Source organism: Cajanus cajan, chromosome 3, assembly GCF_000230855.2.
Source record: "Cajanus cajan strain Asha chromosome 3, NIPB_CcT2T_4, whole genome shotgun sequence".
Classification (NCBI taxonomy): Eukaryota; Viridiplantae; Streptophyta; class Magnoliopsida; order Fabales; family Fabaceae; genus Cajanus; species Cajanus cajan.
Window position 1 is genome coordinate 79,394,929 of NC_138519.1, and position 71,856 is coordinate 79,466,784.

Genomic DNA, 71,856 nt, shown 5'->3' on the forward strand with positions numbered 1-71,856 from the left:
AATTTTAAGTTTTACATTATGCCATTACTATAAATTTATAGATAAAAAAAAATACTTTGAAGTCATTATGTACATCCGAGACTCATCCATCCTTGAACAATCACTTGGGTATGCTTATGCTTGTAATTAAAAAGAAATTCACATTGGTTAAATTCATGCCCATGTGAGATCTTGACAACCCTCACTCGTTGGCTTATCAAGCTGCGACAGTTGTTCCATATAGGCTCTTCATAAATGTTGAACTTAAGGGCATGACTCCTTAAAACATCTTGACCTACACCCATTAAAGGCTTTTGACCTCTAAAAGTCATCTTGATTTGTACATCTCATACAGTCATATTGCACCTCATAGTAATTACTGCACATCAAATCACGCCTTACATCAATCAACATACCTCAACTAATTTATTATTTTGTTGGTTTGATTTCCTATTATCACCTTAGGAACAAATTGTGAAAACCAAAAATTATAATGGTTTCTATAATAATAATAACTATACTCTCAAATGTATTACTAATTACTAATATGGTATGTACATTTGTGGTAATTAGATACCAAAGCTAGTATTTAGTCTATATCTCGCCAAAGCGAACAACAATTTTGAAGAGAAACCTCTTTATGTAAGTTTTTTTTTATTTTTATTTTTTTACAAATTATATAAGTGAATCATAATATACTTTAATTCATATAAAACTATATTTTTACTTGATTCAAATTATTTGTTTCTTTTAATTATTTTGTTTTTTTATTTCTACAATTGAAAAATTAGGTAAAAGAAAATCTAAGAAGGACTTAGACAAAGATAAATATTTGGGTTTCTATAGCATACTAACAAGGATTGGATTTTAAGACTGTGTATGGAAAAGTCTTTTATTATTAGAAAGGATAAAACTCATTTTGATAATCTTTATATATAATTTGAAATGAATTAATCTTCGATCGGTTAAAAGATATTCTTAGTACAAATTATATATATTTGTAAAGAAATATTCTTTAGCTTTCAACATGTAATATTTATTTTCCTCTATGATGGCTATTTCCGTAGAAAACGAGTCCTCGTTAATTATTGTACGTGTTCTTTGTTGAGACTCATTTGTTATGAGCCTGTGATTTATGAACCATAAGTTATTGGAAGAATCAAGAGAATACATCGATCACGAGGGGATCATGACTAGGGGTGGGCAAAACGAACTGAACTGAACTGAACTTATAAAAACTATACTGAACTTAAAAGTAGTTCATATGAACTGAACTAAACTAAATATTAGTTCAGACGAACTGAACTGAACTATTCTTTTGTGTCATTGAACTGAACTGAACTATACTATAAAAACTTGAACTGAACTGCAATTTAAACTGCACTAAACTGTTATGATATTTTGAATTGAACAATTTTGACTCATTGATCTATCAAAATAGGACACATTTGTCAACTTTACTTTATTTTCCATTTTATTTAAATTTTTCAAAGGAAAAAAATATAAAATTAAGTCAAACAAACTCAGTGAATTTTAAGCCTAAAAATAAGTAGTTCAACATAGCTCAATTGATCCGTTAAGTTCAACAAAATTGATACAATTTTTTTTCAAATCACTTTTTTTCTAAAATTTTGGTTATTAGACTATCGAGCTAATCTATTAAGACATAACATGTTAAACACATTTAATTTTTATTCTTTTATAAAAATAGTTCAATTTTTATAATTCAGTTCAGTTTTTATAGTTCAGTACAGTTCAACTTTACAACAGTTCAGTTCAGTTCAGTTTTTTTTAAACAGTTCAGTTCAGTTTTTTTTACAAACAGTTCAGTTTTTTATAGTACAGTTCACCACCAGTTCAGTTCAGTTCAGCTCAGTTTAGTTTTTTTTGCCCACCCCTAATCATGACCCACACTTGCCATTTAATAGCTATATGCCCTTAGTGTTAGAGTCGATAGTGTGAAATTAATGACATAAAACGAATTGTAAATTGAGGGCGAATATATTATTTAAAACACTATCTTGAACACAATTTTTTATTATTGACAAAAATTTATTAGAATTCAAAATTTTATGTGGATCTCACTTCTTGACTTCTTGTTTATTTAGCATTATTAATGATTTTATAAATTTTAATAAATTTCAATTAATAAATAAAGATGTGTTAAAAATAGTATATTGCTAACATTTCTCTACACATAAATAATATATATAATATATAGTAATTTCATTTTCTTACTTAATAACTTTTAAACCAAATAAGGATGATATAGAGTCTATTTTGGTACAAGTTAGAAACATTTTTTTTAAAATAAAAAAAATATTTTAAAGTAAAAATATCTAAAAAAACGTTTCTACAAATAAGTTGATCCTCACAAAGATACACCACACCGAAAATGTTCCACTTTGGCTTATTCGAGCCGGTTTTAATAGCATAGGTATTGATATCCAAGGGATAAAATTCATATGAAATCTTAAGCTTAATGCTTGTTTTAATAGGTAAATCTAATAACTCAGGGTTATTAATTTATAAGAAAAAAATTCAAGCTGTCAATGAATCGACGTTAACCTAATTCGTGCATTTAACCTTTAATTAGAGGTTAGAACTTGAGTTTAGAAAGGAAAAAAATATTGATTACATGGAGTAACAATTGGATGTTTCTCTATGGTGAACAATAATGTTCAATTCAAATATTTAATATAACAATATATATAGCGTTCCAACTTGAAATCATTAGTTAAATTATAATAATTTCATGTTAATCAATTTATGGTCGATGATTTTTGATTTCTATATTTGTTTCTTCTTTTAATAATCACTTCAAAGTTAAGTTCAAATAATAAAAATTTTGTGAATTAGTAATCCAATCAAATTCTTATAGGAAAAATATTTATATTTATTTACGCAATTTCTTAAACACTCTTTAAAGCATATATTTTAATTAGTTAAAATTTATTGAAAAATATAATATTTAAGAAGTCTCATATTCTTTAATGACTCGTTCTCTTAATTTTGTAATTTTTAATAAATTCTAGGATACTACTCTTGATTTTGTAGTTTTCAATAAATTCTAACATACTTCTCTTAATTTTGTAAATAAATTTTAACTAATAAGAATGAGTTTGTTAAAAGGAGTATTATAGCAACACATTCATCTTTCTAACACACTCTTCTTAATTTTGTAACTTTTTTTATATAAATTTTAACCAATAAAAATGAATGTATGGAGAAGGATATATTAGAAAGAATAATGTGTTGTTAACATTCATCTTACTTTCATTAATTAACACGTGTACTTGTTGAATTTTTCCTATCAATTAAATTAATAAACATAACCTCATAAATTCTGATATAATCTGTATGCTTTTACCCTTAATCATGCTTGAAAATGGAGTTTTGCAAAATTCGGAAGTTCTTTTCGTTTTCCACTGATTGCCTAAGAACGTGTGTTTGCTTTAATTTAAACCTCAATGTAACACACTTCTTACATCTGTTACCTGTATGCCATGACTTTAACATTTGATTAATTGATTCTAACATGTTTTACCAAAGTTTTTTCGCACAAACGATTAATCCCATCACATCACACGTATGTACAAGGACATGCACAAGTATTATTCCTACGATAATTTAAAGAAATACAGTGATATTATATATACTAACATACATACACAAAATGTTGGACGCACACACACACACTACAATTTCGAGAGTCAATATTGTAGCTTGTTCAATCTTATTGAATGCACACACACAGAGACACGTAATAAAGAGGAAAGATGGTGTGGTCTGTGGACTATGGTGGGGACCTCAGGGATATCGGGGTTGGCAAAGTCGTGGGGCCCAGTTCGTGGGTCCCACCAGAGTGTTTTGGAGCTTCTCTTTTCCAACTATAAATTCAATGCAGGGGACTCTGTCTCTTCCCTCACACATTCACACTCACTCTCTTCACTACTCTAAGACTTGCCCTTCTCTTGTCTCTCTTCCATTCCTTTTTACTATTAATCCCTTTCCTCTTTCATCCACAGCCACACTTGGTTCAACTTAGTTATACTTCTCAAACGTAAGAAAATGTCTTACACTTGGTTTTAATAATCACTAACCTATAGTAATACCATACAATACATTCATACGTGAGTTGGTTTTGTTTTTGTAGTGTCAAAATGACGCAGCAGAATGTGGTAGTGTCTGACACCAAATCTGGAGTTTCCTTAACCGTTTTCCCAAAGCCACCAGCAGCGCCAGGAGGGTACATTTCCATTTCAAGGAGAAGGGTTTTGAAGAACCTTGAAATCAATGGTGGCCAAAGAATCAATGCATGGGTTGAGTCCATGAGAGCCTCTTCTCCAACCCATCTTAAGTCCACACCTTCTTTGACTCAGGAGCATAGTTCTTGGATTGTGAGAATCAAAACCACTAGGCCCTTTTTATTTCACATGTCTAAATTCCAAATAGTGGATCTGACTTTGTTAAACCTACGTAACATAATGTTTTTATCATTGTCAAACAGCTTCGCCATCCCTCGGCATTAGACATGTTTGACCAAATTGTTGACGCGTCAAAGGGTAAACAAATTGTCATGTTTCTGGACTATGATGGTACGCTGTCCCCTATAGTCGAGGACCCTGATCGTGCTTTCATGAGTCATTCGGTTAGTTTCGTTTCTTCCAATGTTTTTCAACCTTGTCTTTGACTTATTGCCTGCTAAATTGTTACCACTATTTGTTGTTTTTTGTATCAGATGAGAAAAACAGTGAGGAAAGTCGCAAGGTGTTTCCCTACTGCTATAGTGACTGGTAGATGCAAAGACAAGGTACAATATTAAAAGTTGGTTAGAGTAAATTTATTTCTGTGATCTTGTTATGTACTTATCCTTCTCTCCTTTCCTTTTCTTTTATTATTTTTTTTTTGTCCTAATTTGATGGTAGCTTTGGAAACAATAGGTATACAATTTTGTTCGATTGGCAGAGCTGTACTATGCTGGAAGCCATGGCATGGATATTAAAGGGCCAACAAGAAGCTCCAAATACAACAAAGTGAGTTAGTTAGTTGTAGTGTACGTACTGCTTATTTATTATATGGAACATATGTTCCTAACTCCTAACTTTTCTTTTTATTTCTTTTTCAAATTTTATGACACTGAAAACATAATTTTGCATTGGTTGGTGTCCGTAGGATAGCAAAGCTGAGACAATTCTTTTTCAAGCAGCCAGTGATTTTCTTCCCATGATAGATGAGGTTGGTCTATTAGTCTATTAGTTTTACACTATCACCTTAGCCAAATCAAATGGTTTTCATTTCTAGAATGTTTAAAGTAATTTTTTTGGGGGTACAAAATTTTAGGTGTACCAACAGTTGGTTGATAAGACAAAATCAACTTCTGGAGCTTTGGTTGAGAACAACAAGTTCTGCCTCTCTGTTCATTTTCGTTGTGTTGATGAAAAGGTACAAACCATACAGCCATCCATATTTGTGTTTTTGTTCCTGCCCCAATTTTTTTGAAGTATTATATTACATAGACTATTTCTCTGTTCATGAAAAAGTCTAAACCAAATGCACTATACATAGAAATGGAGTGAACTGGCACGCCAAGTGAAATCAGTTTTAAAGGACTACCCCAAGCTTCGACTTACCCAAGGAAGAAAGGTGGGCCATGGTTCTGTTTTCTTGTTTTTTTTATCTATTTTTTTACTAAGCGTTTGATTTAGTTTGGAAGGAGTAAGAAGTGAGAGAGCGATGTGTCTCACTTAATTTCATTGTCATTTTGTTTAACACAGGTGCTAGAGATTCGTCCCACTATTAAATGGGACAAAGGGAAGGCCTTGGAATTTTTATTAGAGTCTCTTGGTGAGTTTTAGTCTAACACACTCTACTTTTTAGTTTCACAATTGAACATGTGCTTAACATATTTTATAGAACATGTATTAATGGCACAAAGTTAAGTACAAGTCTGTGATCTTCAGTTGTTGGATAACCCTTTAGAGTCTTGACTATTGCAAATAATTAAAGGAATGCTCCTATACCCTACGTGATTAGTTTACTCATTGAACATTAACACATGAGATTCTTAATTTATATTAATTTTTTTTTAAATTGTCCACCATCATCTAAATTACAAATATTTTTCAACAGGTTTGGCCAATTGTAGTGATGTCTTTCCTGTTTATATTGGCGATGATCGATCCGATGAAGATGCTTTCAAGGTATCCAAAGATCTCAATTATTATTATTTCCTTTATATAAAGTTCTATAAAAATTCACCTCTTTTAATTTAGAGACTAATAGTTTTGTGTAAGTTAACTATCTTACTTGGGATGATTAAAAAGCTAAAGCCTAAAGGATTTCGATTTTTTTAATATGCAGAAATTAAGAGACAGAGGACAAGGTTTTGGTATTCTTGTCTCCAAATTTCCAAAAGACACAAGTGCATCTTACTCTTTACAGGATCCAAACGAGGCAAGTAGAATTTTTTACTAGTTCATCTATTTTTGTACATTGTTTTCTATGTCCAAAATATAACTTATTGTTATTTATGTATTAATGTATTTATTTCATGCAGGTGATGAACTTTCTTCAACGCTTGGTGGAGTGGAAACATGTGTCCCAGCGAGCACGTTCCCGTGTGTAAATAAATGTGTAGATGAAATGACATGCACATCCCTACCTTGCCATGAAAAAAGAAGTTCAGCTTGGGTAGAATATAGGATGCTTTGTATTTTTTGTTCAAGTCAGAACAAAAATGTATGGAAAAAGAAAGACAAAAGTGTCTTTCTTAGTTTGAAAGACGTCTACATTCATGTAATTAGCCAACTAGTGTGTAGTACATGGTAAAAGTTTATGTAGCCTTCAGATGCAAGCCTGAATGGATTGTAGTTTCTCTCTTCCTTGTTACATCCATCAAAATAAGATCAAGTATGGTTTCTCAATTAACGTGTTTGTCTTACCACGTTACCTTCTTGTTTGCGAGCTCCTAAGAAATAATGACTGAAAAATGAGAATAAAAGGTTGACATAATAAATTATTGGACAGTCTTAAATTACATAATTCTTAATTAGTCTCTGTGTGATAATATAATTAAGTGTTATTTTTTTTTCTAGTAAAATGAAAAACCTAAATGCGTCCCATCGAGGTTTAGTAGTATTGGACTGTAATAATTTCCGTTTAACAGGAAACTACAAGAAACTTATTTAGCTCCTCTCCTCTCCTCTACTAAACAGTCCATGGAAAAGGAATTTGACATGCCATTAGATAATGACACCTTGAATAAGCTTATGAAGTGATGGTCTGTTTTCACCATTGGAGCAGGAAATGAAAGGGGTAAGGTCGTTTCACATCAATCATATCTCTTGCTTTAATAAAACAAAAAAACATAAGAGAAAGGGGGCGCATGGCTCAATTGATGCAGCTCTTTCTCCATCAATCTCAATTATTGTTTTCCTTCTCTGCAAGGATATTTTTTTGTCTTGGTTAGATTTAGACCAATAGTAACTGACATTAAACATGAGTCACTAATATGAAAAATAAATTAAAGTAACATGCTAATTTATTTAACTGTTGATTAAAAGTTTAGAGGTTTAATTTGCTTCATTATAGGCTCCAATTCACAACCTTGTCAGAAAGGGAGCTAGTCAATCCCTATAATATTCCATAATATGTATTGTAATACTGTATGTCTGAAGACACACGTGCATAATTAACTAAAGCTATTACTAATATGCAGTATAGCAGGATAAGAAAATTTCCTAGATGAAGTATACCCTTAACTTGGAGATAAGATTCATCACCATTAATGATTATCGATTGAAATGTTGAATACTTGGAGACTCGAGTATGAAGATGGCCCCTCGTCAACTAACTTGTTACAAAGATTTGTGTCTGAAGCTGACTCAAAAGTTGAAGTTGTGGGTTAGGCCGGGTTGGTGCTCAAAGAACGGTATGCTATGTCATTATTGAACGTTTGAATTGAATGAATGTTTCTTTGTCCGTACACAGATAAAAAAAATCTCATGTCTTTCATTCTGTCATGCAGTACTGACATTTCTTCAAATGCTCCTTTTAGTTCTGGAAATAGCATCATGGATTCAAATACTGCAGTAGACCAACCAACCAAAGACAGAGAAGCAACAGAAAAGAGAGTAATACTAATACTCACTCCTATGATCAGAAAGTTGAATACCAAGATGTAATGTAAGTGTTACTATGTATGAGCTGGTTGATTCTAACTAGATCAATATTGGGTAAAGCAAGAAGAGAATATTTAAATAGTGGTTTAGAAAGTTTGGTAGTTACACCAATAAATTAAGTCTTGGTTTGATTCTAAATCAACAATCTTCCACTGTTATTTAATGTGAGCAAATAGGGGTATTTCTGGATTATTTGATGCCAATTGCCTAGATAATTAAGTTTTTAAATCACATGCGGGTTGGCGATAAATTCGGAAACAAAACTTGGTGTCCCATGTATGAAAAAGGTGCTTCGTTTTACAAATTGGTAACAGATACCGATGCTGAGTCTTTGATGAAGGGAAGGTGAGAAAGGTTTGGTATAATTCCATTATACTTTGGTGTCCCACTTTCTTATGAACCAAATGCCGGCTTTGTTTAAGAACAAATGTGAGTTGGCACCTTATATAATAAGACTTTGCCGAGACTATTATAAAAGATTCAAGTAACCACAAATCATGTGAATTGACCACAGATATTAAACACATGCACAAAAGCTGTGCCCGTATTAAACAAAAAATAATATAACCAAAATTTAGCTTATAATGTAATGAGGCTCAGATTATATAGGGTAGATTCTGTATGTTGTGCAAAGTTGGCAAAAGAAAAAAGAAGAGAGAAACAAGGACTGCTCATTGGGTACTTAAGATTGAAGTAACCTACTTCAGGGTGAAACCTTATGAAAAGAACATTACGTTGATATTACCGAATTTTAATTGAAAAACAACATTCATAACACCTATAATATAATACTGTACGTAAATTTTATTTAAAGAGAATAAGATAAAATGAGATTGGACCGGATCTTCTAATAAAATCTTAAGAAAATTAAAATGAGGAAGGTTAATGATTTGGTTAGGTTAGTAAAAGTAAAACTCAACTTTGGGTTAGGAAATCCATATGGTTGAAAGAAGAGTTGGAATCCACTCAAAAGTAGATGTTTGATGGGAAGAATATATAACAGATATTTGAAATAGAGACACTAACATTGCTCCATCTATTGACAGCCCTCACCTTGTCGGACGTGGAAAGATGGACTCCACTAGATTTCTCTCTATCATTGATGTCTTAGCTGAATTAAACTAAGGTTTTTGTAACTTTCAATTATTGGCGAGTAGCAAAAGTTGAACAACCTTTCTCCACCAATTGTACTCTCTCTTTTTTTCCTCTTGTTTTTTGTTCAATAAAAATTCTCCAACATACCCCCAAATACTATATTGAAGAAAAAAAATTCAAAGAAAATTGTTTTGCTTTGAAGTCAATGCATATATACAATAATAATTATAGAAAATTTCTTAGCGAAAGAGTATCAACATTATTCGAATATAAAATTTTATAATTTAATCTTACAAGTTGATCGAGCTACCAGGTTCACTGCGTAGTGTATAATAAAAACTTGTATACAAGTCCTTTTATATTAAGGACTTGCCACGAACCAACCTTGTCATCGGAAAACGTAGGCATTAGAATAATAATGCATAAACCCTTAATGCTGTTTGATCTTTTGAGAATTGAGAGAGAAAGAGGTAGAAGAGACAAAAGTATAAATATATATAGTAAATAATATGATTAAAAGAAAGATAGAGGAAAAAAAAATTGTCAAATGCATGCTTGTAATACACGAGTAGTGTCCACACATTATTGTTATAGGAATTAATATGTTACCCTTGTTTTCATTAGAATAAATACTAATCACACACGTCCCTTCTCTGTAATAAAATGATTCTGTATATATCCTATTCGGAGTCGGGACACATTTTGATAAATAATTTAATTAATTATTTAATAAGATTTTATTAAATGTGAGTTTATTTATAAATTTAATTTTAAAATTTATTAAATTAATTGAAAATAAATTTATAAAAAAAAATTACAATTTTTAATATATTTTTTTTAAAAAAACTTCTCTTAAATGCTTTATTTTTTTTTGTTTAAAATTACCACTAATATTTGGACCGGTGACTCTTATTTAAGTTAGAGCAAAAGTTAGAATAACCACTAATAACACCTTTTAGAAAGGCATAACACTAACATGCAATGTATAATTAAATTGAGCTTTTGCTAACAAAAACCTTAAGAATATAAATAGAATGTTTTGTTAAAAATCATAATGGAGACAAATTGAAAAATAGAAGCGTATTCATACTTTTCAATTAAAACTTTTCATTTTTCATTCCATTATAACATTTGTTTTAAACTTTTCATTATAAGTTTAAACGAAAAATGATAGTGAAAACTCTTTGTAACACTTTTTTCTTGTAACACTTTTATTGTTAGTCAAGATTTATTAAAAATCAAAAATCTTATAAATTTCACATCTTATTTAATGTTTTTTTCTCTTAAAATTGATCAAATTTGTGATTTTTAATAAATTTTAATAATTAATAATAAAGAGTCAATATTAAAGAAAATAAATTATTAATATTTAAATTTAAGGATCTTGCTAATAGTTAAATAATCAACATTTAAAAAATTATATAAAAAAAAAACTGCATTAAAATAATACAGGAGTGTGTATTGTCACAGCTTTAATTAAAAAAAAAAAAGTTTTTGGATTCTTTAACAAGTAGCTTAAGCATATTCGTAAATATAATTTTGACGATAACATTAATAGAAAGTAGCAAGTAGCAAGTGGCATTGACATTTAAGTTGTCAGAAGCTTAGCTGGTTAGCAATGGCAAATGAGTACAGGTGTTTGGTTGTGGTTAGTATGTATCATCATCACCTGTGGCTGTGTTTCTGTTTGTTATTTTGGGGAATCGGTCCCCGCTTTGAGGGTCGAGCCCACAAATGGCTGCGAATACCATGGTTTTTGTCACTTCCTGGTTCCTGCCACAACCTATTTATAAAAACCATGCTACTATGTCAATGTGTATACACGTACACACACACACCATTAATTAATTAATTAAGCTAAAGAATTTGCCTTAGTTGAGAGCTTCACTGGTTGTGTTTCCAGTCACATGGCCCTCCATGTGATCCCTTGATACCCTTTAAATGGGCTACAAAACAATGCCTCTACCCTCTACTTTCCTATAATGACTTATAACACCTGAAAGCTGCTTCATTCAGAGTGCAAACAACTTATTATTAATATGTGTTGCTGCCTCATTCGTGCTCTTCCTTTCTACACTGTCACGTGTATTCAACCAATTATTTTCCCACTCCATTTATTTATCATACGTGTTCATATACTACTCATTCATTGTAACGGGAGTTTTATGCTACTCCACCTTTAATTAATTCAAGGTGGGAAGGGTCATCCAAGTAAAGGGCTCAATCAATTATATACATTAACATTTATGCAAATATTATAAATGATTAAAGATTTATTTCTTAATGATGATTGGAGTTTAACTCTCATCTTAAATTTTAACACTTTTACATATCGAGAATTAGACTTCTTAAATTTGAAATTTATGGAATTTAATTTTTTCTAGGTAGTTTGAAACTTGAAATGAATAATGGGTACCTCAAACATAAAATTTATGTTTTGATACTATTTAAAAAAAAAAAGTGTTGGATACTATTTAAAATAAATAAATTAAAATTTTAACTCAATCCTAGATGAGAATTATTTTTTATTTATATATATTATTATAACATTTTTCCTAATTGACCAATAAAATTTGTCATCATGGTGATGAAAATTTATTCCAAACGATAGAATGTGAATGGCAACAAGGAGTATTTGTTGAATGCAACTTGTACGGGAACACGACCATATTCGGAACTAATTACAATGTTGTAAGTAGCATAAAGGTGATTATAAAACAGTGAAATGAAGAATAAAGCATCAAGCCAGCATGACTTGTGTCTTTATGTGATTGATAAAATTCAGAGTCAGGTGGTGAGGGAATTTAGCTAAAAGTCGAATATTATTTTAATTACAATAAATAATGGAAGAAAGATGGTATCAATATACACTTGCAACAAGCGAAATGGACACGAATGAACCCAAAAAGAGGATCACAGAAATAGGAATAAAACATTGTTTCCTGTTAGAATGACTGCATTCTTCCACTAACCATTTAGAGAAAGGGAAAAAGGAAAAGGTTTTCCAACTAACCATGTGAATGCTTATGCCCTAGTGCAATCACAAAAGGTGGGAGGCCCCCTTTCTTCAGAACAATTAAAAGCATGCATGCTTATTTTAAAGTTTAAATACTCCAACTTTCTCAATAATCAAAACTTAACTTAAAGATATGTTACTCCTTTAATCCAACACTCCTTTTCGGTTTATTGCCTTCTGAAAAGCAATTTATTCTTTTTTAATTAAGCTTCTTTCAATAAATTTTCAAATTAGTTCTCAACTTTTTTTTTTTTATTTATAGTTTTCTCATTTTTTAATCTGTCTTTTTCTTAAAAAAGAAAAACTATTCACATTGATTTTTTAACCTCTATTTTTTTTATTAATATTAAGGAATGAAGTGGACAACTTTTTTATAATTGGGAATTAAATGAGAATTTTCAAAACATTAAATAGTAAATTTGATTTATATTTACAATTTTTTAAGAAATAATTTATTTGTTTATAAGTTTAATCTCTTTTCTTTGTTCGGAGTTGAAGTGTTATTTTGGGAGAACAGATACACATTATTTTCACAGGAGATATAGATGTAATATTAGCTTATCATCCCTTTTATAACTCTTGTATAAGTATTGATAATAAAAAAAATATCATACGTTAAAAGAAAATTATGTAGAAATTAATTTGTAAAAGTTTTGATTTAAATTTTTCAAAAGTTAAGTTATTTTAAAGAAACTTTTTGATTTAACTTGTACCTGTCAGAAGGGTACACTAGTAATCTTTTCATAATTTGAAGACCGAACGAGAGTTCCAAACGAATATTCCAGCAGGGAAAGGTACCTATAAAAGGCATTCTGACACTCAAATCAGAACAAGCACGGATATCGATAGTAATAAATGAACAGTGACGTTATCTTGAGATGTGAAATATTTATACTGACATTAATGGGCCCTGCTCTCAATGAGTCTCGTACTAGAGTTACCAAATTAGGTAATAGTTTGTAATTTACTTTATGTCCATGATTAGCTATTAATCAATGATTAAGGTTAATTAACATGCTCATTAGGTCATTCCCTTTTGATTGAAGGTATGCTAGTCTCTAAAATGTAATGACTTCAATCGGTCCTCGCGCGCCGAAGGTGCCGAACTGTCAAGCCCCCTAAGGTCGAGGGTGTCCATAGTATGAACGTTCGGCCTAGTCAGCCTGACCGATTGGGCTGATTAACCGAATGATGGTATGGGGTGACGATGATATGTCCCAATAGTCAATCGTTCATTGAGTGCTAAGCGTGTCGAACTATTAGGTTCTTGGGTCGAGGGCGTTTCGAAATATGGTCATTCGACATAAATGCCCTATCGATTGGCCGAATACCGAACGAGTGATGTGGATTGTGGCCGAAAGACCTATCCGGTACATAACTTTTTCAAAATTTAAAGTTAATTTATATATATAAAAAAATTATCTCATTCAACTTTTTCAAAAGTTGACATAAAATAATTTTTCATTAATTGAAAATTTTATTTAAGTAGAATCATAAATTAATGTTTGGCTAGTTTCCAATGAAGGTGATTTTATTTCCAAAATAAAATGTAGTTTTATTTGTTTTACGTGCAATGTACTTATTAGTATTATTCATATAATGTAAAGGTTATTTATCTCGACTAAATAGATCTGCCAAACCAAAACAATATTGAGATACGTACGTAACAATTGAGGCATCTACAGTGCTATCCAAACCAGTCCTTATCCACGAATTAAGTTGTCAAGAATCAAGATATATATATGTGACCAGGGACGGAGCCAGGATTTCAATACTGGGGGGCCGAGAATAAATAATATATAATTTATAATAAATGAAAATTAAAGTATCAAAAGCATATAAAAAAAAATATAAAAAAAAATTAAAATTGTTGGGGGGGCCGTGGCACCCGTAGGTCCCCCCTTGGCTCCGTCCTTGTATGTGACTTAGCCAACGCGACAACGATCTTGGATTGGACCTCTATTGAACGACTTCCTTAGATTTGACTAATATATTTGTTACTATTATTTAACTATTTGCCTGAGATCTCATCATCTGGTTAAAGAATCAATGGGAAAAAAAATTGAAAAAATAATAATTGGCATATGTTATTCAACATTTATGTTATTTTAATTAATGATTATGTTTTGTTTAGAAATGAAATTATTATCAAATGTATTACTTTTACTCTTAAATGATCCATTTTGAATTACTATGATGACTTAGTAATGAAAAAGATAAGTAATATGGAAAAATTTAAGTATATTATAATTTTTATTAAGAAAAAAATAGTCAACCTCAAGAGAAGGAGAATTAATCAGGTGTGAAATAAAAGTTCTAAATACCTCACGGTCATACTAAAAAAGTATAACGATGAAGTTTTAATTTTTATATCATTCCTTATTCAAATATATATATATATATATATATATATATATATATATATATATATATATATAGGGGATTATAATTACACCGGTGTAACTTTTATTAAGTGTTACACCACTCAATAACTTTATATTAAATGTGAATTTTGTAAATCTAACTGGTAGATTGAAAGTTCATATCACTTTATATGTGTATATCAAATTTTGTTAAAATTGAACAATAATTTGAAGATGATCAAAGTGTTCATATTTTAGTGTATTTTGAAATAAATATATTATGTTAATTTTGTTTTATAAAAATGAAGTATCAAATCATCTTGGATTAATATAAAATTTTGTATATATGAGAGTAGAGAACTTTCAATCTAATAGTTGAATTTAAAAAATTCACATTTAATATAAAGTTATTAAGTAGTGTAATACTTAGTAAAAGTTATATCAATGTAATTATAACTCTCTCATATATATATATATATATAGACATTGCGTCAACAATGTAGAATAATTTTATACCGTTACTAATCACACATTATTATTATATTAATTTTATTGATTTTTATAATAATTATTTTTAAAAAAATATACAAATTATGTCTTTTTAATGGTAGATAATGTAAAAATTTTATATACACCAAAAATGCATAATCATTAAATTCTAATTATATATAATAAGTTTATTGAGTCTCATAATTTTTATCCTAAAAATCACATAAAAAGTAGTTTCTAATTAATTAAAAGAATAATTTATTTACACTTGTAGTATATATTTTAATAAACTTTTAAAATGTTCGTATTAATTGTAATAACTATCTTGGTATTACTCATTCCTTAATTAATTTATTTTTTGTCAACATGCACAGAAAATATATTTTTAAGACGGTCAGAACTAATAACTTTATTTGCCACTTTCTTTTTCTAGACACAAACTCCCACTTGCTTTACAATTGGATAAAGAAAACCAAATCTCACACTCGCAGTTCGAAAAACTGCATTATATCCACAGCCATTAATTGGCATATATTGTTTCAAGTACAACAAGGTGTTATCTTCCAAATCACTTCACTATGTTCTGTTTGTCCCATAAACTCACATGTAGTGTTTTTCTTTTTCTTGCTTTTCTAAGCTAGTGATCAAAGAAGTTATCATGCATATGCGTATTACGCTATATACATGTTTTTAATTAAGAGCCTTAGTGTCTCTAACGTGCTTCAAGTAATAATACCCTGATTTCCCCATTATAGTTAATTTATTATTATTGCAGTTGGTGCAATATAGTAACACTATGTTTGATTGTGAAGAAAGAAATATGTGAGAAATAGAGTAAAAAGAAGGAAAAAATAAATGAGTAAAAGTAAAAATAAAATAAAATAAAATTTTGATTGATAGGCTAAAGAGAAATAAGTGAGAAATAATATTATATATGTTTAGTAAGATAGAAATAAATATTAATTAATTTTTATTTTAATCATTTAAATAAAAAAGGATATAAATAAATAATTAATATTTGAAATAAAATTAATTAAAAATGAATAAATAATTTAAAAATAATATTTTAAATTTAAATTATAAATTTAAATTAAATAAATAAAATAATGGTTTAAAATAAATAAATAAAATTCTAACTTTTATTTGAATAAACATAATTCAATTAGAATTACGTTTCATTTTAATGAAACATAATTCTATTGGAATGGAACTACGTTTTATTCGAATAATTCTATTTGGATATAATTAAGTTTATATTTTAAAAAAAATGCATTTGAATAAAGGGTTTATTTGTTTAAATAAATAAATAAATAATTCTACATGAGTAATATTTTTATTCAAATGTGAATACGTTTTATTTGAATACAAAAATATTTTAAGTGTGTATTGTTCATTTTGCATTAATTTGTGAGGAAATAAAAATGTGTGAGACCCATATCTTTTTATTTCTTTGTTGACAAATTTTGTGCATACCAAACCATCATAATTATTTCTTTACATGCATTTTTTTTTGCTTTCCTCATTATTTATTTGCTATCTTTTGCATAACAAATACATCTTAAGAGAATATTTGGATAAAATTTCTCAAAAAATACTTATAAGAAAGAAAAATAGAAAGAAAAGATGAACAAAACTTTTCCAAAACTAAAATTAATTTAAAGATAAACTAATTTGAAGAAGTTGTCTCTTATTAAGTTCTTTAAAATCTTTATTTTTTTTAATTTACACGTAAGTTAGCTTTAATGATAGATTAACTAAAAAGTTAGTGGACATAAGTGATTAATGTGTTGATCCTAAGGTTGAATCATTCGAACAATGTTTAAGTTCAATCCTTGACGAAAATAATCTTTAACCAAATTTTACTTATCTCTTAATCAGATTAGATTAGTCTCAAGTGAATCTTTAGAACACTAGTAAAAAAAAAACCTTATGAAAGGTTTATTTCATTTTTTTTCTTCTAAGGAGGGTGTATTGGTTTAGGATTTCGTAGGATTTTAAAAGACTTTTTTTGAGTAAAAAAGTCCATTGGTATTCAATCAGGATTTTATGTCACATAAAAACAATCCAATGGTATTCAATATGGATTTTCAAGATTTTTTAAAGAGTCTATTAAAATCCATTGGTATTCATTTGAGATTTTTTATAACTTAAAAATAATCCATTGGTATTCAAAAATATAAAGATTTTAAAGGATTGTTGTGTGAGAGGGATTTTGAAGGACTTTCTAGTGTTATTTATAAATACCAAATTCATAAAACAATCCCATCCAAACTCATCGGATTTTGAAGGATTGTTTGAAGTGACTTTTCAAGAATTTTTAAGTGAGTTTTTCATCTTTTTTTATGCTTTTGTTTTCTCCATTTTTTTCTCTGCTAATAATACTGCACTATTGTTCATTGCTCATATATAATATTGTAATACTGTTCTCATCTCATTCCCCTATTTTGTGAAACTCCGATATGTAAATGATAGTGTCATTAACTTGCTCTATCTTTCTGTTCGTTCTCTTTAATTGACTTGCTTTATTTTTTTCTATGTAGTTGAATTTGTTCCTTTATATAACACAAAAAAATACTTGAAATTTTAACTTTTAAGTGGTAATTGTTTTTATAACACACGTCAAGAAAAGAAAAAGGTGAAAGATGAAATTGATATCATAATCTCTACAATATATATATATATATATATAAAAGATGAATTTGTTAGGGTTTCTGTGAGTAGAATGAGATGAAAATGGATCTTAGTTGGGGGAAGAACCTTCTCAGCATAAAAATTGCGATCTCTCTCCTTTCCTTAAGTTTGTTACTCTTATCTCTCTTTCTTTTATGACTCAACAATTATTATTTTTTTACTATGATTTTTTTTTAATTTTTATATTGTGAAATTAGGACTTTTTAATATTTGAAAAAAAGAAAATTAATATAAGACATTGCCGTATCTAATTTTTTAGGGTTTAGGATTTATGCCTTCATTAGCTTATTTTTTTAAAAAGAAAATATTGTTAAAATATTTTATAGAATAATTTACATTTATAAATATTGTTAAAAATATATAACAAAAATAATATATATATATATATATATATATATATATATATTCTCTATATCTAAATTCTTATTCTTTAAATAACAATAATAATTATAATTATAATTATAATTATAATTATTATTATACTAATATTATATATATTGCATATGTAATTAGGTAAATATTTTTTGGTGGATTGTGGATTTCCTAATCGACGCCAATCTTTAGCTCCATTTCAAGGTGTAAGATATCATCTACAAGATTTTGCAGGTCAGGGTAATGACCTTGAAAATGAGAAAGAATTGTTCAATCTTCGTCATGCGTCTTTAAGGAATGTGATCGAGAGAATATTTGATATTTTTAAATCAAAATTCACAATTTTTAAGTCAGCACCTCCATTTTTATTTAAGACACAAGTAGAATTTGTGTTAGTATGTGCAGCACTACATAACTTTCTACGTAAAGAATGTCGTTTTGATGAATTTCAAATTGAAGCGGTGGATGAACCTTCATCTTCAAACCCAGGAGCAAGAACGAAAAGACGTTAATACTTAGACGACTAGTATAACTATGGATATGTGGGTGAATGCTATTTAAGATGATAGAATATTATGGAGAATTATTATTATTATTATTTATCTAGACATTATTATTTTTTATTATTTTTGTCTTTGACTCTTTTTAAATTTGAATGTATGAAATTTTTTTTGAAATCTTATCAAATGTAAAAAATCCATGAAAAGTCTTGCAGAATCCATTAAAATCCTGATTTTAAGTCTTGTAGAATCCTGCAAAATCTTAAAAGTCATGAAAATCCTGCAAAGTCTTTTAATATCCCCAAGATTTTTTTTAACTAAAAAAATCCTTTAAAATTCTAATCTAATACACCCCCGTAAAATTACTTATAGAAGAATTTATCCTATCGGAATCTAATATGCTGTTTACTCCTGTTGGATTTTGAATTTAGTATGATTGAAATGACCTTAATTATTTTTCAACTAAAAAACACTGGGTCCCTCCGATCAAGTTCCATGAACAATTCCAGTTACAATGAAATTGTCCTGTTTGACAAGTGCATTTTTATTTAGAACAAACCGTGTGAAAGCATCAGAAAATCTAACATTACCATTACCTGTCAAGATTGCGATGTATTGATTATGGTAAACAAAATTGAAATGAAAAGGGATTAAAAAACAAAAATAGCCGGTGATTTGTAGAAAGTGAGCACACAGAAGTCTAAATTAAATGAAGTATATATAACGTTTTATGGTTATAATTATAGATTTGGATTATTCGTCTCAGATATTGCCAAAGTTTGCCAGGTCAGATTGTCTTCATAAGCTACGGTCTTGGTAGTCAGTGACTGCATATTGTAATCTAAATTACTACTAAAGATTAATTCATGTCAACTTCGGTCAATTAATTATATTGATCAACTTGATTTGGACAAACAAAATAGTTATCGACATGCACACGTTAATTTTTTCGAAGACTCGTTAATAAATATAATAGTCAATTGGAACAGTTGGTCAATTACATTATCCAAGTTCGTAGAATGTTCGTCAAACAAGACACGAACTTATATCTAAACAATTTATCGGGCTTGCGGCGTAGTTAGTAATTGGACGAGCTTAATATTAATAACCAGTTTACACGAATTTATGATATGGGTGTTGAAGATTAATTTAAACGGAAAGGGTTATGTAAAGAGATTTCCACAAAGGCTGCTAAGTTAAACTTTAATTAATCGTTAATAAAGTTGATGGAGCAGTAACCATATCTCGTAAACAATAGAAATATATTCAGAGGATCCTTATAATTTGTTCTATTGTAACAAGCAAAAGTGCCATGTGTATAACGTTAACTGTTACATAGTATAAAGTTTTCGATCGGGTAACGATCAACAAAGAATATGCTATGAGGTTATACCCATTCCTCAAATTTTACAAACTAGGATACGATAGGGAACTGTTACATGGCACGTTATGTCTTCATGAATTGTTTAACTTAGATGTCGTGTCATGATATCACTACTGTACATTTAATATACATGATTTTCTGGAACAGTGGAAGTTTGGGTTTGGGTTGGGTTCTCTGACTCTGATACTGTTGTTTATCACTGTTCATGAGCACGCATTTTACCAGAATATAACCGGAATTCTACCATTCGATGCACAGGTTAAACATTTTTATTTCTGTAAAATAATTTTTTTTTATACTTCTTGCTATCTTTATTATAAAATACTTTTAATAATTAAATTACACATCAATATAAATAATTATACTATTGTTATAATAAATTGGTTTATGATTGTTTAGTACTTGATTATATCCTTGAAATTATTTTTAACGCAAATGAAGATGTTATGTGTTAATCACAAGAAGAAGAAAAAAAATTGTTGTCTATAGTTTCATTCATCCTTAACATAATTGTTATTATTGGAAAAAATTCAAGTCCACGTCAAGCAGAGATTAGACAATTAAATAACATATAAGTAGAAAATAACTTTAACCTTACAAGTTGGTTTTATAAGGTTGAGTTATGCTCAAATTCACTATTTTAAGATGGTATCAGCGCTATTTCATAGTCGTTTGTTCGGATTTTTTTTTTCATTGTCACTTTTTTAAAATCAATGACTAATTAATTTTCTTTTTCATTTTTACCCTTGATAATTAATGCATGTTTACCGAATAATGTGTCTATTCATTTTTTAATGTACCTATTTCTTTTTCAACCACCTAAAGGGTATAATAGAAAAATATGTAATAAATACTTTGAAAAACTAAAATATCAATCATTGTCTTAATTCTTGTGCATAATCTTAAAGACAATGAAAAAAAACGGGGGGAGTATATAAAAACTTCACCTCATTACTCTATGATTGAAGTGAGTTAGTAACTAAGCTTAATTTAAAGAGTGGGAATTAGTATAACTTTCCGTTATTCTTTTTGTTGGATAAATATATGTTTTGTAATTGTTCTTATATCTATGTGGGTATTCACATTTTTTCAATATTCATGGATATTTGTGAGTTTTTACTAAAAAAATACCTCAAAAATATTCAACAAAATATTTTAACCATGTGTGTGTGAGTCCTACCCATCTTATTAACATACAAGTATAAAAAAATACGCATATTCATTATTCACGATATCCATTTATAATATTCATTTTTATCTGTCATAGATTTTTATTTTTATCCATAAATACCACATGTATGAGTTTTTTTACATCCTTAATTATGATAAATGTATAAAAATTTATGTTCAATCTTTATTATTATAGATGTCATTGTAATATTTTTTTATTGCTCTCTTTTCTTATTATAAAACTTAAATTTTCACATTGGTTTAATCCTTTTTATAAGACTTAATCTATTATGTGTCAAACATTAATTTTTATTTTACAAAAATACTCTCAATAGTAAGTGAAATTCATTTATTGTATACCTCTTACAATACAAATAATCATCTATTTTTATTTTTGAAATGTAAAAAGTTTAAAAATATATATTAAGTGTCTCATTGATTTAGTAGTAATTCTATAAAATAAAATAATTAAGCCATATTATTAATTTAAAAAATAACCTTTTTTGTTTTCATAAGTTTGTTAGTTTGTTCTTATAATAAGGACTGTATTAATTAAAAAAATCCAAATAAGTAATTATATTGGAGATAGTCTTGAATAAGAACATTTAATTATTCAATAAAACTAATAAACATGTATTTTAGATCTAAATTCAATCGTCAAAACAAAAAGAATGAATATACATATAAAAATATATATATTATCATGTAACCATTATCACTTTTATAATGCAATTTCGTGTTTTTAACTTAGTAGCTGAATATAACATTCAAATGAGATTATAGTCCCCTTTTCTTAGAAGCAGTTAATTATATGTGTAATACTATTGTCTTTTTTTTTTTTTTTTTCTCTTACAGTATTTGTAACACTATTATCAATCAAAACATATTGTGAAATTTTTATTCGAATTACGGTGATGAAAAAATATTCCGAAAGTACTATCATAAAGAAATAATACTAAATTGATGTATATTTGAAAATTTTTGTGTATAATAAAAACTATTATTGAAGGAATAAAAAATTATAGTGACTTAAGCGGTAGCATATATACTATATCGGTTGATGTACGTATAATTCATTTATCTAATTCTTCAAAATTATGATATCTAATTGAAAAATAGTTAATTTATATTTTGTTTATAAGAATTTATAAACTATTTATAATTATGTTATTTCATAAGTGATTATGATAATATTTGGATAAAATTATAAAATATTTTACGAGTAACTCATAAAATATTTTTCATTTATTTTGATAAATTATTCGTTTAAATATGTTTTTGTCCCGTAAAATTATAGAGTTTTGAAAGATGTTTTTTCTTTTATTTTTTATTTTTCTAAAATTCATAAACATTAATTTTTATCCTCATAAAATAAATAAATTTTGATTTAATTTCTTTAAAACATTTTTCTTTGATTTTCATTCTTTTAAAATTTAAAGTCACTATTTTGATTTATATGAAATTTTAGAGGTCTCAAACTGACATGATATTACTAACAGTCATGTATAATTCTTAAGATATTTACTTAATTTTTAATAGACAAAAAGTAGTTAAAAACAATCACATAAAAATTAAAAACTAAAAGTAATAGTTTTAATTTTACAGAAATGAAAAATTTTAAAAAAATGATAGGGACTAATTCAAAACCACGACCGAAAAGAAAAAAAATTTAAAAATATTTTTAGTCCCTGCAAATTTAACTAACTTTTCCTAATTAATACCCATATATTTTATAATCAATTAAAAGAAATGTTATATATAATATATTTATCTATTCTAATTAATACTCATCAATCAATTAGATAATATGTTCTTTAAACTTTAAAGAATTTATAATTAATAAATTTTATTAAATTAAGATAACACATTTTAATTAAGAGTATTTTAGTATAAAAATAATTAATATATAATAATTAAATAATGTGAATTAAATTTTATATAAAAGAATAAATAATTATTTTAAGTTAGATTTTATAAATAAAAAAAGAGGTAATATCATAAATGGACGAGTAATAAAATTGAATTACGAATAAGTGCTTCTATACTAAAAATCCTTACCCTCATCCAAACCAAAAAATACAAAAATTCCTTAAATAAACCGTATCAAATCAATTTCAACTCATGGTTAAAAAACTAAGAAACAATTTCAACTATTCAGACTCTCTTTTTTCTCTTCTATAAAAAATACTCTCAATTTTTATGAATACTAAACAGAATATGGAAATCATGCTTAAAATTATAGAATCAAGACTCTGAACATAAATTATTTCAAAATATTCGTTAAGGGATACTAATTTGTTGCCACCAACCCAATACATCTATCTTCTACTGGACTAGCTATTTTAAGGGCTTTGCTGTTCTGGAAAAATTATTTCTCTTTTTGGGCTCGACGTGGCAGCAATAATAAAACCAGCGCTAATTCTCAAGTAAAAGAAAAGTTTACAGAAGTAGAATATCGTACAATAGTTAAAAGAAGAAGAGTTGGAGGTATAAAATTAGAAGAAATTTTTTTTTAAAACAAAACTACAAATATTTTATAATTTTAAAAAAATATATAGGAGGTGTACTTATAAGAAAAAGGTAGGTTGATGATATATACACCACTTTTTTATTATAAGTACACCTCCTTTTTTTATTTTTTTAAAATATTTTTATTTTTTTATCCTGTATTTTTTTTTTAATTTTACCTTTTTATTATTTAATTTATAATTTTCTCCTTATTTATTTTTACGTTCATGATATTTCAAGAATTTATTTTTATTGAAAAAGAAAAAGAGGTATACTTTTTTTTTTGAAGGTTAAAAAAAAGAGGTATACTTTATATATATATATCATGAATCAAACAAAGAAAGAGAAAGATGTATGTAAAAAAATATAAAAATACTAAATTAAAAATTAGATATCTAAAATTAAAAAATACAAAATAAAATATTAAAAAGATGTATTTATCATAGAATAGGAATGTATATATCATAAGCCTAAAAAAAAGGAAATATATATATCATGAGACTTATTAAGATTTCATTGCCTAAACGAGTTTGGCCCAATTGAATCTAACCAAGGCCTGAATCTGAGCATCATTATAAGAAGAAAAAAAAAATATATTAACGTTATATTATATGTCAGTTTCTGGTTTCTCGGATGTGATTGAAAATATCATACAGGATTTTTCTTTTTTAATCTAACAAAATTGAACTCAGTATTAAGAATTAACAACAATAAACATATTCAATCAAGTAAATAATACCTCTCATTTCCAAATCTGAAGTAATGAGCGTTGGACATGCCATCGTTTACGTTGTTGATTAAATTGGTGTAAAATTAAAAATAAATTGTTGAAATATCATTTTATTAAAGCGAGAGGTTATTATTATTATTTTTTTTTCATGTTATATCAAAATTGTTAAGTTTCATATTTAAGTATCAAATGGTGTTGTTTTCAAAGAAGTATCTAAGAATGAAAATAAGTTGGATAGTTCGTCAACGACCTATAACATGGTATACGTACGATCTTAACTGGTATGCTCATTAAACAAGTCCAATATATTTAGACTTTCTAAAAAAGTTAATTAATATAAAGATCATATTTTGAGCTTTAAAAGAGTCTTATATAAATCTAATAGACTGGCCTATTTACATACATATACATAATTAATTAAATAAAATATTAACTAATAATAAACTAGTATTCATCTCTTAATTTTAAAGTATTCTGTATATAAAATAAATTAATAAAACACACAATTAGATATATGGGGGAAACGATTAAATGAAGTCTTGTTTATTTATTTTTATTATTTTTGTATTGATCAGGAGGAGAAGTAGAGCAAGATGATTCAGGTTTTAGAAGAGGAGAGAGAGAAGGTTTATGAGAAAGAAAAAAGATTGAAGTGTTAAAGTAAAGAATTGAGGATTTGGAGAAGGTGAAGAAGTGACTAGGTGAGGGTAATGGAAAAGGGGGGTGTTGGGTTGAGGGAGGAAGGAAAAATGATGGATGAAGCCATGAAGGGAAAAAGGTGTTGTTATTGTGTTTTTATTTATGCTTTCGAATGTGAAGATGACATTTCAAGGTGATACTTAACTTCATGTCATTTTTTATTTTTTGTTTAGTTCACATCATGGATTATTATAAATTTTTTTGTTGTTGTTGTTACACGAGTAAAAGAAGATAAAAAAATAAAAAAAATTAAAAAAAATAAAAGACTAAAACAAAGAGAAGCTCTAACCAGTACTTAAACTAAATACGAGACACTAGCATGTCAACAACATCAGTAATAAATAATGTGTTTAATCTAATCTAAACTTTTTTTAGTAGTTATAGAGTAATCGAGGTCATGGATTATGAATTTATGACTTCTACTTGCATTAATAAAACTACAAAAAGAAAATTTCTTTGTATTTCTTACTTGATTATAGAGTAATTGTTACTTGATTAATGACTTATTTGTATTTCTTTGTACAATTCAAGACACGTGTATTTCTTATTCTTTAAGACAAATGCATAATTTGTGAACTATTTTTGTAATTGTGAGTGTGATTTTAAATGTAATGGTATGAATAATGATATTTTTATTTTTTAATATTGAACTAAAAGTCTAAACCAAAAATCTATATTGAGTACTTTATAATAATAATGTTTTTAAATTTGAAGTATGAGATTATGTTATCACCGTTTGTGATTTTAAACTTTGAAGTTTAAAAATATGATTTTTTTAATTGGTATGTCAATAATTTAATTTTAGTTAAAATATTTTTTAGTCTTTATCACTTAAAATAGATATTTTTTAGTCTTTATAATTTAATATAATTTTTATTTTATTTTTATACTTATAATTTCTTAATTTTTTCAATTTTATTGTTAATTTCTTTTACAATACTGTCTCTTTTGTATTAATATGATAAATATATTAATTTAATTTTGTATGTTTTATATAAAATTTATTTTATTAAAATTACTTTAAATTTGATCTCTTAACGTTCATGTCTCTTATATATCACCACTTGTAACAGTTATTATTGAAATATTATTTTTTATTCTTACAAAATTAAAGATATTTATTATATCAACACAAAATAAATAATGTTAAAAAAATTAATAATAAAAAATAAAATAATTAGAAAAAAACTGTAAATATGAAGACTAATAAAGAGTAAAAATGATTGAAAAAACAATGTTAAAAAAATTAATAATAAAAATAAAATAATTTGAAAAAAACTCTAAATATGAAGACTAATAAAGAGTAAAAATGATTGAAAAATATATGAATAAAAATAAAATTAAAAATTAAAAAAGACTATTTTAAATTATAAAAAAAATAAAGTGAAATTGTAAGGAAAAAATGTAATATTTTATTTTTAATGTGTAGAATATATATTTTTAATATAAATAAGTTTAATTAGATATAAAAAAATATTAAAAAAAAGTGACCTTTGAATTTGAACCTCAAGTCATCAAATCATTCAATAGATCGTTTGATATTTATAACATTATTATAAATAAATATTATTTTGGATATGAGATATTTGTGAATTGTGATGGGGATACATTTGTTGTCGGCTGCTTCTATCAAGGAGTAGATACCCCCGGCAGTCGGCAGACCCTGCTTCACACGATTTATTTTCCTGCATTTTATTTAACATGTAGAGAGAGAGAGTAAATTATATATATATATATATATATATATATATATATTACACTAATTCACGTTATTTGTCTTCTTTAAAAAATTAACTTTAATGGATTCAAATATATCACATGTATACGTTTTAATTTAATTATTATTAATTGTGTTGAATTTTTAGTTGTTGAAAATTCTTTTAACTAGAAGTTTAGTTTGATCTTAAGGAGATAATATATAAGGTTTTTATTTAAAATTGAGTATTTAAGTTTTTTTTAGAAATTTTAGAGAGATGTTTTAGAGATCATAAATTTTCTTCATCTCCAAACCTTCTTTTATGAAGGTGAATCTTTCCTAGAGTCTTATTCTTGTTGTGATATTGTGGATTTAGATTTGAAAAGCCTTAAACCAAAAGTATTCAGTCAGTGCGAAGGCGGTTGCTTAAAATTGTTTTCTTTTTTTTTCTTCTCATCTTCCTCTCGATTTAGAGATTTTTGAGGTAAAGGGAGTTAGAATTGAAATTGTTAAGTTTTGAGACGCTATGCATGAATGAAGTGTTATTTTGTTGATTGGATTCAGGTTGAATGACTGAGTTGGTTAAGTTTTAGTATTTTTGAATGTGTTGAGAAAAGTTTATGTTTTGTGGTGGTCTCTAGTTGCATGTTATATTTCTTATTGAATGAGTTATTGGAGTTGTATGAATGTTGTTTGATGTTTTGCATGCTTGACATTTGCTAGTTTTTAGGTGGGTTGAGCTAAATTTGTGAGTCTTCAAGTGCGCATCTGACATGCCTTCATAGTGCCAAACACAATTCAATTAAGGGCACTCTATCTAGCTCAAGTTAGGCATAGGATGGGTGGCATCAGACGTGAAAAGAAAGAATTATCTCGGGTTGAACTAACATCAGGTGTGATTTGAATGACGTTGAATGTGAGATGAGAGAATTGGTTCTGAGCTAGATTGACGCTAGAGGCCAAAGGAGTGACGTCGAACGTGAGGAGAAAGAATTTTCTTGGATTGGAATCAAGTCGAGCACCAACGTAGTGATGTCGAACGTGTATCAACTCGAGGCCCTCTGCTTGGTTGGGATCAAGCATAGGCTTTTTTCACATCAAACATGAGGTCTCAGGAGTCTTTATCTAATCCACTCCTAATGCAGGTCGAAAGGTACCAGGCGTGGGTGAGGCAAAGAATCCTGCTTCATATGGCACCGAGTGTAGGTTGATCAATGCTAGGTGTGGGTTGCCTTATTTTAAATTGTTGTTTTATGATAAAATTGGTGAATGTGTATAGAATAGTTAGACTTATTACATATTGTATGATGATTGAGTTGTGTTGTATGTTGTATATTGATGTATGATGTTGAATCTCTATACATTGATCTAGGATAATATATAATTGATTTGATTGAGTTGAATTGCATGTTCTTTAGTTGAATGGTTGAAAGTTGAGCTAAGTTGTATGATGTTGGTGAGTAGCTATGTTGAGAATGCTTTGACATTAAAGTTGTACTACGTTGATCGACCCAAGATTATAAGAGAAGTTGTTTTAATTTTCACTATGAAGATATTGTGTTGTAGTGCTCCTATAGTCCAATTTATTGAAAACCCTTATTGGGAAATTAACTCTCAAAGTGGATAGTTAAGTCTCCATTAGGACCATGATGTAGTATATAGATCAATCAAGACATACTAGCTATAAGCGACCAATGTTGATGCGTATGTGAGTAAGGTTGAGGCTTACATGTATAAAACAACCAAAAATTTAGAGTAATATATAAGGTTGGGAGTTAAAATCTCCAACTAAGTACTGGAAGAGCGTAGTATTTGGAAGGTAGTTGACAAACTAATCTTATATGTAACCTAGTTGAGCTAGCTAATGCAATGGTAAACTCACACCCAAGTTATTTAACCCTGACAGAAGTACTAGATTTCTAGTTTAAGTAACAACATCTGAGAAACCATGTTGTTAGGGATTGTTATCCCAATTGGTTGTTGATCTAACTAGATTGAAAAGATCAGGTTGTTGGTTCGGTAGAAACAAGTCACTTAAACTTCTCACTTGTGTTGTAAAAGAATTCTTAGTTGAAAATTTGTGACAACATATATAATTGTTGTGTTGTGCAAGTGATGTGTTGATTAATTTGTATTGTTCATATGTGATGTTGTGTTACAAGTTAATAATATGTTGTATTGTGTTGAAAGGTTATACATTGATATTGCGTTGTAGAAAGTTGAGTTGTTTATATTGATTCTTTGAACTCTAGCTTATCCTTGCATATTTTCATATAGTTAAATTGTAATGGTCATACTTGATATAAGAGCAAAACATAAATAATTTATGGTTGGAGACCTTTGGAGGCCATATCTATTGGCAAAGCTGTTGATTTTGGAGTTACCTCTGTGTAGTCATTTTTTTGTTATTTTTAGTAGGTTTGACTGACTATTATGATTATTATCTTTCATTTGGATCATTATATAAATTTATATACTTGTATATAATTTTAGTTTCCCTAATTGTTGTTGAACGCTCTTACATGTATATATTTTATAGCATATTTTTTCAAATATGTTGTGAATAATAATTTTAGATAATTAATTGTGTATATAGGTCGTTACTAATTGTGAATCATTAAATGTAGAAACTTGACAGATTGATATACAATGTATCTTTATAAGATAAATTATCGTAAAATTAAAATAACATAAATATTACATGAATTTCGAAGAAATTAAAAGAGTATCAACATATTTTGTTGAAGAGAAATATTAATAATATATTTTTTATTATTTAAAATTTGTCAAAATATAAAATTTAATAAGTTTCATTTTATATTTAACCATATTTATTTATAAATTTATAATAGATTTTAATAATAAAAATATATTATAAAACTATGTTAGATTATAGGATGAACAACACCCAAGTCATTCATTTTAATCAACCCGGCCTGAAGTTATTTTCTCAAGTTTGAGTTTTAAAAATTAGAGTCATTATATTTTTAAAATAGATTAGATTATATTTTCAGTTGGCTCATCTACTTCAATGAAAAGTTTAATTTTTTTAAATATTATTAATAATAAATTATTTAATAGATAATATTGTATATATTATAATATTATATTTATAAAAATATTTATTTTAAAATATATTATAAAATGTATCTTAATTTAATCTTAAAATTTTTATTTTACAATTTAACTATATATATATATATATATATATTATTAAAATAATATAATAGAATAATAGAACGGGCTGATCAAGTCTTCTCCATAATTCTCTTAAAAAAAAGAAAAAAACCTTGCCCATGATTTATTAATTTTGATCAGGTTAAACTTAAATTAAAAAATAAAAATAAAAATCTAAGACCACATTTTACTAGTTAGAAAATGGAATGGAACCTTTTTGTCGACGAGCAGCATATACTCTCGATAGGTCCTAAGTTCTGGATGTTTCACTTATTTATTCTTCATCGATTAAAAATGTTATATTTTTATGACTCTAACTTTTCTTGGATTATCAAATTAAATTCAAGACAGCGACAAATAATTATGATAACAAATGGATGACATGACGGAATTCCCAACGAAGAGAGAGAGCATCCAACCCAGCTGCAACTCGTGTCCTCAATGGATTACTCAATTTATTTTTAAACTATTTACCTTTTTTAGATTTTTCCTATTTCAAAATTAACCTTTTTAAGACTTTTTCTAACATTTAGTTTCAAAAGTATTATGATACCTTTTAAATCTGTGAAAGATTAAATTAGTTCTACTAATTTCTATGTTACAACATCTCTAACAATTTATCACGTGTTATTAAATTATAAATTGAAAGAATGGCCGATTTAGTTTAATGAGAGCATTTCAAGGGACCACAGTAAAAAAAATAAATAATAAACTAAAGCTAAAAATTAAGATGAAGGAATACAAATAGTTTTTAAGTCTAATTTTAAAATAGAATATAAAGTATATCCTGTTACAATCTTTTTTTTTCCTTATTATTAAATATAAAATATCAAACATTCTTTATATATTTAAATGTTTGATTTCGCATTTTAAAGTATTAAGATAATTATTAAAAACTATTAAAATTATATTTTTTTGTTTGAAAAATTATATTTTTTTTATGGTACCATCTTACTAATTTTCTTATCTATTAAACAATACCAAATAATTTTTATATTTTTAACTTATTAAATATGATTGTTTTTATTTAGCAAGTTTATAAAATATTTAAACAATCAAGAGAGATATTATAAATTATAAGGAAATATTTCACAACTTTTCTAAGTTTTTGTGGATCATCATTTTTATCCATCCTCCAAATTCACCAACCTTATTTATGTTACTATATTTCATTTATTTCAAAAGTATGTAATCCAACACTCACTGATTTAACCAAATTTGAGTAGAATAGAAATTAAATATATATTTTTCCTTAAAATAAATATAAAACAATAAGATAAAATCAAATACAAAAATTCCTTAACAAGTAACTTTTATAATTCTGTTATTGTTTAAAAATAAATGAGATCATATAAATATGGTATAAAATATCTTATTTCTTTTGGGCATAATTTTTTTATTTTAATTTTAATTTAGCTTACTTAAAAATTTCACATCATTAAGAGTCTAGGTTAATGGTAATTTATAAACAATTTTCTTCTTTAATTCATCAAGTTGTCTTTTCAAGAACAAAATTGTGACGGTCCAACGAATTTTAAAGTAGACAATATTTCAAATGTGTTGATTGGGAAATTGGTTCTGATGTTTAAAAATTTTATATCACTTAAGAATTAAGACCAATAATAATTTATAAGTATTATGACACACTTTCAAAATTAAAACTATGACTATCAAACAAATATCAAAATTGATAATATTAGAGAACTTGTTCTAATATGACTAAAAGTTTTACATCACTTAAAAGTCAAGATAAATAATAATATTTTATAAGCATTCTAAAACTATTTTAAAGATAAAACCATAATAATAAACTTATAATTGAAACAATTTTGATATATTATCTAAATATTTAAAATATATATATATATATATATATATATATATATATATATATATTACATCAATAAAATTTTTTTATTATTTGTATAATTTTTGATGTAACCATCAATATAAAATTGAAGAAAGTAATTGCACATACTAATTCATGATTGAATAACTACATCTACACTCTTTGTACTATATATATTTTTTTTTGAAAATGTTGTATCCTCCGAAAGCGAAATCTGAAATATCGTCCTAATCATTAAAAAATTAGACGAAATTTTGGATTTCGTTCGGAAACTGTAGCAATACTCTTTTTTTTTTTGTTATATGCATAATATATTTATAAAATTTATTGATAACTAATTTTTATTTTTTATTCAAGAACATAATCGGTGTATTCCTTCACAATTTTTTTTTCTATTCATAATATTCGAATCTATATCTAACGGAGCAACAATGTATTAATAAAATGTTTTTTCGCTATAAATACATTAATTATTTTTTTAATAATTAAATGATAGAATAGTACATTTAATTGTGAGCTGGTGTTAAAAAATGGATCGAACCCAAATGAATGTAGGATCACTTATGCACAAAGCTTTTCATTAAATTAACTATTTACTCTAATCGAGTTTTAAAGCAACAAAAATAATAATTAAGTAGATGAGTAGAATAGGACATAAGAAAATATTTTCCAAAAATAAAAAGGGAAAGCAATTATAAGCTATTATGAACATGTCCAATTCCAGTTCATTTCCAATCCACCATGTGGCACAGTCGTGTATTTATGATACAACCTATATATCAGCCATAGTATTAGTATTACTACTCTTTTAATTTCATCACTCCACAAACCCCATATCCATCCATATTCCATGGCAACCCAACCAAAACTCCTCCCTCTCCTTCTCTTCCTTCTCTCACTATGCTTCGCCGGAGCTGTCAGATCGGTAAACCCCAAAATCTCACTCATCTTAATTTTTTTTATTTTTAATTTTCTAATTACTTTCACCGATGAATAAATAATATATATATATATTTATTTAATGTAGGAGGAAGATTGTGTGTACACGGTGTACGTTCGGACAGGATCAATCATAAAGGGAGGAACCGATTCCGTTATTGGGCTGAAGCTATACAGCGGGAACGGGTACTACATATACATCACGGACCTGGAGGCATGGGGCGGGTTAATGGATCCGGGCCACAACTACTACGAGCGCGGCAACCTCGACATATTCAGCGGCAGAGGGCCTTGTTTGGAAGGGCCCGTTTGCGCGGTCAACTTAACTTCTGATGGGTCGGGCCCACATCACGGCTGGTACGTTAACTACGTGGAGGTCACCACCACCGGGGTTCACAAATCCTGCTCTCAGCAGCAGTTCACGGTGGAGCAGTGGCTAGCCACCGACACCTCGCCCTATGAGCTATGGGCTGTCAGGAACTACTGTGACTACAGTTTGGGCCAGGCCCGTTCTCAAATCAACATCGCCCATGCGGCCACGTCTCGGGCTGGGCCCATGTCTGGTTTCTCTATTATGGCCCGCCAGTAGTGGTATTAAGTGGTTGTTACATAATGTTTCAAGAGTGGAGGTGATTTCTGATGTGTGGTTAGTTTGCGATGTGATGTGGTCATAGTCATACATAGGCTTGTTCTGGATCAATCGCCAATGGGTTTCTTAGTGTAGAACCCCTTTTATTTGTATTATAGTATTATTGATGAATAAAGAAGATGGGTTTTCAGTTTGTGTTATCATGTTTAAGAAAACGATGGGTTTCGTGCGCAGCATGTGGCCACATTCCACAGAGTTCCTAAAAAAAATTTAAAATTAATTACACAGAATAGTATCAACTATCAACTATTATTTTGGTTTATTTACTGTTTTAGTTTCTTTAATTTCAATTACTTATATTTCATTATGATTTAATTATTTAGTCCTTATACTTAAACAAACCTTGTGTTAATCCTGTACTTAATTAAAAGACTATACATTTTTTAGTCTCTGTACAAGTAATTTTTATTTTTGTTTGTGTTTTTTTTATCCTTATGTCTTTATTTTGTGTAACTTTTATTCCGTTATAAAATAACAATAAAAATTAAAATTATTTTTCCAGGGACAAAAACATAGAATTTTTAGGTATAAACTAAAACGAAAAGTTAGCGCAATGGGAAGAACAAAATAATTAATTAAATCTTTAATTTTATTTATTTGAAGTTTTTATTTATAAAAATGTACTTATCACTGATCTGAAAAAATTTGTAAAGAAAAATATATAAAAATAATTAAAGGGAAATAAAAGAGTTGTTGCATTTTATTTTTCATTTTTAATTAAATGTTTTGGCATTTATTTTTTAATTTATACAAATTAATGATATGTTGCAGCTTTACTACATTTATGCCTAAATGAATGAAGTTTGGATATAGGAAATTTACTAAACATGATTAAAAAATTAAATACAAATAATTAATGAATAAACATTCAATTTGGTCCCGGAAAGATTGTGGAGGTGACTAATAGGTCCTTGAAATATTTGTTTTATGATACATGGGTTCCTAAATTTTAATTATGTTATTAAGTTAATCTTTTTATTATACTCAATAACTAATTCTATTAGGTTCTTGAACAATCAAGTTGATTTCTTTCTTCTAATTACCTAGCTAATATGGACCATATGTAATGTTTTAGTACTTTCTAATTAGTAACAAACATTTTTTCATGTCTAAATATTTTGGCCATGAGTGCTCTAGTTAAAATGGAAGATTGTTATTAGATTTTGTAGGATTTCCTATAATTAATTTTTTCTATCTCAGTCATTTTTAATTTATTCATCTGTTCTTGCTAAAGGTTTAGGATTGTAAATCATAAATTATAAAATTTAGGATTTTGCAAAATAAGAGGTTGTTCTGAAAGATCTCAAGTAAAGATGTGTCAATAAAATGAGTGTTTTTACTATATTTAATGAAGAGAAAAACTCCTTTGGTAGAAGTGAGGAAGAACTTAATGGTAATTGTCCTCTTTGTAACATTGTAAATTTTCGTTAGTTATTGTCTTTCAACAATATAATTATGTGTTGAGGCATTGTGAGTTGTGGTGTTGAGAGAGTCTAGGAGTTAAGGAACTCCTCATGAGTTTTTAGGTGTTTTAGAGGATTCCTTTGGGTAAAGGTATAGTTTGAACTTAAAGGGAGAAAGGAAGTATATAATGTTTCTTTTAAAAATTGAGTCTTATAAACTCATTTATCAAAGAACGTGGAGAGATAAGTTAGAGAGAAGCTCTCTAAAGTCTGTGAGTTTTTCTTCTTCTCTGATCTTTCTCTTAAGAGGGCAAATTCTTTACCTAGAGATTTGATTAGTGTTGTTTGTTGATTCATGTCTTTAAAGCCATGAATCTATGATGTTGTCGTGTGGAGTTTTCCTATAGTAGCTTAGAGTTCTTCTTCCTTTTTCCTCTTGGATTGGTGAGGTAAAGGAAGCTAGAAATGATTCTTGTTGATTTTTGAGTTGGACAGTTGATTTGTGTTCATTACTACATTGTTGTGCTAGTTGAATTCAGATAGAATAAATGGGGTTATGAATTTTGGGTGTTTTGAACTTATGAGGGTGAATCTTGGTGATTAATAAATATTGTTGTTGCATGTTGCAATTATGGTGCAAAATGAGTTATGGATGATGTACATGTATGGTATATTATTTTTCATGCCTAAGACTTCCTATATTTCAGGTGGTTTGAGCCAAATTCGTGGTCTACTAAATGAAAAACTCATTGTCACACTAGGTGTACCTTCATGATGATCGGACGTGGTTTCAATTAGAGGTTCTTTGTCTTATTCACGTCAAGCACGAAATTGGTGACATTTAGCATGATGAGAGAGAATTATCTCAAGTTGAAATGACATTAGACATGGTTTGAATGTCATTGAGTGTTAGGCGTCAAAGGAGTGGCATCAAGCGTGAGAAAAGAGAACTATCTCTGTTTGAATTCGGGTTAGGCGTGAGGCTTTACCACATCAAGCATGAGAGCTAAGAGGTCTCTACCTAATCCACACTAGGCATGAGTTGTATGACGTTGAACATGGGTGAAGCAGAGAGGACTCTCTACCTTAATGGCATTGGGCGCATGGTAGACAATGTCAAGCACAGGTTGCTTTATTTCAACTTTTTATTTTCCTGATTATTTGGTGAACATGGATAGGTTAGAAAAATTTATTACATATTGTATGTTGAAAGGTGTTGTTAGTTCTATGTATATTGCTCTAGGACAATATATATATATATATATATAAAAGAAGGATCCGTTTATTCTAGAAATAAGTTTACCTAGATTTATTCTGTTTAATAACTCATGTTCTATATCAAATCTCAACGATCCAACTGTTGAATTTAAAGTTCTTAACGCACAGATCAAATTTATAAATTTTTAAAAAATTTAAAAATTATTTGAAACATCATTTCTTATATTAATATTTTCTCTTTTTTAAGGTTGTCTTTACTATGTAAAAGTGATTTTTTTATTGTATCTGTACCGGAAGGGTCCTATCGGCCACATGGACCGACACGTGACGTCCTATCGAACATCGGCACAAAGGACATATCTGTCACGTGGACCGACACGTCATGATCTATCATATATTGACGCAGTCCGGACATGACTTCGGCTTGGCGAAAGGCCGAGAACTATGGAGAACCCAACCCATTTCCTATCGGCTCGGCCAAAGGCCGAGAACGAAGAGGTCGTCTCAGCCATGGGCCGATAGGGTCAGAACAGTTAGGACAATGATCATGATTAATAAGGGAAAACGCACAATTAAGGCATAATCAGCAGATTAGCATCGTATTACCTAATTTGGTAAGTGTCAGAAGAGACCCACCACACTTAGGGCCCATGACAGGTAGTATAAATAGGTCAATGGAAACGAGGTATGTCACTGTTCATTTGTTACTCTCAAGAATTGTGTTTGTCCTGACTTGAGCGTCGGAGTGTCTTTTGTAAGTACCTCCCCCCTCTGAAGCATCCACCTGAAGCTCCCGTTCGGCCCTTCTCCCACTAGAAGATTACGAGTGTGCCCTTAAACAGGTACAATATCTAAAAAGATAAAATTAAATATCTTAAAATATTTTTTAGAAAATTTATCCAAAATAAATATATATACTTTGATTATAATAATAATTCATCATACATACACATGTGAGTTTGAAATAAAAGTAAAAATTATATTATTTTAATAATTAATTATATACATAATTAGTTATTGTTATAATTAAAATAAAATTTAAACTTTAGTGGTCAAATATAAGACATTAATTCATAATATATATATATATATATATATATATATATATATATATATTATTCCTTGAGGTATGAAGGGTCTAGGTTAGAAAGGTATTAGTTAGCTCACAAATTTACTCAATAATATTTGAAGTGTGGGAAAAATGCCTTAAGATTAAGGAAATAGTACTTTAATTTCTTTTTATAAGAATAAGGGATATATATAAAATTGAGCATATGGTAAGATGATAAAATTCATGAATTATGTTATAAAACATATAATAGAAAAGGGTGATTGAGTGAAAGTTAAAATTACATTACTAAAAATTATTTAGATTTATATCTTAAAAAGTTAACCAATAAGACATTCTTTTGTTGTGACATTTAATGGAAAGATAACAAACAAATCGAAATCATTTACATGTGATTTTTTATTGATTTAATCAAGTACTAAAAGTGATACCGTAAAAATTATTTGAAAAGAACAATTTGTACTACTCATATATATATATATATATATATATAATATGCATAATGTCGTAATAACTTTTCTTGTAAGTGTTAATCTAGAATTCAAGTTTTCATTTATATGTATAATTACTCCATTAAATATATCTAAATGCCATGTTAATTTTTTTTCTTTGTTTTGCAAATGATTTGTTTTTAAATGAAAAAAATAGAAAGTTAGAGACGTAGAGACAAGTTTTGGTACGTAGCTTAAGGCTTTCGCTTAAGTAGAAGTAAGATGGAATGTATAGAATGTAAGTTTTAGCAACAAATACACACTAGTGGAAAAAAAGCTTTTAAAATCGGTTATTTTAACTTTTAAAATCGGTTATTTTTAACTTTTAAAATCGGTTTTCTAACAAATTTTAACCAATTTTAAAAGAGTCGATTTTAAAAGTTAGACTTTTAAAATCGATTATTTAACCGATTTTAAAAGTTAACTTTTAAGATCGATTGTTTTATAATCGATTTGGAAAGTTGGCTCCAACAAAAATAAAACTAGAACGGGTCGGTCCAAAACTAGAATAGGTCGTTCCAGCTTGTTAAAAAGGCCTAAAAGTGTCGTTTGAAACGGGTCGTTCCAGCATAGTTTTTCATGAGTTAAAATTTATCCAGAACGGACCGTTGTCCTTTCTGAATGGGTCGTTCTCCTTGCAGCACGGGTCGTTCTCCTTGCAGGATGGGCTATTTTCCTTGCAGAACCCTAAATTCAAAATTTACCAGAATAAACCAACAACGAAAGTAGAGACACGAGAAGAGCATGAGAATGTTACCTTAATACAGTAGTCTTGCAAAGAAAATGAAACGTTAGAGACTTTAGATGAGAGCACGAGAGAGTAAAAAAAAGGAATGAAAAGAAAAATTAAAGAGAATGAGAATGGAGGGAAAGATAAAAAGTTTCTGACGATACCTTTAAAATCGGTTATCTAAGAACCGATTTTGTATACTACATACAAACTCGGTTATTTAATCGGTTCTTAAATAACCGATTTTAAAAGTAGCACTTTTAAGATCGGTCATAAAATAACCGATCTTAAAAGTACTTTTAAGATCAGTTATTTTATGACTTTTAAGATCAGTTATTTTATGACCGATCTTAAAAGTTATGTCTGATACAATTTTTAAGATTGGTTCTTTTGTAACCGATCTTAAAAGTTGTGTCAGACATACCTTTTAAGATCGGTCATAAAATAATCGATCTTAAAAGTACTTTTAAGATCGTTCATATTATTTACAAAATTGTCATCGCGTCACTTTTAAAATCAGTTATCTTTTAACCGATCTTAAAACTCTAATTTTAAATCCAATTTTTGCACTAGTGACAATAACCCTAGAGTAGGTGTAAAGCTTGGAGAATCCAATTTACCACAAGTTACATAGTTTCATTATCTCACGTCCAATATATATCATAATGATACCATAAATTAAATGTGTAATGAATAACATGACGATAATATATAATAAATAAACAAAAAAAATGTCTATAACTTTTTATTTGAGAGAGTATTAAGTTAGTTTTTATATTCTCATCAGAAGTCGTATAATAGAAAAATGTCATATGGTAAACTTACAAAAAAATATATGTATTTTGAATAAAGAAAATACATGATTAATTAAAAATTTACTTTGATATTAATTGTAAGCACTAAAATATAAAACAGAAATGAATTTCAACAAATTAACTTCATATTACATCGCAAATTTAGTAATAACACAATGTGGAGAAAACATACAAGGATGACTTTCTCTAAAAGAAAATATAGAAAGAGGTGAGAAAAAAAAAATTAAAGTATCTAACCTGTCAAATGACAATTTACAAATCTAATGTACATTTAAAATCCATCAAACACAAATATACTATAGGTTTTCCAAAAGAAGAAAGAAATTAAAAAGGATAAAGGAGACGCATACCAAGTTCATCAATCAAGTTCTAATACACATTATAGCTTGGTGACTTTCCTTTATACTTGTAACAAATCGAGCCTTTGTTTTTCCTCATGAAACATTCTGAAGGTGGATTTGAATTTTCCTTGCCTAAATGATTTTTTGTTTTCTGAGGGTTTGATTATCTTGTCCTAATATCCTGTGTGTTGGTCTTTGCTAGCGAATATAAAGGCACTTATTCTCACCAATCTAAAACTTGACACACTTCACATGTTTGTTCCATTTTCTTATATTCACCTTCTACATGTCTATTTTTCTCCCCTCTAACTATGAAACACATGTCCTCAAGTTGTTTCATCACCTCGCTTGTTTCTTAAGTTGTGATTGGGCCTCCACCAATGCCTGCTTTACTTTCTCATCTCCCGGTGTCTCTTTTAGCAAGATTTCATAGTCATGTATTGAAGCTTCCCATCTTTCCAACTATATGATTTTGCAACAAACATAACATAAGTCAAAATGTGTTGCATTAAGTAAATAAAAGTAGGTTAGATAGGTTACCTTAGCATTACAATCTGCCCTTCTCAATCTGGCCTTACCATAAGACGGGCGTAAGTTAAGGGCAGCTGTGCAATCATCGATAGCTTTCTCAAATTGGCATAGTTTTGATTTGCATGCACCTCTATTGCATAATAAAACAGAGTTATATGGATCATTCTCAAGGCCTTCTCCATAAGCAATGCATGCCTCAGAGAATTTTGACATCTTGAAAAACGCATTTCCCTTTGCACGTGCAGCTGTGACAACTCGGACCTTTACCATCACCTTGTTTGCCTCTTTACTATTAGAATCCAACCTAGTTGCTTTTTGTGCTGCCTCTAGAGCATCTTCAAATCTACCAACACAATGAATGGATACAAATTACATGTTAACTGTTAACCAATGTGTGAGAGAACACTAGTAATCAGTGCTTTATGAGGTTTTTAGTAGTATTATTATTTACAATTTCAAACAAAATACTAACCTTCCAGAAGCCAAATCAACATGAGCACGTGTCACCAATAAACTTGCATTTCCAATTGGTCCAAAGAACTTGGTACACTGGTCAACATCAAATTTAGGACACTTTGACATTACTTTGTCTGCATCTTGATGCCTACGTAGCTTTAGCAAGGCTTCAGCTTGTAATGCATATATCTTAAAGCCAAAACGAAAGTCATATATAAGTACGATTGACATAAGCATGTGTGCGTGAACACACTTTTTCTTATCGTTCATGAAGATGATAAAATAAAATAAAGAAAAATGTTAATAACATACTTTAAGACATACTTTTATAAACATATTTTTTCTTATCGTTTAAAATTAGTTAGAAATTACAAAATTTAGTATATTTCATATCTTATTTAATGAATTTTTATCATGATTTTATAATATTTTAAAAAAATTAACCAATAAGAGAATATGTGTTAAGAAAAATATGTTAGTGTTACTAACACTCCTTGTATTATAAACTAATCAATAACTCACTTGTGGAGCAGAATCTGCACCAGATGATATAACTTTGTTAGTCTCAGTTAATAGTGTCTTCCAATCTCCTAACCTACGAGCCTCGGTGCATTTGTTTAGATGTACTTGGAGAATCTTTGCTTTAGCAATCTCATCAGGATCAGCCTCTAGTCCTGCTTGTTTATAATGATACATGGCCTTGTTCGCTTCTCCTAATCTAAAGGCAAATCCATGAAAATTAACACACGTTATACATGATAGTAGAAAAAGTAAGAAGATGCATATTCTGCAAATCAAAATGAAGCATGCATATATACTTACCTTAAGTACAAATTTCCCAATCGATTATGGGCTCTATGGTAATGAGACTCAATTCGAATGGCTTCTCTGCATTCAAAAACAGCCTCCAAATGCCTACCTAGAGCAGTTAATGCTGCACTTTTGTTGCTCCTATAAGAAGCCTTATTAGGGTCTATTGCAATAGCAGCATCATACAAAGCCAGTGCCTCAGCAAATCTTCCGTTCTTATAATCCTCATTTCCCATTATCTTCAATTGCTCAGGATCCATTCTAGTAGACAAAGCCCTACAAAGTGATCTTTGTTGTTCCTTGCTTGATTTATCGGTGCTAATATAATCTTCACGTCCTATGGTATGGTTTGTGTATCCTCCATCACAAACATAGTAATCCATTGCACTGTAAGCATTGTTATCTACACCAACTCCTCCTTGCCTAAGGTTACCTAAGTTACCAAACAACATCACGTTGCTAGAAGAAGCTCGAACAAGGGTGCTACTTCCCTTGGACTTTTGGTAATCGTTGATCATGCTTTCAAGTTCACCAGAAATGCCAACAGCTTCTTTTGGAACCCTTCTACCTTGGTTGACATAGCCTTGAGTAGGTGAGGGCCCTTTATTAACCATTATTCTCTCATTGGGATGATGATGTGGTTTCCTTTGGTTTACAACATGTGTTGGCCTTTGAGGATTGGAGACAGAACAAGATGAAGAAATTATGACATCGTTGTACGAATCTTCTGCAACTAAAGTAACATCATTGGATTCTCCACATCGTCGTTTGGAATCTTGGTTGTTTGATGGGGATCCAAGAGTGTTGGTGGTGGGAGAAGAACATTCAGAGACTGGTTTGCGTGACCATGGATTGCGTCGCCGAAATACTGTTGTTATAAAGCTACAACTAGGTTTCCTTTCTGGTGAATTGCCTCCCATTTTTTTTCTTTCTATTATTTTGCTATGTGTTACAAATTTATGTTTTGGTTATTGGTGATCACTTTCTTCCTAAGCTATTCAAAAGAAAAGTGACTCCTAAATATGAACAGGTCCTAACATATCTTAATGAAATAGAATATTATTACAAGTTGAAAACACCCCACCTTAAACACAAAATGAAGAAAAACCGAATTGTTTGACTATTAAAACTTTAATCCAGGAGATAATCTACATAGCCTCCTCCTGGAGAGGCTGCCCCTACAATAAATTTTCTTTGTGTTCTTTCTTTCTTCAGAATGAAGAGACAAAATTAATAGAATGACAAAGAGAGGAAAACATGACGGAAAGAAAAAATAGTAATGGGTAAGTCAAGTATTTTATTGAAACACAAACATTAGGATGGTAGGTTTTCAATTTCTTTTCTAAACTTTCTTTCTTTTACTTTTGTTCCCTTGTTTGTTATTATTATTTTTATTTTCTCAATTGTTCTATTGGTTGTTCGTTTGATGGAGACAGGAAAACCAACAGACCCGGTCGTAGGCTTAACGAGGATCTCTACAATTTTGGAAATGACAATGCTTCATTTAGGAAAACATCAAAGAGAAAAAGGGCACATAAGCCTCACACGTTTCCAGCTCTTACATGTCAAACATCATAACCACCACAAACTAAATAAAGGAACTAATTTTTTATAATCTTATTTTAATATATAATAGTTTTATGCTTTTGGTTCATTGATTTTTTTATATAAAAAAATATTTTTCCAATATGAATCACTTCACGTGACAGCGTTAGAATCATTTTTTTTCTAAAAGAAATATATTTTAAATAACTATAACTCTCGCATTACAAATAAATTCAAGAAAATAATTTTTTTTATAAATTAATTCACATTATTAGTGTTGAATTTGAGGATATAACTGGTAAGCAATATTTAATTTAACCAAAAGTGCAATATTAATATTTATTATATAATGTAATATAATACTTTATTGAATATTGACTTAAATCAATCATAACAAATCAAATTAAAAAAGGTAAATAATACTATATCACTAAATATGATTAATATATTTAGTTAGTTTGGCAAGTCACTTTTTAATTATAATTTACAATTTATTAGACAAATTTAGAGCAACTCCAATGGGAGTTGCTTGTCCTATGAAGTAACTCAAGTCCCGATTTCTTACCATTAGAAGACTCTGACGTGGCAACATGAGTTGCTTGAAAAAGAGAGAGTTGCTTCCTCAAGCAACCGTTCCTTACCAGATTTTAAGCAGATCTTATTGAACATATTTAGAAATGTTTCGGAAATAATAATGATGAAAATTAATTTCGTATAATATTTATGTATTTATTATTGTTTTATTTTATTTTTAATATCTACTCATTGTGTATTTTTTCTCGTAATTTATTTTCTTTCATTGTAGCGCAATTATCCTTTTTAATAAAAATTTAAATTTGGTTCATAAATGATTAGAAAAAAAATTTCTAAAAGTTGAATTTCTTAAAGTTTCTTACCATTGAAGTAAATTTGTGTTTGAGTTGCTTAATGTTTGAATTTCTTACCACTTATTTAACTAAAATAAATGAATTTGCTATATATATTTATCTTACTAATTAATAATTTATTAAACATTAAATGTCTAACTACATATTTAAGAAACATAGTTATTATCAACAATATTATTTGTTCTGTCTCCCAATGACTATATTTTAAGTTTTTTACATACAGATTAAGGAAAGTAATAAATATTTCACTTATTTTAATACAATTTTATTAAAATAATTCAATCTTTCAATAAATGCATTTTTTATTGGTAGAAAATTAAATACAAGGAAAAAAACAAAATTACACCCCAATAAATAAGGATGGCAAAATGGGCTAGTCCAACTTATTTAGACTCATCTTACCATTGATCCACCAAAAATGGGCCAAAAGATTTAAAAATAATAATAATAAAATTATATATTTATTTTTGGTACTTCTTCTAACATATTTCTTTTACAATATCTAAAGGATCCATATAAATCAATGTAGCTAAATAATAAAATAAATTTCAAATTATAACATATTTAATTTGATTTGCTACACAACAAATATCAAATTTGCTACATAATAAAATAGATATTTAATTATAACAATAATAACTCTTCCAACAAATTTGTTGTACAAAAAAAATTCAAATTACATATAATAAAATAAATCAAATATACATAATATTTGTTGGACAACAAATTACAAATTACTTACATAATAAGTCTCATGTAACCTATTTAAAATTAATATTAAAAATAAGATAATAATAATAAGAAAAGGAAGAAAGAAAAAAAAAGTTGGCCGACAGGCCAACCCTCTTTGACCCATCATTTGACTCGATGGGTTAGGCGGGACGGGCTACGATGTCCAATTTGACCCGTTAATTTTTGATAGATTGAGACTTGTTTTACCATCCCTACTTGTAAATGAAACACTAGATGCATCATCTAATGAAAGATGTCTCATCTGAAGTGCTTAAGAGTGCATAATCACTAAAATAAGTTAACTGAAGTTACTTCTTGATTAGCTAATTAATCAACACATTGATTTGTTTCTTTAAACACGTGAAGAAAGGAAATGTTTTAGGTTAAGGTTGAAAATGTTGAATTTTTCTAAATGTTAAATGCGTTTTTTTAAGTATGATAGTTGAATAATTTATAAAGGAACAAATTTAAAAAAATTATATTAAAAAATAAAAACATCATTTATTTTAAAATATTTTATGAATACTAAAATTGTAATTATTGTATTGCGCTGTTGAGACATGTTGTGGTATACACTCATTGATGTACTTAACCAACAATTTTTTCCCTAACCTCATGTAATTCTTGATTAATCCTCATTTGTGTTCACATTTTCATAATGCACCCAAAACAATGGAGCCACGAGTGTGTTAATGATAAGTCGACAAAGTACAACTCTTAGGTGGCCCCTATTATTGGATCGTCATTCGTCAAAACACTATGGGCCTAATGTCCAAAAATGGGGATAGCCACGGGCCTCGACATTAAACTTCAATTTGATCTAAGGTTCATGATATATACACCTCCTTTTTTCTACAAGTACACCTCCTTTTAAAAAAAAATAATTAAAATTTTAAAATATTCTTAATTTTTTGTTTTAAAATTTTTAATTTTACATTCACAATATTTAATTTAGTACTTTTTTTCACATGTTTTTCTTCCTTTTTTCAATTTTTACATGCATCCCTTATTTTTCCTTCACCCCACCTATTTTGGTAACATGTGAAAATTGAAAGAAAAAAAAAGTGTGTGAATAAAAAGAAGAAAGTAGTAAATTGAAAGTTGAAAGTGTAAAATTAATTTTTTTTTTTAAATTATAATATTTTATAAATTTTTTTTTTGAAAAAGGAGGTGTATTTATAAAAAAAAAAGAGGTGTATATATCATGAGCCTTGATTTAAACTTAATGGATCATATCATTATTGTTTTATTGGGTCATCTAATCCGACTACATGAACCGCGTTGTCCCAAAACCAAATCTCATTTTCCTGGACTCCTAGTTCCTCACAATCACAAACCTTTACGCTTGAGATGTGAGTGTCAATCCTGTGTACGACATTTTGCAAGTTACAAGAAGTCAAAACTCATACCAAACCAACAAAGGAAAAAATCAAGAACAATATTCATGTCATGTTTTTTAGTTATGAAGATTTGCTAGCAGTGTCTAACAACACATTGAGATAGTTTTTTTTTTTTTTTTTAGTTATGAAGTGTTTAATTAACCATATAGTTTCAAAAAATTATTTACAAACTCATTTTGAGCTCTACTACCACTAGTGTATAAATGAAATATAAAAAATATCAGAATTTAATTATTAAATTAGTTCGTTGAATTGATTAACATATTTAAAAACGAACATTAAAAAAAAGTATACTCATTTTACTTAAAAATGTGCTAAAATGACTCTCTTCTTTGGGAAAAAATGTATATATATATAATTTCAAATATCAGAAGCTTCGGAAAAAAAATTATGGTTGCTTATGCTTTTCTAAAAATTACAAAAACTTTGGTACCACCACTCTAGCATGACAGCTAGATCGCACCTCAACAAACAACACGAAATAAATAAACATAAAAGGTTGACTATTTCATTAACCATATATTTGTAAGCTCACTTTCCTCTCTCAGCCTTATACAGTAGTTATACTATAAAAGATAAATTTATTTATCAATGAATGTATACCACAACATGTTAATATCAACAAAAATAATAAATTATTAATATAATTCTTATGATATATAATGTTGATGATATATTATTTTTTCTCTCTCTATCTCTCTCTATATAAACTTTTTACATCAACAAAATTATTTATTAATGTTAAACATTATATTATTAGAATATTATTGAATATGTAAAATGTCTATATTAACATTATGTACAATTTTTTAAATAAAATTTATAACAATAAGGCTAAAACTTTTTAAAAACCACTGTTAATAAAATGGATTTCTGTGTAATGTTAATATTTTTTTAAAACTTTCTTCCGTTTAATCTGTCTCGTCTGCCCGTTGATATATTTTTTTTTTGTCAATCATCTTTTTAATTAGTTGTTTTGATTCTTGATGGATGGGAGAGAACAAAACCAGAGAGAAAACCACCTAAAAAGTAACGGGAAGAAAGAAAAATAAATAAATAAAAAGACATTGCAAGAAAATATTCGTAAGATGTAATCGCTGCTCAACACAGAAGAAGCTTTGTGATTTAGGGAATATATTGCCGGAAATGGAATGTAGTTTGTCTCCTTTTTTTTCTGCTTGAGTATCTTATACTTTTTTAGTGTGAGGTAAATATCTTCTTGACATGCATGCGTGTAACATGTTGATTATCTTTCTTCTCCAAGTAATGTTTCCAAAGCTTATTTATATGTATGGAGAGATGACCACTTACTCTTAGAAATAGTTTTTTCTAAGTTACTTTTAATAATCTTAAAATAAAAATAAAAATTTAGTAACATGTTCTTTTAAAAATTGTATTGGATAGGCCATTCGGCCATAACCTCGGTACCCGAGACATCACACAGAACCCTTGACGGCCAAAAACAGATATACCAGAATAGACCATTCAGCACCACTCTTGGCACTCGATTCAGAGGTCGCTTGGCTATTCGGCTGATTGGTCAAGCAAATAGGTAGGCCATTTAGTCATGTCCCCGAAATACCTCGGGTCCTAAGAACTTCACGTGGTTTGACATCCTCGACAGCCGAAAACCGATTAGTATCCTCGGTAGTCGAAGATCATTTGACACCCTTGGCAACTGATAGAGTCCAAAAAGAGGATAATCCCTCTAATGGTTATTAACCATCCTTAATCAGTGGTTAAGGGCTAATTATAGGCACAAAGTCAATTATCGATGTATTACCTAATTTGGTAACCTTAGTACACGGTCCATCGAGAATTGGGCCCATTAATGTGAGTATAAATAATTATCATATCTCGAGGTAATATTTATGTTTGTCCTGATTTGAGCGTTGGAGTGCATTTTGCAAGTGTCTCTTTCCTCAGAATATCAACTCAAAGCTCCTGTTCGACTTTCAGATTATGAAAATATTACTAGTGTGCCCTTAGACAGGTACAAAAACTTAATTGTATATTAATATACTTCTCTACTAGTATCATTATAAAAAAAAGTCAACTACTATTGTTGAGAAAAAAAAATAACGAATAAAAACTAATGCAATATACAAGTGTAGTGTGGGATTTGAGGATGACATTACTTTTCTCAAAGTTACAATTTAGCATTAGGCATTATATATTTATTTGCATTGATGAAACATATGCTAAAGTGAAAGTGAAAGTATACAAAAGGATAATATAATTTTTTTTGTTCGTCCCTAGAGTATCCACCGCCGATAGCAGTGACTAATCTCCTCGCTACGTTAGAGACACCTCAAAGGGTGGGATAACTGGCCCCAAGATTTAACGCGGCTGCATACACAAGACAGGATTTGAACCCTTGACTATGCTTGATAAAGTTTGTTTATTTTTAGGGTTTAAGATTTATATCTTTATATATAGATTTGTATCGAAGATGTAGTGGATAAGAAGTGAGAGACCGACACAAAAAGAAAAAGTAAAATTTAATCTTATTAAATGTTTAAACATAAAATAATAATAAATTGAATAATATTATTATATTATTTATTATGTATTTAAAATTGACAAGTGAGATGTGATATAATCATGTTCGATTGAAAATTTTAAGTTTCTTTAAAGTTACAATTTTACTAAATTATACAAAATTATTTTTCATTTATGTAGTTGCTTTTCTTTATATAATATTTTAAATTATAATCATTATTTAATATTTTTTAGAAGATATTTGTATAATAAATATTTAATTTTAGTGTTTTAATTAATAGACTAAATTACACTTTTGATTTTCTATTTTTGTTAATCTAAGGGGGTGTATTGGTTTAGGATTTCGTAGGATTTTAAAAGACTTTTTTTGAGTAAAAAAATCTATTGGTATTCAATCAGGATTTTATGTCACTTAAAAACAATCCAGTGGTATTCAATCTAGATTTTCAATATATTTTTAAAGAGCATTAAAATCCATTGGTATTCATTTGAGATTTTTTACAACTTAAAAACAATCCATTGGTATTCACAAATATAAGGATTTTAAAGGATTGTTGTGTGAGAGAGATTTTAAAGGACTTTCTAGTATTATCTATAAATACCAAATTCATAAAACAATCTCATCCAAACCCATCGGATTTTGAAGGATTGTTTGAAGTGACTTTTCAAGAATTTTCAAGTGAGTTTTTTATCTTTTTTTTCCTATGTTCCTGTCTTTTCCATCTTTTCTCTGCAAATAATATTGCACTATTGTTTATTGCTTATATATAATATTGTAGTATTGTTCTCATCCCATTCCCCTATTTTGTGAAACTTCGATATGTAAATGATAGTATCATTGATTTGCTCTATTTTTCTGTTCATTCTATTTAATTGACTTGCTTTATTTTATTCTATGTAGTTGAATTTGTTCCTTTATATAACACAAAAAAATGCTTGAAACTTTAACTTTTAAGTGGTAATTTTTTTAATAACACACGTCAAGAAAAGAAAAAGGTGAAAGATGAAATTGATATCATAAATGAATTTGAAGGACTTTCTAGTATTATCTATAAATACCAAATTCATAAAACAATCCCATCCAAACCCATCGGATTTTGAAGGATTGTTTGAAGTGACTTTTCAAGAATTTTCAAGTGAGTTTTTCATCTTTTTTTTCCTATGTTCCTGTCTTTTCCATTTTTTCTCTGCAAATAATATTGCACTATTGTTTATTGCTTATATATAATATTGTAGTACTGTTCTCATCCCATTCCCCTATTTTGTGAAACTTCGATATGTAAATGATAGTGTCATTGATTTGCTCTATTTTTCTGTTCATTCTATTTAATTGACTTGCTTTATTTTATTCTATGTAGTTGAATTTGTTCCTTTATATAACACAAAAAAATGCTTGAAACTTTAACTTTTAAGTGGTAATTTTTTTAATAACACACGTCAAGAAAAGAAAAAGGTGAAAGATGAAATTGATATCATAATCTCTACAATATATATATATATATATATATATATATATATATATATAAGATGAATTTGTTAGGGTTTCTATAAGTAGAATGAGATGAAAATGGATTTTAGTTGGGGGAAGAACCCTCTCAACATAAAAACTACGATTTCTCTCATTCTCTTAAGTTTGTTACTCTTATCCCCCTCCTTTTACGACTCAATAATTATTTTTTTTTAACTATGAATTTTTATTTTTATTTTTATATTGTGTAATTAGGAATTTTTTATATTTTAACAAAAAGAAAATTAACATAAGAAATTACAGTATCTAATTTTTTAGGGTTTAGGATTTATGTCTTCATTAGCTTATTTTTTAAAAGAGGAAATATTGTTAAAATATTTGTTAGAATAATTTACATTTACAAATATCGTTAAAAGTTATCATATAATATATAACTAACATAGTATATATATATATATATATATATATATATATATTCTATATATCTAAATGCTTATTCTTTAAATAATAATAATAATTATAATAATTATTATTATTATACTAATATTATATATATTACATATGTAATTAGGTAAATATTTTTTTGTGGATTGTGGATTTCTTAATCGACGCCAATTTTTAGCTCCATTTCGAGGTATAAGATATCATCTACAAGATTTTGCAGGGTAATGACCCTGAAAATGACAAAGAATTGTTCAATCTTCATCATGCGTCTTTAAGGAATGTGATCGAGAAAATATTTGATATTTTTAAATCAAGGTTCACAATTTTCAAGTCAGCACCTCCAATGTTATTTAAGACACAAGTAGAACTTGTGTTAGTATGTGCAACACTACATAACTTTTTACGTAAAGAATGTCGTTCTGATGAATTTCTAATTGAAGCGGTGGATGAACATTCATCTTCAACGTTACCAGTCAATGAAGATCATACTTTTGAACCTATTATTCAAATTCAGGAGCAAGAGCGAAAAGACACTAATGCTTGAAGGACTAGTATAGCTATGGATATGTGAGTGAATGCTATTTAAGAGGATAAGATATTATGGAGAATTATTATTATTATTATTTATCTAGACATTATTATTTTTTATTATTTTTGTCTTTGACTCTTTTTAAATTTGAATGTATGAAATTTTTTTTGAAATCTTATCAAATGTCAAAAATCCCCGAAAATTTTACAAAATCCCACAGAATCCATTAAAATCCTGATTTAAAAGTCTTGCAGAATCCATTAAAATCCTAATTATAAGTCTTGTAGAATCCTGCAAAATCTTAAAAGTTATGAAAATCCTGCAAAGTCTTTTAAAATCTGCAAGATTTTTTTTAACTAAAAAAGTCTTTTAAAATCCTAATCCAATACACTCCCCTAAAATTTTCATCTTTCTTGTTTTAAATTAGAAACATTTGTTCTCCTAATTTAATAAAAAACACATTTTTAGTCATATTGTAATTTCGACATATGTTGACAATTAGGTTTCAGTTTTGATTACTGACATGTTAAGTGGCGTAATGTTTAATATTATTTGATAGGGGGAGAATGAATGGAGCGGAGGGGAGGGAAGCAAAAATTCTCATCATCTAATTTTAGTATTTTCCTTTAATATTGAATTTTTTAAAAAACATTTTTAATATAATATTTAAAATATTGTTCCTTGTGCTATGAAACTTAAAATTATACAGATATAAAAGTAAATTAATTTTTAAAATTTCTCTCATTCATGTTGTAAACCAAAGAAAAAAAATAGCTACATTCCCTCTTTGCAATTAAACAAAATTTATGGTTCCTCTCTTTTTTCTTGGTTCCCTTCTCCCTCAATTAAAATCTCTCCCCTCTTTTGAACCAAAGAAACTCTTTAAATTAAGTTTATTTGATTTAAAGAACGATAAAAGATTTTAAAAATTAATTTATTTTTATAATTTTATAATTTTGAATTTAAAAACACAAATAAAATTATTTTATACATATTATATTAAAAGTATTTTAAATTTTTTCCTTTTCTCTCAAAATCTCTCTAATATTGGAAAGATTTTGCTACCTCATTTTCTCTTTTAATCTAAAATTTATGTACACTAAAATATAATATTTCTTTTATTAATAGCATAAATTTATGATTATTAATTATTGTATAAAAAAAACTATGCTCACGGTAATTAAAAATTAAACCCTTTAATTTATTATCTGACTGAAAAAAATTACATCTTGAAATCTGTATTATTAATGTTGTATAATTGTATTAATCAGAAACTGAGATTGGTTTGTTTATCACTGGTGACATACATCTTCAGATACAGGCTACAACAGTTCTTAATTGCATGAGTAACAAAGTTATGGAAAACAATCGTCCCGCATTCTATTGATCAATAGGTAATTATATACAAGTATACAGGCTAAATTATCTCCTTCATATCCTTGATATGATTTGGCATTATTCTGCAATAAAGGAGAATTAAATCAGATAAAATATATGCCAAATTAAATATTCTAATTGAGGAAATAATCCCAAGAATTATGCATGAGAGCATAACCCATATAGCATATCCTATATTACCCCCCCCCCCCTCAAGGTGGAGCATGAGGATTACGAATGCCCAGCTTGTTAAGCAGAATCTGAAATTGATGTCGTCTTAAGGCTTTTGTAAGGATGTCGGCAAGTTGTTCTTGTGTCGGAACATATGATGGTTGAATGGTGCCTTGGAGTATCTCATTACGAATGAAATGACAATCCACTTCAATATGCTTTGTCTGTTCATGGAAAACTGGATTTTTCGCTATATGCAAAGCAGCTTGACTATCACAGTGGAGGTGCATAGGTCCTTTATGAGAAATGCCTAAATCAGACAGTCAGCTCCGAAGCCACTTAAGTTCACAACAAGTAGTAGCCATAGAACGGTATTCTGCTTCAACAGATGAACGAGAGACAGTATGTTGTTTCTTGGTTTTCCAAGATATAGGAGAGTGACCCAAGAACACAAACCACCCAGTAGTTGAACGCCGAGTTAATGGACATCCGGCCCAGTCAGAATCACACCATCCATGTCGTTGGAAATCAGATGTGCTTTTGAGGAGAATTCCTTGCCCAGGACTTCCTTTGAGGTATCTCACAATTCGAATGGCTGCATTCCAATGTTCTTCACGCGGTTGTTGCATGAAATGCGACAAGGTATGGACACAGTAGGACAATTTCGATCTAGTGAAACACAAGTATATGAGGCGCCCAACAAGGCGTCGATACCTGTCAGGTTGATCAATGTAGCGTCTAGTGGCGAGTCCAAGTTGATGATTCTGCTCAAGAGGTGTAGCCACGGGCTGTGCACCAAGTAGGCCTGCTTCTTGAATGATGTCTAATGCATATTTACGCTGACATAAAAATATTCCACTTGAATTCCTTGCAACTTCTACTCCCAAAAAATATTTTAAATGTCCCAAGTCTTTCATGTTAAAGCACTTGATAAGATATTCTTTAAAGCGTTGAATTGCAACGGAATTGTTCCCACATATGATCAAATCATCTACATATACCAGAACCATCATTTGCACTCCATGGACAAGAAGAGTAAAGAGTGAGTGGTCACAACCTGATTGACGGAATCCAAAATTTATCAAAGCAGATGATAATTTGGCAAACCAACAACGAGGGGCTTGCTTCAAACCGTATAAAGACTTTTTCAATTTACAAACATGGTTCGGTTGAGAAGCATGAAAGCCTGGAGGAAGCTTCATGTAGACATCTTCATGTAGATCACCATGAAGGAAAGCATTGTGGACGTCCATTTGATGCAATTCCGACTTCTTTGTCGCTGCAACAACAAAAACAAGGCGAACCGTAACCATTTTGACAACAGGGGCAAATGTCTCAGTATAGTCAACCCCTTCTTTTTGATGATTCCCGAGAATAACCAACCTCGCCTTGTATCGCTCTATCGTGCCATCTGAAGTATGCTTGATCTTGTATACCCAGTTACAACCAAGAGGTTTCTTCCCATCCGGTAGAGTTTCTAGAGACCATGTTCCATTAGCTTCTAGTGCATGAAGTTCTTGCTGCATTGCAAGCCTCCATTTGGCATCTTGCATTGCTTCAGCATAATGAATGGGTTCTCGGGCTAGAGTAATAGCAGCAACAAACCTGCAATGCTTTTCAGAGAAATTTTCACAACTTATATAGTGAGATATAGGATAGGTAGTACCTGAAGAATACTGTGAAGTGGATTGACTTGGAGATGGACTTAACTTCTTTATGGTGTGAGTTACATACTCACGTAGCTTCACGAAAGGTAATTTGGTACGATGACCTCTTCCTAGTTCTTCCAAACTGCTTTGACGAACAAGCTCCAGTGAGTCAACATTAGGAGTTGGATTATTTCATTCTTCTACGAGCTCATCACTTCTCTCACTGTCTAAGGCAATAGTTCCCCCCCTCACTTCAAAACCTGCAACTACATCATTGAGTGTATTTTCTCCCATGCTTGTGTCATTATCCAAATCATTATCATCATCATTATCCAATGTATCGTTCATTAACGACGAATCCACAGATAAATCATATTTGACCCCAGCTGTAGGTGTGAAAGGAAACTCTGTTTCAAAGAACTCAACATCACGAGACACAAAATAGCATTGAGTATCTAAATCAAATAATTTCCAACCCTTCTTCCCATAGGGGTAACCCACAAAGATACACTTTCGACTTCGACTAGCAAACTTATCACCATGTCTATCCAAGTTGTGTGCATAACATAAACAACCAAAAACTTTTAAATGCTCATACATGGGGGCTTGACCATACAACATCTCATATGGTGTTTTTCCAGACAACACTGGAGTGGGAGTACGATTAATCAAGTATCCAGCTGTTAAGACACACTCACCCCAAAAAGAAATAGGGAGATTACCTTGAAATCGTAGAGCACGAGCAACATTAAGAATGTGTCTATGCTTTCTTTCTACTCTTCCATTTTTTTTGTGGGGTTCCTGGACAAGATGTTTGAAATATTATCCCGTGTTCATGAAAGCAGTTTCTCAAACATGTAAATTCAGTACCATTATCGCTACGTAGCACTTTAATCTGTTTACCAAATTGTCTTTCTATTAATGCAAAGAAGTTCAGCAATGTACGTGACACTTCCCTTTTATCAGAAATCAAATAAATCCAAATAGCACGAGAAAAATCATCCATTATTGTCAAAAAATATGAAGCACCACAAGAAGAGGGAGTTCTATAGGGCCCCCACAAATCACAGTGTATTAATTCAAAACTACCACTAGCATTACTTGTACTCAATGGAAAGACATCTCTAGTTTGCTTAGCCCGTAAACATACATCACATGGTTTGTTCTTTAAAATATCGTTATCACACCTCATGTTGGAAGCTAATTTAGTGACCTTGAAAGAAGGGTGCCCCATGCGTTGATGCCACAGATTAAGTTTGCAAGTTCCATTAGCTTTGTGTGCTTTCTCACTTCGGATTCCTTTAAAGAAGTAAAGTCCATCTCGTTGTTCACCCGCTCCAATCAGCATCTTCGAAGTGCAATCCTGCATAACACATAAGTTGTTAGTGAAATAGACAACACAGTTTGTTTCATTTGTCAATTGAGAAATAGACAACAGGTTGCAACTCAATGTTGGCACATAAAGCACATTTTCCACTTTCAATCCTCCATCAAGTGTCACTGTCCCTTCTTTGTTTGCCATCAGTTGTTTTCCATCTGGAAGTCTCACTGGACACCCAACTACGTCTCTCAGCCCACATAATAAACTCAAGTTTCCTGTCATGTGGCTAGAGGCACCTGTGTCTATGATCCACTCACCAAGGACGGAGCCAAGGGGGGACCTACGGGTGCCACGGCCCCCCCAACAATTTTAATTTTTTTTATATACATATATATTACTATATGGCACCCCCTATTTTTAATATAAACTCATATGTATAATTAAATGAATAACCCAAATTTATTTTTTTATTCAACTTTTGGACTTCTGGTACGGCCTGCTATGTGGTATCACTTTGGAATTTTTTTTTTTTTTAAAAAAATGTAGCGCCTCATTTGATCATTCCAATTCTCGGCCCCCCAGTATTGAAATCCTGGCTCCGTCCCTGCCACTCACTATCTTTACTTGTCATTTTGTCACTTGTGGTTCCTTTGTGATTGTTCAACAAATCTTTTAGAGTTTGCCATTGTTCAGAACTTAGTCCACTCAATGCATTTACGTTAGTCCTGTTGGTTTCTCCATTCACTTGCATTGCATTTGCTCGAAAACCTCCATTTCTTCCTCCAATCAAATTTCCTGAATTATCTTTTGCATGCAAGTCATATGGTGAAGGTATCTTTTTCACCAATTCGGTCTTCTTCTCGATCTCAGCTTTATTCATGAGAAGAGTTTTGTCACAGTTCTCACCGAGACTTTGTACGCTCTGATACCATAACAAAGTTATGGAAAAGAATCGTCCCGCATTCTATTGATCAATAGATAATTATATACAAGTATACAGGCTAAATTATCTCCTTCATATCCTTGATATGATTTGGCATTATTCTACAATAAAAGAGAATTAAAACAGATAAAATATATACCAAATTAAATATTCTAATTGAGGAAATAATCCCAAGAATTATTAATGAGAAAACTTAAATGAGTTAAATCTGCCCGTAACCCTTTCTCAAACAAAAAGCTACACCATTATTTTATTCTCATCCGCCACATACGTGACATGCAGATTACCTCTTGTTCCTTCCCTTCATATTACATTTCTTTTTTATTTATAAAATAATAAGAGATATTCTATTCACAGTATAATAATAAAAATTATATAATATCCTATTTCTTTTCAATACATTATTTACATTTTTCTCGGTTTTTTTTTTATCTCTTCTTTTTATAATTAAAAAAGCATAATTTTATCACATAAATAAAATTTCTCAAATAGTAAAGACGAAACTACACTCTGACTCAATGTATTTTTTTAAAGATTGTATTAATATCTCTCTAATATTTGAATGATATTTTTTAAAAATTGAAAAGAAGTTACACGTATTTTCACTTTTTTTTTAGATACACTCAATATCTTTCCGTTATTTTAAGTTTTATGTGAAACTCGTAAAAAACATGTTATATTTGCACTCCTCGTATTTTTTTGAAATTACATCCAATATCCATATGTTATTTGGATCTATAGTGAGATCCCTTAACCAATAAGTATTTAAAAATGATTAGACAATAACATTGACTAAAAACAATAATTCAAAATTTTAGAGGGATAAAAAATAAAATAAAAAATATGAAAATTAAAATTAAAACTTACTCATTTTACAAGATTAAAAAAATATATTTATGTTATTTCATAAATATAATAAATAAATTTATAATAATCAACCAATATTCAATGGTTACACTATTTTTTTTTACTCCAACACTTAATAAAAATTGTGTTTTGTTTAAAAATAATAAAAATAATAGTGGAATAGAGGCACTTCTTGCCTGCCTATATGTATTTTGTTTAAAAATAATAAATAATAAAAATTGCTGAATGTAAATAAAAGTAAGATAATACATAATTAAAAAAGAGTAAAATAATCTTAAACAAAATTGAAGAACAAAGATAGTTATAAAAATAAGATGATAGTTATTATTAATATAGTGAATAATTAATTTTTGAGTAAATTACATTCACAGAGTAATATTGAGTGTAATCCAAAAAAAAAAAATACATAGAAAATGTAAACGTAATATCTTTTCAAATTTTAAAGATCTCAATTATAAGTCTAAATAATAAATAGGTATCGAATGAAATTTAAAAAAAATATAAAATTACGAAAAAAAGTTTCAATATAAGTCTGATTATCATGTAAAAAAAATAGAAAGAGTGTAATTTACTCTAAAATAAAATTATTTGTCACTTTGTTATTCCGCGTCATCTGAAAAATTTAAAACTAGTTCTAGCAGTATTAACTAATAGAGTGGGTTAGTTGTTGTAAACTTTTTTTTCTTCTTATTTTAATTTCGAGTTTTATAAATAAATAAAAAAGCAATATTATTATCCCCGCTGCAAATTAGCTAACAATACGACTTTAAATAAAACATGGGTTCTAAAAACAGGCTTATTAATTAATTTATATTATTCCCTCAATGCTATAGTGAGGGATGCATTTAGGAGTTAGGGTATACATTATACATGACGTTATATGGAAAATGGAAGCAATTGATCCTTGATCTGTTTCATTGCTTCGTGCATATAAATAAATGAAAAAAGAAGAAGCAGGCATTGTAGAACCCCACATGTAAGTTATGTGGCAGCATTAAGGGACAGAATGTAGGGGCATGATGCCCCCCAAATTGCAATGTTTTTAGAATATGAGAAATAAAAATGATGATTATGATCGATCGGAGCGTTGATCGAAAATCAAACGGGTAGCATGATGTCCAAGATTCCAAGGATGGATCTATTTGACAATAATGGGCATTGCATTAGATTAGAGGTCCCATCATCATTTCCTAATCTTTCTTTGATTTACCACTTATCTTTGTAGGTGGAGGGACAGTGACCACATCCAGTTAATACAAATTAAAGTAGTTTTACATCTTCAAGTAACTTCAACAATAATACATATATAATTATAATTATATAGCTCAACAGTTTTCGTCAGATTAATGGAGGGCCACGTCTGCATGCCTATTTCTACATCTCAAGGAATCTATATATATACGCTGCATGTACGTAGCTTTGTACTACATCACCATTCAATTCAACTTTCTCAATCATGCTATCTTTTCCGCAAAATACACAATTATCTCTTCAAATTAATATATTATACCAAATTACAGTGGTGCACATAAGTAATATATTTTAATAAAAAAATATTTACCTTTAGTTTTAATAAAATTTGTATCGTTAATAACCATATTATATACGAGCTTTGGTTAACACAAGGCTTTAGCTTTAATTATCTATGCACGTGGAAGACTATTACTCTCGCAACATTTTCTCACTTGAGTGAGGAGAGTTCAAAAAAAATGGTGGAATTATATTTTTTTTTTCTTTTTCCCAGAGACCAAACGCGGAGAGAGAGAGAGAGATCTTTGATCCATTTTCAGTCTAAAGACTTTCTTTTTCTTCTCTTTCAAAAAAAAAATGACAAAAAGAGAAAAATGAAATAAAACAAAAGTGACGGAGTCTCACCATGTTGCTTCTCTCTCTCTCTCCTCCATTTTTGACCACGCGTTCACTAATCACGGCGTTACTATCTTCTATCTTCATTTACTTTACATTTAAATGCGTGTTTGTGGCATTCAATTACAGAACTTCAAATAAATGTAGCCACACAATAAATCTTTAAATGAAAAATAAATTTTGAATTCAGAAAATGATACTTGAGGGCCCATCTTGTTCACGTTAAAGGACTCTGAAAAGTTTGTCCTTGCTATAGAGCAAGAAATTGGTAGTTTTTAATTAAACAAATTAATAAAAGGCTACAGTATTGTTACACATCTAGAAGGCTTTTAGAATTGGTAATAATCTTCAATTATAATAAATAGAAATACTATTTACATCATAAAGCTAAAATGAGATTCCAAGTTCCAACTGATAAAGTTTAAAATGAGCTGAAGGACTCATTAACGCGAGAAAATAATTTGACAAGTGAATTATATTACATAAATATATTTCGTGTACACCTAGAAGACGTGAGAAAAGGTGTACATGTTTTGGTATAGATTTGATTATATTATATAGGGGGCAAATACAGACCATAGGTATATAAAAAAGGAAAAAGCATATAAATATTACACGTACAAATGACAACGACCGCCATATATTCTTCAAACCAAGTTGATTATTATTTTGAAGATTATTAAATTTCATTTATTATTGAATGGCAAGGGGGCCTTGCAAATAATAATAACAATAATAATAATTAAGGCCAAAACCTTCATTCGTAATTATTTTCTAGTTTCGTTTTGTCGTTCAACTGATTCAGCTATGCAGCATAGATGAATCATAATCTCAAGAAAAATGTTACAGGAAAGCAATCATCCAAAAGCAGAATATAAAGACTTACATGATAAATATCACGATTTTCCTTCTGCATCTTTTAGCAGAGCAAGACTGTGAAAGATTCCCTCAGCTTTTATTTTTCCTTCTAGTATATATAGACATAGTATTATATAATAAATGATTAGTAATATATACGGGTCAAATCTAAATGACTTGTAATAAGCTCATACATTTCTTCTTTCTTCTGCTATGTATATCATTTGGCATATACTAGTTTGATGGGTTTACCGTCAAAAGAGTCATTTCTCTTTATGTGCATAAATCTAGATATAATATTCACGTATTTGTATTCGTTTCTTGATGCGTATAGGAAAGCTAAACTTGGCCGTTCTCTTTTCATTATGCAATTCAACAACCATCACTCTAATTTGATTGCTTGCCCACCTCATTATCCCCTCCCAAAAAAATAATAATTAGAATAGAACAAGATATTAATATTTTTAATACACTTATTGTTATTTTAATGTATCATGCATTCATTAATAATATAATAACTAAGTAATCAATACATGTTTAATGGTCATATAATATTAGTATAATATTTTTTATATATTATCAGTTAATTAGAAATTACTATTGATATAATTGTTTTAAAAAAATTATTATAAAAACTAATACATTTAATATTAAAAAAATTATACTTTCATGACAGCTATAGATAAAGTTAAGATATATATAGATCTTGTTTGTATACAAATTTGAAAATTTCTTACAAATTTAAAGAGTATTTTTCATCTTACAATTTTTTTTTTTTTTTTTTAGTTTGAGTTGCACTTAAATTCATATTCTAAAGTTACCTTACATGATATTTTTTTTTAATTTTTTTATAGGATTGAGTTGGGTAAAACTTAAGTTACAAGACTTATGATAGATGATTATTGGGTAAAAGTATTATATTTTGCCAATTGATATATCTCCATTGGAGAGTAGGAAACGAAAAGCAGAAGTGTCACATAGTTTGACCATTGGAGGGTGCATGAGCCAATAGCCATGTCTACCCCACTCTGATATTTTCCAGATGAAACCGCAAGCCAAAGCAGGCTCTTTTTGAAGAGAAGGAAAAGGCTAGAGAACCATCCTTTTCTTCTCTCCCTCCGGCCCCTCCTTTTCACACTCTCTCTTTCTGTTATCCTTTTGTTTTTCACTTGTGAAAACCCTAACACATTACACAGGACCAAAATCTCAAGAAGCAATCCAAAGTCACAACTCACAACTCAACCCACACCTTCTCTCTGCAAACTGCAACTATTAAATATACCCTTCTTCACGTATACTCACTCGATCACACTGTACGGGTCCAAGACGTGTGGGTTTGTGTTGCTAGTACACTCTATCTTTTTCTTTCTTTCTATCTTTCTCCCATAACCATAACCACAAATACCCTCTAAAGCAAATCTCTCTCTCCCTCACGTCTTGCCATTTTGAGCACTCATGGATTCGGGAAACAGTGGGAGCATGCAATCCTCCAGCACCGGCGGTGACGAAGAGTACGATTCACGCGCCGACACCTCAACAATCTCCGCCTTCCTCAACAACAATAATGTTCCACCGCCGCAACCAACCACAACGTTTGCACCCTTCACCCACCACGTCTTGGACCCTTTGTCTTCCAATTACTCCGATCCCACGCAAAGATCGCACATGCTGTGGTCCAACGTTTCCAGATCCCAACCCCATCCCCCCCACAACAACCAACCTTTTCTGTTAACTCAATTCGGAGGTCAAACTCAACCACGAGGAACCCTCAACAACGTTGGTGTTGGTGTTGGTGTTGATGGTGATGGTGATGGTGCTCATGCTTTTCACACCACCACCAGTACTCTCCCTCCAGAAAGTGATGAACAAAACAGTACCAACACCAACACAAACAGTAACATGGTTCGAAACCCGAAGAAGAGGTCAAGAGCTTCTAGGCGTGCACCTACCACTGTTCTTACTACGGACACCACAAATTTCCGAGCCATGGTTCAGGAATTCACTGGCATACCAGCACCACCTTTCACTTCCTCACCTTTCCCGAGAACCAGGTTAGATCTCTTTGCCTCTTCTTCTTCAACCATAAGATCCACTTCCACTCATAATTTAGATCCTTCAACGCCTCCTTATCTTCTTCGGCCCTTTGCGCACAAAGTTCAATCTCAACCCTCTTCAATCCCACCCATGTTAGACACCTTAGCTTCTAACATTTCAAACAATAATACCTACCACCCTTTGAACATGCACAACCCAATTCTGAGCCTGCTACAGCCACCCCCAAAGTACCCTCAACAACCCTCCTTGGAAATACCGCAAAGTGGTGTTGGGTTTGAAGAATTAGGATTGAGCCATGCGCACGTTGGTAATGCTGCTCAGCATCATGATCATCACAACATCCATAACAACATGCGTGCTCCTTCTTCTGAGGCCTGGGCCCAGGCCCAGGCCCAGGCCCAAAGAATCGGAAACAATGATGGAGGAGTTTTGAGGTCTCTTGGTGGCGGTGGCACTCTAAACGGAAAGGTTAACTACTCATCGGATTTTCATGGAGAAAAGGGACCCGATTGTGCTGTGGCTGCGAGAAGCGAAGGTATGGTTGAATCGTGGATTAATTGTTCTTCTGATTAAGAAGAGAACCATCAAATGGGAAAAGAATATGAACAAAAAAAAAAGGTGAAATTTCAACTCATGGTAGTACAATGCATGAGAGACAGAATCTTGGTATCCACTACAGCTTAACCATGACCATCCAATTAATTGAAAACTTTTTTTTTTTTTTGGAAGAAAAAAATCTTGGGTTCTTTGGGTGCAGTATTAGAATTATGCGTAAATAAGTAGCAGCTATCTTGTCTTTTTTATTATTTGTTTTCTCAATTGGGCTTTTGATGAATATTATATATATATACAGCCATATACGAAAGAATCCTTGGAGAGGTTTCGTTTCGACGTTTGTTTCATAATTTGTGTCTCTATCTATAGCTACACAATGGCAAAAGAGTTTGTTTGGTGTCACTGTATATGGATTTTGGTTTTGACTTGTGTGAAATTACGGTTCAGAGAATGTACAATGTGCAGCATAGGTTGAAGAACACAGACAAAACTGTATGTATCCTCTCTTTTCATGTTTTTGTCGCACCTTATATTCTGATTTTACCTCTAATGTTTGTTTGCCATTTTGTCTGTTTTCTTTCCTCTATTCATCTTCTGTTCTTCTACACCTTTATTCTTTTTTTTTTCTTCTTTCAATTTTTAATTTGCCGCCGATTATAAAATTGTAGATTCTAGGAGTAATTGGTGGCAAGATTTGGGGGATTGTGAGTCGCCGCAATCTCGTTTCATCAAAATCAAAGATATCTTCATGTGTTTTTCAAACATTTCTATATTATATAAACATGTACTATCTGGGGGCACCTTTAAGAGTTATAGAAATTATTATTATAAGGTAAACTAAACACAACTAATGTACATTGGTATATACATCTATTAATTATCTAGTGGAATGCGTGCTTCTGGTTCTTTACATTCACACCTTCAATGGAGTATATATATTTTATCAAAAAAAATGTGAATTATTTTCTATTTATAATAGGTAGTATATGATTTTTTTTAATTAAATTTTCAATACATGATTAATGACTCTGTTATTTTATTAACTTTGATATATAATTGATCACAGGCTTAGTGTGTTTTATATTAAAAGTTTAAGCAATTAAACTATCAAAATTAAAATTTAAAACTGAGTTACTTCTAGTTGTATGCTAAAAGACCAAATAAAAGATGAAAACATATTATAAAAACTTTTGTTCATATGGTCAATAATTAAGGGGATTAATTTATATTTTGATTGGGGAATGATTAAGGTATCAAAGTGATTTTTTTGTAACACTTAAGATTATCAATTTGTCTTTAATGACTTTTAATAAATAAAATGTTTATTGCATTATCACAACTCAGCAAAACTCTTGTGTTTATCTTTAATTTTATACTTTTCGAAAGAAGAAATACAACATTTCACGAACACAAAAATTCAAGCTTGATAGTTACTCTTTTTTTTATTTTATATATATATAGATTTTTTAATCGAATTTTAGGAATATTTCATGTATATATCTCATCTATGTGCGCCCAACCACTGAACCATTCCAAAATATGTAGGCATGATGTGCCAATAGAAATTGGTGATGTGGCCAGCTGAACCAATTAATATGAATGTATTAAAATAAAAATATTATTGGCTGAAAAATGATAATGAGAAAAGCACCCATTGATTTAGCTCTATGCTCTCCATCACTTTTTGTCTGTTTTCGATTTCACACCATAGTCCGAAGGAAAGAGAAAAGAAAAGTCGTACGCGTGCATGTTCTATTACACTCATGAATAAGACTTTTTATCTTGATGGATTTAATGCATGTGGGATCTGGAAGGAAGGTCTATAATATGGTTTCAAATTAAAAGTACTAGCAGTAGTAGTTGTAGGTAGAAAGAAACCACTCAATGGAATTAGACTTTGATGGCGTGGTTAATTCTTTTCTCTGTAGGTGGTTGGAGTCCATGAGTAGGTCCTTAATCCATCTCTTTGGTTAGAATAATAATTGAGTTCAAAGTTCGATAATATTTTTAATGCAGCTCAGTTTCAAATTTGTTAGTAGCAGTAATTCAATTCGTTGAAAAATCAAAGTCAAAGACCATTTCCGCTAGCGTCGTGAATCGTGATCTGTCTACACAATACATATGGTTCTCATTCTCCCAGCCAAGACAAACGAGGGAAATTTCAAATAATCAAACAAAATAATTAACATTCCTATTTACAAAATTCATTGTTCAAATTTCAAAGAACAAAAGAATGGCCAAAATATCAGTGAAAGTCAAATGGAATATTCATGGAAACAAAATGTTGAGTGAATAGTACTAACATAATTTTGTGATATTAATTTTATTAAATATAAAATAAAGTATATCTTACTAAAGATTTTTAGTAATATTTTTACAAATTAATGACAATATTTTTAAAATATTATTGATATTTTGCAAGATTTTAATAATGTTACTAAGTTTTTGTATACATTATTAAATGATAATTAATTTTGATATTGATTATTTCATCACTTCTAGTTTATGATTCAAATTTACAAGTTTTTTAAGGTTTAAGATGTCTTAATTTAATTACTAATAAATATATATTATATATTAAAATTTATTTATTTTAAGTTTCACTATTAACTATACATATTCTTTATGTGATATTCTTTTAATCTATGTGTAACTTTAATTTTGAAAAATAATTGAGATTAATTGAAAAAATATATTAAGAATAATATTGAAATAAAAAAATGTTATTCAATCTATAGTAATATTTTTTTGAAAAAAAATATTTCAATAACCTATTAATTTAATTTATAATAACATTTTGATAAATGTAAGTAGAAAAATATTATTAAAAATGATAATTGTAGTAGTAAATTATTTTACCGTGATTAATTATATCTTTTATTGATGAAAAGAAGAAGAAAAAAAGTTGTCTACGATAAATAATATACATTGATGCTGATACGTCCATTTCTATGTGCTCCAATTAATTTAATTCACCTATACATGTCTTCTATTAGATTTTATATACCCATTGGAGGGAAATATGTAGCGACGACCTTTCTTTTATAAATACTGACTTCTAGCTAGTTTACCTTACACATGACTTTGGGTTCAATTGAATAAACCTCTTTTTCTTAAAAAAGTAATATACCTTGATTTCCTTAAAAACTTGTAGTATTGAAAAACTAAAAATGTGTTCTTCGTAGTTTGTTCTGGAACATTTAATTATCATAGTTTTTAATATATATAAAAAAAAAACGAAGTATAGGCTGTTAGTGGTTAAGTTATAGCTCAGAAAGATCTGCAACCAATCTACAGGAAAAAGAAGTGAAAAGTATTTTTTTGATTCATTGAAGAAGTGAAAAAGTATAACTATATGTATCTTTATTTTATTTTAATTTAAAGCATATATATTGTGTTATTGGCATATCAAAATTTGAGACTCCATATATATACACTCTTAAATACACAAATAACCATCTTTCAAAATCAATTCTGCTTAGAACTGCTCATGGCCAAAGCAAGGGTTTCAAGAGCCGCATTGTTTTCTATATCTATTTGTCATCGTCTACCCCACTCTTTAAAGCGCGTTTAAATCTGAATTCCATCTTTTTGTCTAACATCATTGTGACAAAAGAAACCCTTAGTATCTTAACACATGCATTGCAACCCCGCATATATTAATGTTCAATTATGAAAATTTCTGAAACATATTATTTGCCTAGAAAGAAAAGAGTTGAAATTATGGAAAAGTTCTTATGCTTCAAACACTCCTCAGTTGGAATCGTTAAAATTTGTGGAGTTAAAGTGACTTTGTCTTTGCATGAAAAGGCCGGTCGGTGGTATATATTATCCTTCCAAAAGTTGGTAATCCTTTTCATTTCATTGATTGATATATCATGATCTTTTTCATTTCACCTTTGGTTTAAAATTATAATGATGAGACATGAGAGAGAGGAAGATATGTCCATGCCGGATGGCATTCAAATTTTTTTGAATCTTTTTAACTTTTTTTTGTAAAGGTGAGACATGAATCATGGAAAAACCAAGAGGGTTTACTTTCACAAAAGGGACGGATACACTTTTTTACATTAATAAACTTGGAAGACTTTATGAAAATTTAAATAAAAGTCAAATGATTAGGCATCGGATTTTGGGAGATTTGTTAGGGGCAACCAAACCTTCTGTTAGATTTTTTTTTTCACTAAAAAGTTGGTGAGTAGGATTTTGAAGGTTTATAACTTAAACAACGTTTATGCAATACATAAACATGAGAAATGTTGACGAAATTTTTTTTCTCTTTTTAATATTTTCTTTATTGTTGGGTATAAATTATTAAAAATTACAAATTTTGTGAATGTGACATATGATTTATTAAGTTTTTCTTTTTGATTTAGCTAGTGGTTGGATGACATGTCAAAAGTTTTGATTTTCAACTAATATTGAAAAGTATTAGTAAGAGACCGTTAAAGTGAGTGTTATTTGCATTTTCTCTTATACATTACTCACTAATATTTTTATATTGATGAAAATTGAATTCAAATAAAATGAGTTAGTTTCTAATCAACTAAACCAATTTTTTATTTTCTATTTTTTTTTGAAGATTTGATGTCTGTGACTTTTGACATTTTGCTTAGGGCCCATGCCAATGAACAAAACTTTCACTTGCTCTTTAGCAATGATGGCTGTTCTCATCACTCTCTCCCTACACCATCAGGGCTACAGGCATTTCCTAAGGCTCAAACAGTGAACCAAACTGGCAAAAGGCTTCTCACTCTTTCTCTCTCTCCAACGAGCAAACAAGCACAGTGCCCTACAATTTTGAGCCAAAACTCAAAAAGATAAACAGCTTTAGACATCCTCGCGAATAAGGCTGCACTATTTTTCCCTCTTTGCTTGAATCCAGTCCTTCACAGGGAAAAGCATCAATCCAATTATCCAAGTACCTTATTCCTTTGAAAAAGACAAACCACGAGATATCATTTAAATTACATTAAACATAGTGTCTTGTCCCACAAATCTAGTTCTAGATTTCCTCACTCGTGATTCCAAGCATTAACCAAGGAATTAACACTTTTCCATGCCTACGATTATGGAATCGTGCTGTTATACACTATGCCCTTCATTTACTTCCAATATCTTATATTATTTCTCCATCATGCACCCTATATCATGTATATATGCATGTGTAACACATACTACTACTACATATGCTAAAACAAAACAATATCCCCCGTTCCATTATTTTGTCCACGTTCTTCTTTCCTTTTTCTTGTTCATTTCCTTAAAGAATTCTTGCAAGACAGATAGCATATATCCAATCCAGCCTCTAAAGTTTATTTTATGGATCGAATTGATGCTTCGTAGATTTTCGTTTTTAGGAACATTCCTGAACTAGTCTGCTGTTGATGCATATAAGTTAAAGAAAGATGGCCCCAGCCCGAAGTGGTAAGTTTCACTCACGAATGAAATTGGTCATTTTTAGTCATTAGTCAACTTACAAATTTAGCATTTGTTTTTGGCACATCTTGAAGATCGATCAGGACCACCATGAAATTACTTATCATCCTACATATATAGTTTAAGATGATTAATTTTGGTCGTGGAAATTGCATCATTGTGAATTATGCACATGCGTGCACTTCCATATAGGAATACGTTGTTGTCTAGCTGGCTTTGCACCATATCTTTTGATTAATTCATCCCTCATTAAGTTTCAATGCCCTAATTAAAAGCTATATATATATATATATATATATATATATATATATATATATATATATATATATATATATATGCATGGTTTATATTTAATATAATGAAGATCGAGGTTAGACAACGTCCATACTAAGGAGGAGAAGTACTTATAAGTAAATATAAAATGCTTCATATTACACCCAAGTGGTAGAGAAGTTTTTACTTGGTAGGAATGCCCTTTAAATGGAAAATTATTGGGTACCTAAAATGTGCATGTGAAAGATAAATTATCTTAAATTGACTTTAAAACATCATTTAAAATTAGTAATTTGTAAATGGTACTTTGGAGAAGTTAATTTGAAGTGAAGGAGATTAGTTGTAGTTGTTAGATTATTGACGTTATCAAGTGGGTCAGATGTGATTTTCACGAACTGTTCTCTGTCTGCCACTATTGTTACTTTCAGTAACCTCAGCCACTGAAATAATGGTGTTTCATGCCATTTTCAACCTAAAGAGAGAACATATATGAATGCAAGGTATCGAGTATTTTGATCAGCTATATACGCTGGCATGTACGTAACTCACTTTACAGAATTACAATATTGCGTGCCTTGCGCATATTATGATGATGCTCGACCAAATGCATGTAAACTCCACCACGATAACAAGATAATTTCAATGGGTCCAATTTTATTTCTTTCCTTTTTCCACTGCACCATATGATCCATAATTTCTGTTGTTCAAAACTAAAAGTACTTCTAAAAACAAACTAATCTTATCCGCCATAATTGATTTTTTTTTCCTTTTCATTTTAATTATGTAAATATCATTTTGAAGTGTTGATCATGATGACTCAGTGTCGGTTATTAAATTCTACATTGTTTTATAAAAAAAATTATTAGTTATCAAATTAAAATAATTTTTAAAATAAATTAAAAATAAATATTGAAAAAGATTGATTTAATTAATTTATAAATTCAGTTCAAACCAATCCGGAATGAATTGCAAAATATTGATTGAATTTAATTCAAAATTTGATATTACATTTAAGCAAACAAACGTTGAAGAATCTCTTGCTTGGATGTTACTTCCTTCTTACTTCATCAATTTTATTTCTTACCAATTGAACAAAACCAATGAACCATTCTCACTACATGTACATGTCTATTCTTTATAGTTTTCTAAATTAATTGAAAATCAATCAATTGATATAGTTCTTGACAAGATTACTTTATTTATCAATATTTACAAGTTGATTGTGGTATACTTGTGGAAGAACTAACATGCATATACAAATAAAAATCATACATTTATTTATTTATTTTTAAATATAAAGCATATTGACAACCTTAAACTTTTATACAGACTTTATGTGGATTAATAACGGATCAGAGCAAATTGTTCTGCTTTGTCACCTCCGAAGTTTAAAGGGAATATAGGTGAATCTCACTTTTTCCCAAAATTATTTTATAACATTTATATACGTATATTTTTTTTAGTAAAAATATATAGTGAGATATAATTTTATTTTATAAAAAAAAATTAAAACAAGCTACATTGATTATTACAAAAAATATGCAATTTAGCGACCATTAAAATCGATCGCTAAATTGCAAAAATCGATCGCTATTTATCTTAGCGACCGAATTTAATCAGTCGCTAAAACCCTGGTCGCTAAGCTATTTAGCGACGAAAAAATTTTCGGTCGCTATTTAGCGACCAAAAATTTCGGTCGCTAATTGATTGAAATGATTTTGGTCGCTGAAGTGTATGAGACCAAATTAGTGACCGAATAAATCGGTCGCTAAATATTTATTTTTTTATTTTATTAAATTTTATAGACGTCACAAATTTAGTTGCTACGAATCACTCATATTTGGCCTCTTAAAGATTTTATTTCACAATATTAAGTTTTTAGCATGTTTTGTCCTTAATTACACAATTTTTGGACACTTCCCAGGAGGTCACCCATCCCTATATTACTCCAAGTCAAGCACGCTTAACTGTGAAGTTCTTATGAGATAAGCTACCGAAAAGTAAATGCATGTTATTAGTATAAGTAGTACAAATTAATTCATTTAAGTCATCCTCAACTATCTAATCTCATACTTATATTATTTTTAGATCCTTATCATTTTGGTATATCTGGACCGTTATAAATATATAATAATATATATAATAATTATATTATATTTAATTAATCTTTATTTATATATATACTTACTTTTATAATTACAATATACTTATTTCTATTTAAAATTAATTTTATGATACAATTTAAATTATTTATTATAAATTTAAAAGTTTAAGTAATAATTTATATATTTTAAAATGAGAAGGGTTATAATAACACTGGTATAACTTTTACTAAGTATTATACCGCTCAATAAATTTATATTAAATGTGAATTTTGTAAATCCAACCGATAGATTGAAAGTTCATATCACTTTATATGTTTATATCAATTTTTGTTAAAATTGAACAACTTAAAAATAATCAAACTGCTCTTATTTTATTTAGAATGTATATATTAAGTTAATTTTGTTTTACAAGAATGAAGTATCAAATCATCTTGAATTCATATAAGATTTTGTATATATGATCTAAGAGTAAAAATTTTTAATCTAACGGTTGAATTTATAAAATTCACATTTAATATAAAGTTATTGAGCAATGTAATACTTAGTAAAAGTTACACCAATATTATTATAACCCTTCTCTTCTAAAATATTATTTTTATAAATTAAATTTTAACATTTTAAATAAATTATTAATTAAGTTAATATATTTATTCATCTTAAATCTAAGATATAAAATTCCAAAAATGTATTTATCCTTGTTTTATTTTCTAATTATCAACCATTAATAAAATACTAATTTAAAATTTAAATATAAAAATTTATTTAAAAATAAAGTTATCATAAGTTAGAAATATATATTATAAATATGGATCAAAATAAATAAGAAATTTTAACTAATATTTAGCGACCGAATAGAATTTCTTTGCTAATTTTAACTAATATTTAGCGACCGAATAGAATTACATCGCTAATTGTAACTAATATTTAGCGATCAAATTTAATTTTGTTGCTAAAAAAATCAAAATTTCTGATTTAGATTTAGCGACCGAATTTAATTCCGTTGCTACAAAATCAAAATTTCTGATTTAGCGATCGAATTCAATTACGTCGCTAAATTTAACTACTATTTAACAACCGAATTCAATTCCATTGCTAATTTTAACTAATATTTAGCGACCGAATTCAATTCCGTCGCTAATTTTAACTAATACTTAGCGACCGAATTCAATTCCATCGCTAAATTTAACTACTATTTAGCGACTGAATTCAATTCTGTCGCTAATTTTAAATAATATTTAGTGACCAAATTAAATTCCGTCGCTAAAAAAATCAAAAATTACAATTTAGCGACCGAATTCAATTCCGTCACTAAATTTAACTACTATTTAGCGATCGAATTCAATTATGTCGCTAATTTTAACTACTATTTAGCGACCGAATTCAATTTTGTAGCTAATTTTAACTAATATTTAGCGACCGAATTAAATTCGGTCGCTAAAAAAAATCAAAATTTATAACTTAGTGACCGAAATAGCGGCCAAATTTACTTCCGTCGCTAACAAATCAAAATTTTCTTA

General features: G+C 29.0%; 4 protein-coding genes and 1 long non-coding RNA gene across 6 annotated transcripts; 4 read left to right on the forward strand and 1 right to left on the reverse strand.

Moving 5' to 3' along the window:
* The first annotated feature begins 3,891 nt into the window (after positions 1 to 3,891).
* LOC109799113 (putative trehalose-phosphate phosphatase J) lies at positions 3,892 to 6,905 on the forward strand. The gene is made up of 12 exons (XM_020359630.3): positions 3,892 to 4,042; positions 4,136 to 4,379; positions 4,490 to 4,630; positions 4,721 to 4,792; positions 4,923 to 5,015; positions 5,155 to 5,217; positions 5,323 to 5,424; positions 5,548 to 5,625; positions 5,757 to 5,826; positions 6,112 to 6,182; positions 6,343 to 6,435; positions 6,539 to 6,905. Exons 2-12 carry the CDS (start codon positions 4,143 to 4,145, stop codon positions 6,605 to 6,607), a joined length of 1,089 nt encoding a protein of 362 aa, XP_020215219.1. The 5' UTR covers positions 3,892 to 4,042; positions 4,136 to 4,142; the 3' UTR covers positions 6,608 to 6,905.
* A 235-nt stretch (positions 6,906 to 7,140) lies between these two features.
* LOC114916470 (uncharacterized) lies at positions 7,141 to 9,543 on the forward strand. 2 transcript variants are annotated; one of them, XR_014432694.1, is made up of 3 exons: positions 7,141 to 7,296; positions 7,700 to 7,912; positions 8,009 to 9,543. It is a non-coding gene; the product is annotated as an uncharacterized LOC114916470 (long non-coding RNA). The 2 variants fall into 2 exon arrangements; XR_003804910.2 differs by having other exon boundaries at positions 8,039 to 9,543.
* Positions 9,544 to 32,651: 23,108 nt separating this feature from the next.
* Positions 32,652 to 33,629, forward strand: LOC109798844 (PLAT domain-containing protein 3). Its single transcript, XM_020359251.2, has 2 exons — positions 32,652 to 32,826; positions 32,929 to 33,629. Exons 1-2 carry the CDS (start codon positions 32,752 to 32,754, stop codon positions 33,427 to 33,429), a joined length of 576 nt encoding a protein of 191 aa, XP_020214840.1. The 5' UTR covers positions 32,652 to 32,751; the 3' UTR covers positions 33,430 to 33,629.
* A 5,689-nt stretch (positions 33,630 to 39,318) lies between these two features.
* LOC109803508 (inactive TPR repeat-containing thioredoxin TTL3) lies at positions 39,319 to 42,729 on the reverse strand. The gene is made up of 5 exons (XM_020365118.3): positions 41,366 to 42,729; positions 41,066 to 41,261; positions 40,560 to 40,732; positions 40,097 to 40,430; positions 39,319 to 40,018 (listed from the first exon to the last, which is right to left on the reverse strand). Exons 1-5 carry the CDS (start codon positions 42,271 to 42,273, stop codon positions 39,896 to 39,898), a joined length of 1,734 nt encoding a protein of 577 aa, XP_020220707.2. The 5' UTR covers positions 42,274 to 42,729; the 3' UTR covers positions 39,319 to 39,895.
* An 18,101-nt stretch (positions 42,730 to 60,830) lies between these two features.
* Positions 60,831 to 63,085, forward strand: LOC109787733 (uncharacterized). The gene is made up of 2 exons (XM_083071423.1): positions 60,831 to 62,502; positions 62,821 to 63,085. The coding sequence occupies exons 1-2, from the start codon at positions 61,368 to 61,370 to the stop codon at positions 62,889 to 62,891; spliced, it is 1,206 nt and encodes a 401-aa protein (XP_082927549.1). The 5' UTR covers positions 60,831 to 61,367; the 3' UTR covers positions 62,892 to 63,085.
* Positions 63,086 to 71,856: the final 8,771 nt, after the last annotated feature.

Bases quoted from the DNA above. Each gene is read 5' to 3' on its own strand.
- LOC109799113 (XM_020359630.3), top strand. From the start codon at position 4,143: ATGACGCAGCAGAATGTGGTAGTGTCTGACACCAAATCTGGAGTTTCC. The intron at 4,380-4,489 runs GTGAGAATCAAA...ATTGTCAAACAG, and splicing joins AGGAGCATAGTTCTTGGATT to CTTCGCCATCCCTCGGCATT. The intron at 6,183-6,342 runs GTATCCAAAGAT...TTTAATATGCAG, and splicing joins CCGATGAAGATGCTTTCAAG to AAATTAAGAGACAGAGGACA.
- LOC109798844 (XM_020359251.2), top strand. From the start codon at position 32,752: ATGGCAACCCAACCAAAACTCCTCCCTCTCCTTCTCTTCCTTCTCTCA. The intron at 32,827-32,928 runs GTAAACCCCAAA...TATTTAATGTAG, and splicing joins TCGCCGGAGCTGTCAGATCG to GAGGAAGATTGTGTGTACAC.
- LOC109803508 (XM_020365118.3), bottom strand. From the start codon at position 42,273: ATGGGAGGCAATTCACCAGAAAGGAAACCTAGTTGTAGCTTTATAACA. The intron at 41,262-41,365 runs GTAAGTATATAT...ATTTGCCTTTAG, and splicing joins TTGGGAAATTTGTACTTAAG to ATTAGGAGAAGCGAACAAGG. The intron at 40,431-40,559 runs GTTAGTATTTTG...TTGTGTTGGTAG, and splicing joins GTTGATTTGGCTTCTGGAAG to ATTTGAAGATGCTCTAGAGG.
- LOC109787733 (XM_083071423.1), top strand. From the start codon at position 61,368: ATGGATTCGGGAAACAGTGGGAGCATGCAATCCTCCAGCACCGGCGGT. The intron at 62,503-62,820 runs GTATGGTTGAAT...ATATATATACAG, and splicing joins TGTGGCTGCGAGAAGCGAAG to CCATATACGAAAGAATCCTT.